This window comes from Choloepus didactylus, chromosome 24, assembly GCF_015220235.1.
Source record: "Choloepus didactylus isolate mChoDid1 chromosome 24, mChoDid1.pri, whole genome shotgun sequence".
In the NCBI taxonomy this organism is placed as follows: Eukaryota; Metazoa; Chordata; class Mammalia; order Pilosa; family Megalonychidae; genus Choloepus; species Choloepus didactylus.
In genome coordinates, this window is record NC_051330.1 from 1902975 (window position 1) to 1975063 (window position 72089).

General features: G+C 39.3%; 5 protein-coding genes across 5 annotated transcripts; all 5 read right to left on the reverse strand.

The window, feature by feature from the left end:
* Positions 1 to 5724: 5724 nt before the first annotated feature.
* On the reverse strand, positions 5725 to 6723 carry LOC119519726 (olfactory receptor 2G3-like). Its single transcript, XM_037817478.1, has one exon. It carries the CDS (start codon positions 6721 to 6723, stop codon positions 5725 to 5727), a length of 999 nt encoding a protein of 332 aa, XP_037673406.1.
* Positions 6724 to 17890: 11167 nt separating this feature from the next.
* Positions 17891 to 23479, reverse strand: LOC119519727 (olfactory receptor 2G3-like). Its single transcript, XM_037817479.1, has 2 exons — positions 23318 to 23479; positions 17891 to 18847 (listed from the first exon to the last, which is right to left on the reverse strand). Exons 1-2 carry the CDS (start codon positions 23477 to 23479, stop codon positions 17891 to 17893), a joined length of 1119 nt encoding a protein of 372 aa, XP_037673407.1.
* An 8714-nt stretch (positions 23480 to 32193) lies between these two features.
* On the reverse strand, positions 32194 to 33012 carry LOC119519729 (olfactory receptor 2C3-like). Its single transcript, XM_037817480.1, has one exon. The coding sequence runs from the start codon at positions 33010 to 33012 to the stop codon at positions 32194 to 32196; it is 819 nt and encodes a 272-aa protein (XP_037673408.1).
* Positions 33013 to 45305: 12293 nt separating this feature from the next.
* On the reverse strand, positions 45306 to 46295 carry LOC119519730 (olfactory receptor 2W3-like). Its single transcript, XM_037817481.1, has one exon. The coding sequence runs from the start codon at positions 46293 to 46295 to the stop codon at positions 45306 to 45308; it is 990 nt and encodes a 329-aa protein (XP_037673409.1).
* A 21666-nt stretch (positions 46296 to 67961) lies between these two features.
* Positions 67962 to 68795, reverse strand: LOC119519731 (olfactory receptor 2G3-like). The gene has a single exon (XM_037817482.1). The coding sequence runs from the start codon at positions 68793 to 68795 to the stop codon at positions 67962 to 67964; it is 834 nt and encodes a 277-aa protein (XP_037673410.1).
* Between the last annotated feature and the right edge of the window lie 3294 nt (positions 68796 to 72089).

The following is a 72089-nucleotide window of genomic DNA, read 5'->3' on the forward strand; positions in this document are numbered from 1 at the left end:
AAATGGATCAAGCTTTTAAATACAAAAAAGAAACGACAATAGAAGAAGAAACCATGATAGATTTCTTTGCTGACATTGCAAGGAAGAAGGCCTTTCAGAAAAGAAAGAAAAATGGGAAACTGGAACAAATACTTTTTGTTATTCAGTTTCAGTTATATTGAGATATATTCACATACCATCCAATCATCCACAGTGAACAATCAACTGTTCACAGCATCTTCATATAGTTGTGCATTCATCACCAAATCTATTTTTGAATATTTTCCTTATAACAGAAGGAATAAAAATAAAAAATTAAAGTAAAAAAGAACATCCATAGCATTCCCCCTCATCCCACCCTATTTTTCATTTAGTTTTTGTCCACATTTTTCTACTTATGCACGCATACACTGGATAAAGGGAGTGCGATCCACAAGGTTTTCATAATCACACTGTCACCCGATGTAAGCTACGTAGTTATACAATTGTCTTCAAAAGTCAAGGCTACTGGGTTGGAGTTTGGTAGTTTCAGGTATTTAATTCTAGCTATTCCAATGCATTAAAACCTAAAAAGGGTTATCTATATAGTGTGTAAGAATGCCCACCAGAGGGAACTCTCGACTCCACTTGAAATTTCTCAGCCAGTGCAACTTTATTTCATATGGAACAAATATTTTTAATTCACATCATAAAGAGCTAAATTTCCTAATATATAAAAGAAGCATCTAAAAATGCATAGATTACAAAATAATAGGTAACAACAGGTATGAAGAAATAGCTTTCAAAACAGGAAATGTAAAGAATTCTGAACATAAGAAGAGATCCCAATCTCACTCATGATAAGAGTAATGCAAATTTAATCTACTCTTCAGCGCCACTCTCACTTTCAGTTTGTAGAGAGGAAAAGTGTAAATTAGAACAAATTTAACTGGGAGGAATTTATGATATTTATCAAAATTATGAATGGCAAATCCTGTGAATCAACAATTTTGACTTCCAAAAATTTAGTGTACACATATACTTTCACAGACGTAGAAAATGATGTATATAGAAGGCAGTTCACTGAAGCACTGTTTGTGATTATTTGTCCTTGAAGAGGGGGAGGAACTTTCCTGGGCAAACTGTGGTCAACCTGGAGGCTCGATGCACTTCACCACCAATGGTTGCTCTTTATGATTGTTTCAGGGTCACGTCACCCTGATGGTTAAGAAGTCATTTGCTGTGTCCACTACAAACTACACACACTTTAGCTTAAGGTTATCTTTTCCAGTAGCAAGATGACAAAGAAAACCAGTGATCCCACATGTACTTAATAATATTTGCATGCTGAGTACTATCAAATCACCTCTGATTCTTTTGTATTGTATTTTCTATTGTTTTCATCTTTTTCGGGATATTTCTCTCTTTCCTGATATCCCTGTTAAATAGAGCTGCCCTTCAAATGGACCAAGTCCCTGAGTTAAAGCATAAAAAAGAAAAGCACTAAGTATGAGGGGGGAGTTGTAATAAAGGAAGTGCCATTGCTCAGCTCTCACATCAATCCCAGAAAGAACTAGAAAGACTCACAAAATCCTTCAAAATATCCTGAAGAGTGCTCGACAGCAGTGAGGACCCCATGCACCTAAATCCAACTCCTCTCCCCTTAATAGTTTTCTGTCTCACATAGTATTTAGTGGAGAGGCACATCGGGGCACTGGGATGCACGAACAGTTCTCGGGGAGAGAAGTTCAGTCACCTGCCTGCACATACAAAAGGATGGAGACTGCAGTGAAGACGAGGGGGATTAGTGATGGACATGGGGCCTCTTCCTGTGGCTCAGTCTCCTGGTGTCACACTGGTCTCTGAGAGATCACCCCCTGCATGTGTGTGCACTCACACGATCATCCTTCCCACCCCAAATAAACAAGCACTCACCCACACCACCTCCTCTCTGAGGGTAGGAGTCTTCTGGGTGTATCTGACTCTTCTTTCCTTCAATTAAAAGCACTGCCCCCTCCACATCTGAACTATCTCCTAATAAGCACCCAACCTTTTGGGGAGTTTCCTTTGTATTTTAATTACAGATAATACCAGTAAAACTAATGACATTTTAAAAAATTAAATGCTACAAAGTCAAATAATTTTTAAAGCCTATGGTAACATTTTCCCAGTATTCACTGAAATATTTCTAAGTTCTGTTCTTTCTTCCTTATCAGATCATCCCTCAGTTTTCCTCCTTAGAGCCAATCCTACACAACCTCTTCTCTCTTCTCTCCCATCTCTCCCTCTTTTCAATAGATAAGCCCCAATTTTAAGTGTTATATGTACCATTAGTTTTAGTCAAAACTCCATTAAGGAGGTTTAGTATGGTGAGGACAAGTGGCAATGGATTTCCAATATGGTATCCACCTAGTCTCTAAAAGAAAAAGGGCAAATGGTGCTGTGCTTTAAAAATTGTCCTGCTCCATGCAGGGAAATTACCATCGATTGCTCTCTCAGACAGGCAACTTGGGAAAACTGGGAAACAGCTGTTGGCTTGGCTCTGGCATAACTATAGGGACCCACAATCTCTGTTTATCAGTTAGCCTCCGAGACCGATGAGAAGGCCCAAGGAGACCTGAGGGCGGCAGGTTCCCAGGGAGAAGGCCTGTGCCTCCCACAGGAGCTCATTCCCAAGCAGCAATTCAGGTGATGGTTGGTGATGATGGTAGCACAACATTTTAAATGTAATTGATAACACTAAATTGCACACACATAAACGGTTAAATGGTAGCAAATTTAAAACATTGTAGACATAGAAAGTCTCAAAAAATTTATTTCCCATATATTCTTTCTCAGGAAGCAAGGGGAGATAGTTCCACCAAAACAAGGAAGTGAATTAAGAAAGAAGCAAAGACATTGGAATTACAGTTGTGTGCTCGACACAGACGGAAACCAATAGAGACAGGAAAAGTTCTGAAGCCTCCAGGAGTTTATCTGAAAAGAATAAACTTCTGTATTTAGAGACTAGCAAGATAAAAAATACAAAATAATTTATAACTGCAAGAAAAACAATAATTTCTACAGTAATGGTGGAATAATTATAATTTACCAAGTTCCTAATTTCTAAAGTGCATTTGGAGTCATAATAATGGGAACACGGGACATTGATCAATCCCCGATCAGACTGCAGCTGACGGGATGATGGAGAATGTACACGTAACAGGCGAGATGGGAAAGAAAAGAACTAAATTCACATTTGCCATTTGGAAAGATAATGCGTATAATAGAGAAATCAAGAGTAAAGTACAAGTAAATGTGTACTATTGAGATTCTGAGTTAAATACAAAGATTTGAGAATTAAAATAGTTGAAAGTTATGGCTATTGGAATAAAGGAAAGTGGGGGAGGGGAATGAGTTCATTTTGCTATGCTTTGTAGAACAAGCTGGCTTTTCTTACTCTAAGCATATATACCTTTGATTAAGATAAACATTTTAGTAAATCATTCACATAAAATGTGACAAAATGGCACACAAACAGTATATGGATATGATGGAAATAGGAATAGGAAAGAGATAGTATGGAACAAGAAAAAAAATTGGAAATGTAACTAGAAAATAACGAACATAACCTCAAGAAATTCACATTTTTTTAGGGATTTCTCTTAGGTTTATTTACCACCACAATTTTTAAAATTAAATTTTACTGAGGTAATTCACATACCATACAATCACCCAAAGTGTGCAATCAATTATTTGCAGTAATATCACATAGTCGTTCATTCAGCACAACCATTTTTTGAACATTTTCACTGCTGCAAAAAAATAGAAAGAAGAATAAAAATAAAAGTAAAAAGAACACCTAAAACATCCACTCCCCAGATTCACCCTGACATTCATTTTATTTTTGTCCCCATTTTTTGACTCACCTGTCCATACACTGGATAAAGGGAGTGTGAGCCACAAGGTTTTCACAATCACACGGTCACACCATGTAAGTTACACACTTATACAATCATCTTTAAGAATCAAGGCTACTGGGTTGCAGTTGAACAGTTTCAGGTATTTCCTTCTAGCTATTCTAATACATTAAGAACTAAAAAGCGATATCTATATAACACATAAGAGTAAAATCCAGAATGAAATCTCAACTCCATTTGAAATGTCTCAGCCACTGAAACTTTATTTTGTTTCATTTCTCTTCTCCTTCCGGTCAAGAAGGCTCTCTCAGTCCCATGATTCTGAGTCCAGGCTTATCCCCAGGAGTCATGTCCCATTTTGCCTGGGAGATTTATACCCCTGGGAGACATGAACCATGTACTGGGATGGGAGGGCAATGGGTTTACCTGAAAAGCTGGCTTAGAAAGAAAGGCAACATCTGAGCAACAAAAAAAGGTTTTCCAAGGTTGACTTGGGCACAGTTATAAGTAGGCTTAGACACTCCTTTGCAGTAACAAGCTTCATAAGAGCAAGCCACAAGATCAAGGGCTCAGCCTTCAAAATTGGTAAGACCCAATGCTTATGAGAATATCAGTAATTCCACAGGTGGGGAAGTTTACTATTCCCACATTTTTCCCCAGTCCCTCAGAGGACTGGGCAAATACTTTTTTTTTATTTTCTGCCCAAATTACCCTGGGATATATTGGGGCTTCACACTCACCTGTACAAGCCAACCAGATCTCACTCCATATTCAAAGTTCTATGAAATTATTATATTTGCATAAACTGACTGTACAAGTTAAATTATATAGTGTGCTACAGAAAATATAGATTTGGCACCAAATAAACACCACTTCCTTTGGCCCCACACAGAGGGTGAAGTTTTAAAACACTGTCAATATCATCCTTTACCCTTTAGTCACATTTACTTTAGTCTTAAACAAGTCCATTTTCTTCATATCTCTATGAAGACTGATCACATTTTCAGCTTCTTTAACAGTTGCTATACAAAGTAATGCTGACATTCATAGCTTCCAAAATCTGTCTGAGTCTTAGGTGTCACAGATATATACAAAGTTCCAGGGTCCAACCAGGTTATAAACAAAAAACTCAGCATTTCAGAATTTAGAAGTAACCATTACAATTCAGGAATAGATGTAACTGCTGTGAGAGCTTACAACGTAAGAAACTTTACCATAAGCCATTCCCCAATAACTTATGCTCTCAGATTCAATTCTCAGAGTTTGCACATTATAATTAGTCCATATTTGTGAGAGGTTATAATATTTGTATTTTCATTTCTGGTTCATTTCACTCAACACACTGTCCTCAAGATTCACCTAGTTGCATAACTGACAACTTCATTCCTTCTTGTAGACACTCGATACTCCATTGTATGTATACACCACAGATCGCCATAACATTCATCATTCGATGTACCCTTAGGCCATCTCCATCCATTACGAATCATGAATACTCCCACCATAAACACCAGTGTGCAAATCTCCATGACCTTACTCTCAGTTCTTCCAAGTATATACCCTATAATTGTGCTGTAGGGCCATATGGCAACCCCATACTTTGATTCCTGTATCACCACAATTTATTAACTAGAAATTTATTTGTGTACATTCTACAAATATTCTGGTTCCTCCAATAAACATGAATAGCCATGAAAGTCACAATTTTAAAGCAGACAGGAAATCAGAGAGAAGATGCACTAATTTATAAGGATTGCATAGCAAGTTGTTATCTAAGCAATATTCAACCCCAAATCTATACGTTCACAGGAAGCATTCTTTGGGAAATTTCCTCCAATTCTTTACCAGAGTGGAGTCTAAGAAAAACCTATGTCTTCTCTTTTTGTTTCTGCATCACCAGCTTCCTTATTGCTTCCTTGACATCTCTGTTTTTCAAAGTGTAGATTACAGGATTGATAAAAGGTGGAATGAGATTGTATAAGAGTGCTACAAACTTGGTCACATCCTGAGAGGACTTTGATTTTGGAGTCATGTACACATAGATGAGAGTACCGTAGAAAATAGACACCACCGTAAGATGGGAGCCACAGGTCCCAAGGGCCTTCTGTCTCCCACCAGATGTCTTTATCCTCAAAACATTATGGGCAATTCGCCCATAAGAGACCAAGATCAGTGATAGAGGAAAGACATGGAAGATGCTACTTAGGATCATAATCTCCTTCTTGTAATTTGTGGTGTCCACACAGGCCAGCTCCATCATTGGGGGTGTCTCACAATAGAAATGGTTTATCCGGTGGTGCCCACATCTGGGAAGGGTCATGGTGATAGGGGTGTGGATCAATGAGGTGCTGAAACCAAGAAACCAGGATATGCCGGCCAGTGCCCAGCACAGCTGTGGAGGCATGAGTGTGAAATAATGCAAGGGCTGGCAGATAGCAACATAGCGATCATAGGCCATCATGGCCAGAAGGACACACTCAGTGATCCCCACACCCACCGTGATGAGAAGCTGGACCACACATCCAACAAAACTTATGGATTTGTCTGGTCCCTGAAGGTTGAACAACATCTGGGGGCTGATGCAGGTCACAAGAGTGAGGTCAATAAATGAGAGATGAGTGAGGAAGAAATACATTGGGGTGTGGAGATGGGGGTCCAGGCGTGAGACCAGAATGATGGTCCCATTGCCCATGAGTGTTAGAAGGTAGAATATCAAGATGAGCACAAATAAGATCCTCTCTAGCCCTGGCTGCTCGGAGAAGCCCACCAAGATGAAGCCTCCTCCAGATGTGGAATTATCTTTCCCAATCAACATCTGGGTGACCTGTGGGAAAAAGAAAAAGAAAATCATTTGACCATTGACCATTGTGCTCTGTTTCTGATGTGAGAATGCTGTCTCTGATGACATTTAGTAGAAATGCCTGTTAATTTGTTTTCCCTTCCCTTTGCCCAGGAGGATACAGCTGGAAAATAGGACAAATTTAGACATAGAAAATGACATGGGTAGAAGAGAATGGTAACAAAATCTTGCTTGAATTGTGTCATAGCAGAATTCTGTCACCACTTTTCTCTCAGAGCCCTAATTCCTTAGTTAGACTCATGTCCCTAAGTGCCTAGAGCTCCTCAATGCTTTGTCCTTCATAAGTTCATATTCTATAAATCCTAAATTATGTCTTCTGTGTGCTATACCTAAATGTCAACTAAACGTCAATCACATCATCAACATCCCAGTGAGATGAATATATTTGCTTATACTTAAGGTGGAAATTTCCTAAGATATAGTGAAGAGGGTGACCCTCACCAGGCCCCTGGTTTGGAGAAATCTATGTTTCTGATAGATGGACGTGACTCAAAGAGGGAGCCCCACAGAGAGAGGAAAAGACGGAGTCTGGTGCTGACATATTCATCCTGTTGATCCCAGCTCTCTGCTAGAGTAAGAGTGAACCCGCTCTCCCCTCAGTGTACCTACTTATGACTTCTCCGCTTCCTCAGAGCTGCACTGATACTTGTTTTATGTTATTACATCTGGATAAAAATAAGTCAGTGGAAGACTGAAAGTTGTATTTCCCCTGAACCCACAACCAGAGAGGAAAACCTGCTCCAAACTGAAAATAGTGATTTCCAACACTGGTGACATTTAGGGGACTTTTGTCTTGATTGAAAATTAATTCATGATTCCCTACTCAAATTATATAAAAGATAAGGCTGAAGTCTCAGCAATTCCCATTTCAATTTGCCCCCTTTTATGACAGATACAATGACTAAATATATATATAGCACTTTGCATATTAAAATCTTCACAGAGTGAACTCATTCAATCCCCACAGTGGCCCACTTTTTATACAGAAAACGGGGAAGAAACATGTATGACATCAGTACAACAGTGGCTCTCACACGAGTGTATGAGGATCGCCGTGTTGTCTCATCCAACCTAGACCTTAACCCCAGAGTCTCTAAATCAGTAAGTCTGAGCTGGGAACCAAGAAATTGCATTTCTCACAAATACAAGGACATGCTGGTGCTGCTTTTGGGGAACCACACTCGGAGAACCTCCACTGTCTTACCTTTTTTATTTTTCCAGAGTGATCTTCATAGTATCTTTCATTGACTAGACACTCAAAAGCTGTTTCCATAATGAAATAATTAGTTATAAGATTGATGAAAACTTATAATAATGACCTGAAAAGATTGAGTAGAGGTTCATGAAGAAGTTGGTAGCAGAACTCTAGCTCCCAGGACCTGAGCAGTGTCTGGTTTGCACACTTTGTCATCCTCACACTCTCAAACCACCTTCTCCTTCACCCGTCAGTGTCTGTTTTGAGTTCATATTGCTGTCAGCCTAAATAAACTAAACTATTAATAGATACAAACACATAAATACATTTCTGTACTTATTGTGCACATGTATAATTTGCATAGGATACACACATCACCTGACGGGCATGGGGAGAAGTTACTGCGAACAAGCACAGAAAATCACATTAAATTAAATGTAATTTTACACTTTCCTCTTAAGGTGTAATCCTCACTATGTCTCCCAATAAGACCCATTATATGAATAAGTTTTTCTTATCTGTTGTTTCCTTTTCCAGGTATTTATAGGGAGTTCTAATCAAGGCAAAGTTGAAGATTTGGATGCCCTATTAATCCAGTTTTGTTTGCTCAGGGTAAAGATTACTTCTGACACTTTCTTCCAGGTATTTTAAAAGGGAACTTAAAACTGAATGTGAATGACCACTGTAAATGCAACTGAAACATAAAGAGGAGATTTAGTATCATGGGATAAATCAGAATTTTTCTTTTCTATTAAGAAAAATCAGAAAAGTAGCATGGGATATTAGAAATAGAAATTTAGTGTTCCTTTTGGGAAACCTAGTTGTTACCTAAAACCTCAGAGCAAAAAAATTGGAGAAGAGCAGCTGGAGATGGTGGGATTGAATACTGTATGTAGGAAGGAGTGAAAAAAATGTTGCTTGGAAAAATGTTTCTGCAGCTACAGATCTCAGAAAGCTGCAAAGGAAGACAGTTCTCAAAATTGAGGAGTATACCCTCAGGTGTAAAACCTTAATTCCTTATTGGCAGTGTAGGTAACTGTGAGCAGAGGTGTTGGCAAAGTATGGGTTTAAAAGCTGAGGAGTTTGCCAAATATGAAATCACACTGACAAGCCATATTTGTAAAGAGTGGCTGTCACAGTATCAGAGAGGTACAGAATTTTAATATTTGATGAGCCCCACAACTTCTGTCCCCTCAGTTGGGGAGAAGTAAAGGGTAAACAAATACACAAATAACTTGAAACATAAGAAAAAATCCAATGATCTGCAATGAGGTCCTGGCTGTCGCTCACAGAAACTTCATGCAAATAGTTGATGAAAAATACTCATCTTTCAATATGAGCAACAAAAAAGGACTAGCAGGGAGCTTGTAAAAATTAATGTAAGAAAATCACGATGAACGCTAGATGAAATGCATGTAACAGTAAAGGACACAAACAAGAAAAAGAAATATTTCCAAGGAGCAAGGGACAACTGGAACCAGTATTAGACCATGAATAACAATCTTTAAAAACATAACAAAATGCAATTATCTCTAAGAACTATGAACATAGTGCGAGAGTAAAAACTTCAAGAACTTATGGTAAGAAAACAGAATAGAAACAGTGGCCTAGCAAAAGATCAGGAAACTCAAGGAAAGGGAAAATTTTAAACTAACAGAGAAACGAAGACAAAATAGAATGGGTGCACAAAGTAAGAAAATTAGAAGAAATAAATAAGAGAAGTGAGTGAATGGAAACAGAAATAAATGAAGAGTTTAAGGAAATTTGAAAGAAAATATTAGCTATGAACAGGACGCAATGTAAGATTGGAGTACTCAATGAAGAAAAAAACCAGAGGAACATTTAAACACATTAATTGAAAGTGTTCGGAAATTAAAGAATATTTAACTCTATAGATTTGAAGAACATACCTAAACCTCAGGAAAACTGATTAGAGTGGTAAACACCAAGATGCTCCCTGGTAAAGTTAGTGAACACCCTAGATACAGGATCCCTAATCTCAGGATTAAGTCTCCTGTAATAGAGGACATATCAGTCTGGTGTCAGACATCGAGGAAGTATTCAACATTGGAGGATCCTAAAGCAGAGCCCATAAAAGCCTCAACAGGTGTGCATGGGGGGCATACCGGGCCTGGGCAAATATTTTTGTGGGGACTCCCCTACTAATAAAAAAAATAATTTCCATGAAAAGACTACCACATTGACCAGTGGGAACCTGGAGCCCCAGAACTTGTCAAATCATCTGGTGGCCCCACAACGGGGCAAAGGCCCTTCTCTCTGCCTATTTCTCCCAAATGGAGACAGGATGGGGATCCACGAGGGTCCTGGACCAGGCTGGTGCCCACCTGACTGCACTGGGATGTAAAGTGTGAGGAGGGCACTCCAAAGAATGGGGCACCCTGAGGTTAAGGCCCGGGTGGAGGTCCAGCTTTTGTCGGGGTCCAAGAACAGCAATGACTCTTATGATTAAAGTATGGCCCAAGGATTTATACCCACAAAGTTTTAACCCTGCAAGAATTATGGCAATGTTGTTTCCATGAGCTGAAATGACATGAAAATCTATATCCGAAGATGAGCAGCGTGTACTGAAATTATTACAATAACAAACTAAAACCAGGGTGGAGAGTAGGGTGACAGAAGAGAATGTAAAATTTCTATGCCTTGCAAGTGTTGAAATAAGATATACAACACATTTAGGGAGGGGAACATGGGAGAAAAACCTGCAAGAGACAGGATCAGTACAATGATTTTGCAATTATTAATAGCTAGGGGTCAAAAAGCATCATTAAAACTGACAAGAAAACAGAGTCATAAGCATATTTGAGAATACAAAGAATAGCCAATAAAATTGACATCATCAAATGAAAATAAAAATAAATGGTGAACCAAACTGGACAGGAAAGAAAAATATATTTAATCATTGATCATAATAAGAAATGTATAGACATTTTCTAAAGAAATAGAATATTATAAAGTATTAGTTCTTAATATCAATATCATTAATTTCAATGCAGAATATTATTGAATAAATGTATTGTTATACAGCTAAGCACTGGAAAGTTGTATCTTCTGTCAAGAGATATATGTATATACACCAAAGAGAGAAAAGACCATAGTTAACAAGTGAAAGTTTTTCTAAAATCTACAGAAACAAAGCATATCCTAAAATAATATATTAGGATCAAAGATATTTGTCATTACAATAAATGTAAATGAATTAAACTTCCCTATTAAAATAAAAATGCTTTCTGATGGGATAACAAAGTAAATCATACCCTGAACCATATCATTCAAAAAAGGATGAAAAAGAGAAGATGGTCAATAATATCCACGCAAATACAATGAAAATGGAAATAATGTACACTTTAATATAATACAATGTTGAATTCAAACCAAAAAGCATTAAACAAGACAAAGAAAACTCGTAATTCCAGAAGATGACATGATCCTAATAAAATCCCCACAGGATTTTATTTTGGAGTGGAACAAGCTCATTTGAAATTTTATGTGGAATCTAAGCAAGCATGAAATGTCAAAAAATCATTTTTCTAAATAGAAGAGTAATGAGAGGGTATTACTTCTTCCAGATATTAGAACATATTCTAAAAACTCAATAATTTAAACAGTGTTTTATGGATACTTGAATAGATAGTGTTATGGATTAAAAGAAATTTCATAATTAGATAAGAATACATGGGTAAATTTAGTAGTTGATAATAATACAACACAAATCAGTGGAAGAATGATGGATTATACAATAGATGTTGCTGAATCACCTAGTTAGCCATGTTGAAAAAGTTGGACTTATACCTCAAATCTTACATGAGTATAAATTCAAAATGGTTTCCTAATATATGAAAAGTATCTACAAATGTTATAGGATAACAGCATAAGAGACACAAGGGCTGTGAATAGAGAGCTCCCCGAGAAGGAAATATATATAATTCTGAAATGAAGAGAAGATCCCAATCTTACTCATTTTAAGAGAAATGCAAATTTAATCTACTCATTCAGCACCATTGTCTCTTTCAGTTTGTAGACATGAAAAGTGTAAGTTAGAACAAAATTCATAGAGAGCAATTTAATATCTATCAAAATTATGAATGGAAAACCCTGTGGATCAACTAATCTACAGATACTTATAAAACTTTAGCCTACATATACTCTCATAAACGTAGAAAATGATGTCTATAAAAGGCTCTTCACTGAAGCATTGTTAGTGACCATGTGTCCTTGAAGGGGTGTGGGAACCTTCCTGGGCAGAGCGACCCGCAGTCAGTGGGGAGGCACTGTGCCGAGCGCCACCAACCGCTGCCCCTTAGGGCTTGTTTCACCCTGGTGGTTGGAGTCATTTCCTAAGTCCCTACAAACTACCTGCTTTAGCTTAAGTTTATCTCTTCCAGTAGACAGATGGCAAGGGAAACCACTTATCCCATCCCTCTTAACAATAGTATTTGTAAACTGAGTACAATCAAATCATCTCTGCACCAGTCTGTTAATGTGTTTTCCATTGTGTTCATCCTGTCCTGAATATTTGTCTCTTTCCTCATATCCTTGTTAAAAAAAATTGCCCTTCAAACAGACCATGTCCTTGAAATAAAGTATGAAAAGCAGAAGCACTAAATATGGGTAGGTTGCAATAAAGGACATGCTATGACCCAGCGCTCATATCAGTCCCAGAAAGAATTAGAAAGAAACATAAAATACTTCAAAATATCCTGAAAAGTTTCTGACATGGGTGAGGACCCCATGCACACATATCCGACTCCTCTCTCCTTAGTCGTTCTCTGTCTCACACTGTGGTGAATGGAGAGGCACATCTGGACACTGGGACGCATGGATAGTGTCTGGGGAGCGTTCAGTCACCTTCCCGCGTGTACAGAAGCATGGAGAGTGCAGTGAGGATGAGTGGGGTTAGTGCTGGACACAGGGCCTCTTCCTGCTGCTCAGTCACTGGTGTCACCCGGGGCCTCTGAGCGCTCGCCCCTGACTACATGTGTGTGCACTCGCACTGTCATCCCCCCCTCCCCAAGTACACACGCACTCACCCACACCACCACCACCTCCGTGAGGGCAGGATCTTCTCTTCAGCTGCTAGTTCTCAGATGGGTGACTCTGACTCTTCCTTTCTGCAGTTAAAATACCCCCCCACCCCCACACCCCTGAACTATCTCTTAAGGAAGCATCCAACCTTTGCGGGAGTTTCCAATGGATTTTAATTACAAGTTATATAGTGAAATTAATTACTTTTTAAAAATATGAAATAAGCAATAGAGTCCAGAAATGTTTTAAAGCCTACAGTAACATAGTATTCCCTGAAATCTTTCTAAGTTATTTTTCTTTCTTCCTTGTTAAATCATCCCTTCAGTTTTCTCTTTGGAGCCAATCCTATACAGCCCCTTCTCTCCCATCTCTCTCTCCTTTCAATAGATAAGCCCAATTTTATGTCTTTCATGTACCATTAATTTTAGTCAAAACTCCATTAAGGATATTTAGCAGGTAAGAAGATGAGACAATGGATTTCAAATGGCATCCATCTAGTCTCTGAAAGAAAAACGGAAAACAGTGCTATGCTGTCAGTATTCTACTGCTCCATGCGGGGAAGTCACTTTTGATTCCTGTCTTAGATGGGCAACATTGGGAACCTGGGAACCACTTGCTGGTTCTGGCCCAGCTCAGGGACATACAGTCTCTGGAGATCAATCAGCTCCCCACCCCATGCATGGATGAGAGGTACAAGGAGACCCATGTGGTGCAGGATCCCAATGAGAATGCATTTGTCTCCCATGGGAGCTTACTTCCAAAGAGCAATGGTTGTTTACGTCTAACATAGCAGACACTTTTTAAACATTGAGTATGGGGTATGCTCCATTTAATATAATTGAGTGGTAATTTTCTCTGTGTGCCTAATGAAAGAATAACACATTTGCCACATAATTTTTATTAAATTATGCCCTTCTAGTTCAGATAATCCATTTTTCTCTGTTGGGTTAATCCATGTGCTTGAATTGTTTAGAACTTGATTCTCATACTAGGATACAAGAATTTTTGTATGCCCAACATTCAGAAGGAAAAGCATTTGTTCTATGAAGATTGTGTCTCCTCTGTTGGTTGGTCACTTGAACTGTAAAGTATGGATTCTTTGGAAGAGGCTAGATAGGTAGGCTTTGAAAGAAGGCAACCCAGATTCAAATCCTGACACTCCACTTAGCTCCTGGTGACTTGTACAGGTCCAAGGATTGTTGACAGAAGTACACGGGTGTGTGCAATCAAAGGTCCAGGTGAAGGGCAATGATAATGGTTGTGTTGCCAAAGAGAGTTAGGAAGTAGAGAATCAAAGTAAAGACAAAAGTGGTGCGACTCAGTTGAGGCCAATCTGGAAAGCCTTTTTCAAAACAGGTGTTGGAACTCCCCATAGACTTTGACCTGTGCAATTAACAAAAGACAATTTAATGCCTCTTATGAAGAACATGAATTAATGTGTTATTTCACTGGAGCCCCTAACTACACCTAAGTAGTGTATTTTATTGTCGATTTCACTATTCAGTTCCATTCTTTCCAGTCTTTTCCTTTTCTTACTCTCCTCTTCTTTAGAGAGGACATCACTTGATTAGCAATGATTTGACCTTCATTCAGCCACAAGTCTTTCTGTGCACTTTGGTGACTTAAGTCAAAACACTCAATGCTTTAGATCTGATGTTCCTTATCTGAAAGTACAGATGATATATCACACCCCTCAGAGCATCTGGAAAGGACTAAATGCAATAATGTGGAAACTGCCCCTAGAAATCCAGGGGGTAAAAATGTACCATTAGTATCCTATGTTCTACTTTTTTCCTTCTTTTCTTGTGCTTCTAGGTAGAAGTTTCGATAGATAAGGATCCAGTTCTAACCAAGGCTGAGATTACAAGGGTGTATCTTGGTGCTCATTTGCTTCCTTCTACCCAGTGTGTATGATCAGTACAGCAATCCTAGTAATTCTGCTCATAATCAGCTGCCATTGGTTTCAAAGGGATGAGAATAGTGTACATCCATTACTTTGGTAAGAAAACAATTAGCAAAAAATACCCCCTGTTTGAGGAGTCATCATGCCTCAATACTCTCCCACTTTTCTCATTTTTTACTAATAAGTCCTTCCTCATCTACCTAGGAAGAGTTCATTTCTCCATAGTTCAATTCTCCCTGTACAGTGTCTCTATATTTTTGAAACACTGAACTGAAACTAATTTTATATATCTTTTCTCCTCTCTTAAACAATCAAAAAGACTATGAAAAATATCACCAGAGAAATCAGGAAATAGCTTGAGATGAATGACAATGAGAACACAATAGATAAAAATTTATGGAATGCAGTGAAGGCAGAGCCCAGAGGGAAATTTATAGTCCCAAATGCTTGCATTAAAAAGAAGAAAGGTGGAGGTATTTATGATATGCAATGGATGGAGGAGGGCAAACGTTACATCAATAGGTAAACACAGGGTGAACTGTGGTGTATACACACAAAGGAACATTGAGTGGCTGCGGGAAGGAATGAACTCATGAGGTATGCAACGATGTGAATGAAACTTGAGGACATTTTGTTGAGTGAAATAAGCCAGAAATAAAATGACAAATATTGTAAACTAACTATAACGAGCAAAGGCTGAGAATTGAATTTGAGAGCATAGGTTATCAGGGGATGGAATGTGGCAGAGATAGGGCAACTGATGATGCAGGAGAGCAGAATGTTCAATAAGACTTACTGTAAAGTTTCCTAGATTGTAAGCTCTTCCAGCAGTCACATCTATACCTGAGTTTAACTGTCATTTAGGAGATGTTTATTTGGTACAAAATTTAGATTCTCTTTTGCACACCATGTAATTTTACATGTGTAGTCAGCCTATCCAAACACCGTAAGGACATGGAAGCTTGAATAGGGAATGACATCTTGTTATTCTGTATAGGTTAATGTGAACTTTGGACTATAGTTAGCAGTACACATTTAGTATTCTGTCATCAATTGTTAACACACTACTGCAAAGTGTAAACAATATGGGGTACATGGGAATGTAGTATTTATTTCATAAACCTAAAACTCCTGTAATGTAAAATTATTTAATGAACATATTAATGCTAGTTCAGTGTACGACAATTATGAATTTTTGCATGATTTTTCTGTAAACCAATTTCTCTAAGTAAAAAGTAGTTATATTTTTAGCAAATAACAATCTCCACAGATTTATATCAAATAAAGTGATTCAATCAGCAGTCACAAATTTTCCAACAAAGAAAATCCTGAACCAGTTGGCTTGACTGGCAGCTAATCCACTCAAACCCAAAAGCATGGAAGGAGGGACTCAGATTCTTTATGCCAATATTCATGGCATGTCTTTTCACAATGCTCAAAAGGTGGAACAACCCAAGTATGTACCAACAGATGAATGGATAAACAAAAAAGCTGTGTGCATGTGAATAAATATTATTGAGCCACAGAAAGGAATGAAGATCTGATACTTGTTACAACACAGATGAGACTTGAAAATATTAGGATAGGAACAAAGATCAAATAATGTATGATTCCACTTATATGAAACATTTAAATAAGCAAATTCATACAGACAGAAAATAGAAATTATAAGGGGTGGAAGGGAAAGAAGACTAGAGAATTACAGCTTATTGAGTATAGAATTTTTTTGGCCGATATGAAAAATTTTGCTAATGGATGATGGTGAGGGGAGCACAACATTGCAAATGTAATTAATGATACTGAATTGGACACACATACATCGGTTAATGGCGAAATTTTGTTTTAAAAAAAGAATGAGGGTAGATATTCTAGACATAGGGGTCCCCAAAAATTTGCATCCCATATATTCTTTCCAGGAAAACTATGGGAGATAGCCCCACCAAAACCAGGAAGTGAAATAAGAAAGAAGCAGAGCTCTTGGGATTACAGCTGCACACTTGACTCAGAGGGCAACCAACAGAGACTAGGGCAAGTCAGAAGCCACTAGAAGAGTTTCTCCAAAGAGAAGAATTTGCAGAACAGTTAAAAAGAATGACCATATTTTTAAAGTATTCAGACATTTGACAGAAACTTGGAGGTTGATATCTTGGCAAATCCTGTATTGAGAAAGTAGCAAGTTAGAAAATGCGAAATAATTATAACTACTGGAAAAAATCAATTTTGCAGGATTGGTGGAATAATTATAATTCACCAACTAGCTGATCTCTAAAGTTCATTTGGAGTCATAATAATATAAACATGAGCACTGATCACACCCAGTTCAGACTGTAGCTCTGCTGGATGGTGGAGAGTGTGCATAACTGTGGATAGAGTGGGAAAGGGAATAACTAAATTCACATCTGTTGTTTCAAAAGATTATGCCTAAAACTGAAAATATCAAGAGTATTAGTATATGTTTTTATGGGGATGCTGAGGTAAATACAAAAAGATTTGGAAATACAGAGTTGAAATAAAGAAAACAGGTTGGAAGGAGAGTCTCCTGTTCATTTTAGTGTGTTTTAGAGAATTAGTTAGCTCTTCAAGCTCTGTATTTGTGTATCTCTGATAAAACTATGACTTTTTCATAAAAAGCCCATTCATAAAAGCTTTCAAAAGGCACTCAAATAGTTTATGAAGAGAAACAACATACGATATAGGAAAGAGGTGATGCTGAACAATAAAACAATTGCAATTGTAACCAGCAAATAATGAACAGAACCTAAAGAAATTCACAACTTTGGGGGGTTTGTCTTGGCTGAATTTATTTATTACCACAGAGAAATATATTTCTTCCCCCAAGTACAATGAATATCCATCAAAGATAGTATTATAAGGAAGACAGGAAATCAGAGAGAGGATGGGTGAATTTACAAAGGTTATATAGGAAGTCATTACCTACCCCATTGCTGAACCTGAACCCCAAATCAACAGCTTCTCAGCAAGGTTCTGTGGATAGTTCCTTCAATTTTTAAAAGAGTGAATTGAGGATAAACCTACTTCTCCGTTTTTGCTTTCTGCATCACCAGATTCCTTATTGCATCTTTTACACTTCTGTTTCTCAAAGTATAGATTATAGGGTTTATCAAAGCTGGAATCAGACTATATAGCAGTGCCACAAACTTGGTCACATCATTAGAGAGCTTTGCCTTTGGAATCACATACACATAGATGAGAGTACTGTAGTAAATGGACACCACCATAAGATGGGAGCCACAGGTCCCAAGGGCCTTCTGTCTCCCCCCAGATGTCTTTATCCTCAACACACTGTGGGCAATATGTCCATAAGAGACCAAAATCAGTGAGAGAGGAAAGACAAGGAAGAGGCTACTTAGGATCATAATCTCCTTCTTGTAATTTGTGGTGTCCACACAGGCCAACTGTATCATTGGTGGTATCTCACAATAGAAATGGTTTATCCGATGGTGGCCACATCGGGGAAGGGTCATTGTGATAGGAGTGTGGATCAATGAGTTGCTGAAACCAAGAAACCAGGATACGCCGGCCAGTGTCCAGCACAGCTGTGGAGGCATGAGGGTGAAATAATGCAAGGGCTGGCAGACAGCAACATAGCGATCATAGGCCATCATGGCCAGAAGGACACATTCAGTGCTCCCCAGACCCAGGGTGATGAGAATTTGGACCACACATCCAACAAAACTTATGGATTTGTCTGGTCCCTGAAGGTTGAACAACATCTGAGGGCTGATGCAGGTCACAAAAGTGAGGTCAATAAAAGAGAGATGAGTGAGGAAGAAATACATGGGGGTGTGGAGATGGGGGTCCAGGTGTGAGACGAGAATGATGGTCCCATTGCCCGTGAGGGTTAGAAGGTAGAATATCAAGATGAACACAAATAAGATCCTCTCTAGCCCTGGATGCTCGGAGAAGCCCACCAAGATGAAGTCTCCTCCAGACGTGGAATTCTCTCTCCCCATCACCTTCTGGGTGACCTGTAAGAAAAAGAAAAAGAAATCATTTGATCATTGTGCTCTGTGCTGTGTGAGAATGTTGCCTCTGACTGAAGTTAGTAGAAAATCCCTGTTCGTTCATTCTACCTTCCCTTTGCCCAACAAGAGACAGCTGGGCATTTAGGACAATTAGACATCGAAAATGACTTGAGCAGAAGAAAATGCTAACAGGTTCCTTCAAGAATTGCCACACAGCACAATTTTCTCTCCTCACTTCTCTCAGAACCCTCATTCCTTATTCAGGCTTCTGCTCCTAAGTGCCTAGAGCTCCTCATTGGTTTGTCCTTCAGAAGATCTTCTATACATCCTTAATGACCTGTTCTGTGTTTCATGCACTCTTATCTAATTGTCAATTACACATCAATGAAAGTATCAAATACCCCTATGAGACAAAAATCAATATAATTGCTGACAATAAAGGCAGAAATTTCCTAAGACACAGTGAATGGGGTGACCTTCTCCAAGCCCCAATCCTGGAGGAATCTATGACACGGATAGACGGACATGACCTAGATAAGGAGAAGGTGATAGCTCAGTCTGGTGCCAACATCTTCATCCTGTTGATACCAATCGTCTGGTGCAAAAGAGTGGACCAGACCTTCCTTCTCCTTCCCCACCACACCCTCTTCTTGATTTCTCCTCTTCCTCACAGCTGCATTGATATTTGTTTTACTCTTATGACACACGGATAAATATAAGTCAGTGGAAGACTGAGAGTTGTAGTTCCCCTGAACTCACACTCAGGGAAAACCCTTCTCCAAACTAGTCATACCAATTTCCATGACTGTTTACCTCTAGGAAGAATGTTGGTTTAGACATTAAAAGGTTAATTCATGACTCTATATGCAAAGTACATAAAAGATCAGGCTGAATGCTCAAAGATTCCCATTTCAATTTCCCCCTTAATATGATGGAAAAAATGACTAAATATATATTACGCTTTGTATATTAAAATCTTCCCTTAGGGAATATTTCAACCCCCACAGTGGTGCACTTTTATACCAAAAAAAGCACCTTGGAAAACATATAATTCATCAGTACAACAGTGTTTCTCACACTTGTGCATGAGAATCATGAAGTGGATTTGTTAAAATACAAATTGCTGGGTATCACCCCTACATTCCCTAATTCAGTAAGTCTGAGCTGGCATCCAAGAAATTGCATTTCTAAGTCCCCAGGGGATGTTGAGGAGGATGCTTGGGAACACACTCAGAGAACCACTGTCTTACCTTTTTATTTTTCCAGAATAATCTTCATAGTATCTTACACTGAGTAGACACTCAACAGATGTTGCCTTAATGAAATAGCAGATTGATGATGAAATTATAATAATGACTATAATACTGATAGATTCATGAAGAAGTTGGTGGAAGACCCTAGCTCCCAGTACCTGAAAAATGCCCTGTTAGCACACTTTACCATCCTCACACTCTCTAACATCCTCCTCTTTCACCTGTCAGGGTCCTGAGTGCAAACTGACATCTGCTGAAATAAACTAAACCACTAATAGATACATACAAGCAGGTGTATGCATTTCTGCACTTATTGCATACATACGCATATTTGCATAGGATACATACATCATTGAGGGATTTGGGGGAAATGATTATCGCTAATCACCGCAGAAAAACGGATTAACTAAAACGTAATTTAACAGAGGACATGTGGAAATATTATTCTGCAGGAAAGACAATAAAAGATAGTTCCCAAAGGTGAGGAACCTAAACACATTATTTGCAGTGTAGATGACTTCATGCACAGGTTGATGGCAAAGTTTAGGTTTGGAAAGTTTGAGAGATGGCTCAGTAAGAAATTACACAGACAAGCCATATTAAAAAAAAAAAAAAAATGCCTGCCACTGTATCAGAGGAGGAGAAGAAAAGGTTTACATTTGATGAGCTCCATAATTTCAGTCCCTTTTGGTTGTGGAGAAGTAAAAGCTAAACAAGCATACAAAAAAACCCTGATCTCAAGAAAAACCCAGTGATCCTGCAAAGAGGCCCTGTCTGTCCCTCATGCATATTTCATGCAAATAGTTAGCTTTGAAAGACACTCATCCTTCATTGATGAGCAATGAAAAAGAGCTAGCATCTCTCTCTAGCTAAGCCAACTCGAAAGGTGAATTCACTGCCCTCCCCGCTACGTGGGATCAGACACCCAGGGGAGTGAATCTCCCTGGCAACGTGGAATATGACTCCCGGGGAGGAATGTAGACCTGGCATCGTGGGACGGAGAACATCTTCTTGACCAAAAAGGGGACGTGAAAGGAAATGAAATAAGCTTGAGTGGCAGAGAGATTCCAAAAGGAGCCGAGAGGTCACTCTGGTGGGCACTCTTATGCACAATTTAGACAACCCTTTTTAGGTTCTAAAGAATTGGGGTAGCTGGTGGTGGATACCTGAAACTATCAAACTACAACCCAGAACCCATGAATCTCGAAGACAATTGTATAAAAATGTAGCTTATGAGGGGTGACAATGGGATTGGGAAAGCCACAAGGACCACACTCCACTTTGTCTAGTTTATGGATGGATGAGTAGAAAAATAGGGGAAGGAAACAAACAGACAAAGGTACCCAGTGTTCTTTTTTACTTTAATTGTTTTCATTTTAATTATTATTCTTGTTATTTTTGTGTGTGTGCTAATGAAGGTGTCAGGGATTGATTTAGGTGATGAATGTACAACTATGTAATGGTACTGTGAACAATCGAATGTACGATTTGTTTTGTATGACTGCGTGGTATGTGAATATATCTCAGTAAAATGAAGATTAAAAAAAAAAAGAAAAGAAAAAGAGCTAGCAGACAGCTTGCACAAAAATAACATTCAAGAAAACATGATCAAAGGAAGAGGAAATGTAAGCAGTAGATGGAGGACACAAATCAGAAAAAAAAGTTGCCAAGGAGCAGAGAAAAATTGGGGCAATCATTTCCTCATGAATAATAATGTTAAAAAATATAACAAAATGTGACTCCCGTGGATGGGCCTGGCCCTGGAATCACGGGATTGAGAATGCCTTCTTGACCACAAGGGTGAAAAGAAATGTAACAAAATAAAGATTCCTTGGCTGAGAGACTTCCAATAGAGTTGAGATGTCATTCTGGAGGTTATTCTTACGCATTACATAGATATTCCTTTCTACTTTCCAGTGTATTAGAATAGCTAGAACACCTGACACCTGGTTGAATTGTAATGCAGTAACACTGATTCTCAATGATGACTGTATAACTATACATCTCTTACTGTGTGACCATGTGATTGTGAAAACCTTGTGACTGACACTCTGGATCTAGTGTATGGGCAGATGATAATAAAATAAAGACAAAAAATTCATATGGTCTGTAGGTATGGCAATTCAATTCAGGATTAAATTTGTGAGTTCTTAGAAAAACATGTTTTTTCTTTGTGAATACTTATGAGATAAAAATTGATAGCTATGGACACATCTTGCTTGATTGTGAAAAATTGATGTGACATATTTCGGCAGGCAAGAGGGAGTTAAGATGATAGGTGATACCTGTTTCTGGAAAACAAATGCAATTTAAAAATACATCTTCTGTTCTCTTGAAAAGATTAAAAAACGTTAGCAAGATAATGAAAAGTATTTGTGAACCACCCCCCAAAATATAATGAAGCAATCACCTCTAAGCATGAATACTGTGAAGACATTCAAAACTTCAAGAAACACAAGGCAAGAACACAGGATGTGAACTGTGACCGAGCAATGATCAGGAAACTCAGGGAAAGAGAAAATATTAATATTTAGATCATAGAAATGAAGACAAAATTTAATGGGGTGCACAAAGTAAGGTACATGGAAGAGAGATTAAGAGAAGTGAATATATTGAAACAGAAATAATGAAGAGTTTAAAAGGAATAGAGAGAAAATTAGCTGTGAAAGAAGGCAATGAAAGTACTCAAGGAAGAAAATAAAAATAGTGTATATTTAAATACACTTTTAGAAAGCAATACTGAAATTAAAGAAGATTTGCCTCTATGGATTTGAAGAACATACCATTTACTCAGGAAAACTGATTCAGAGCCATCAACACTGAGATACTCCGTGGTACAATCAGTGAATGTCAAAGACACAGAAGGCTTTGGACAGCTAGACAAAAGGATTAGTTCTCTTGTGAAAGCGAACAAATCAACTTGACTCCAGACATCAAGACGATATTCAACTTTGGAACACCCTAAAGCAGATCCCATAAAATCCTCAACATGTCTGCACATGGGGAGCACTGAGTCTGGGCAAATATATTTTGTGGGGATCCCTGTCTCAATAAAAATATTTCCATGAATAAAGTACCACACTGGGCAGAGCATGTCAAGGCAACTGGTAGACCCCACAAGCAAGGCAAAGGGTCAAAGAGCCTTTCTCTCTCCCCATTTCTGCCAGATGGTGAGATGAGACAGGGATCCACGCTTGTCCCGGACGAGGCTGGTGCCCACCTCGACGGCGATGGGCGTGAGACGTGAGGAGGCTCTCCCAGCAGTCAGGGCACTCAGGGTGCCGGGAGGCTTAGGGCCGGGGCAGAGGGCCTGCTTTGCCTGGGTCCAAGGGCAGTAGTGACGCTCAAGACAAAAAGTATGGCCCAAGGATTTTGTACCCATGAAGCTTTAAACATGCAAAATCTACGGATATGTTGTTCCCATGAGCCCCAGAGATGATATGAAAATCTACATCCAAATGACAAACAAGGTATTTGACATTTACTATGATACCAAAGAGAAAGAGTGTGGGTACTAGAGTGACAGAAGAGAATGTAAAAGTTTTTTTGCCTTGAAAATATTGAAATAACATTTAAACTACACTTTGGGAGGGGGAAAATTGGAAAAAGCTTGCAAAATAGAGTAAGTACAATGAGTCCCACAACGTTTTAACCCTGCAAGAATTATGACTATGTTGTTTCCATGAGCTGAAATGACATGAAAATCTATATCCAAAGATGAGCAGGGTGCACTGAAATTATTACCACAACAAACTAAAACCAGGGTGGAGAGTAGGGTGACAGAAGAGAATGTAAAAGTTCTATGCCTCGCAAGTGTTAAAATACCATATACAACACATTTTGGGAGGGGAACATGGGGAAAAACCCTGCAAAAGAGAGTATAAGTACAATGATTTTCCAATTATTAGTAGCTAGGGGTCAAAAAGCATCATTACAACTGACAAGAAAACAAACAGAGTCATAAGCATATTTGAGAATACAAAGAATAACCAATAAAATTGACATCATCAAATAAAAGTAAAAATAAATGATGAACTAAACTGGAGAGGGAAGAAAAATATAGAAAAATATATTTAATCATTGCTCATAATAGGAAACGTATAGACACTTTCTAAAGAAATAAAATATTACAAAGTATTATTTCTTAATATTAGTGTTGTTTTTAATACATAATATTATTGAATAAATGTATTGTTATTCAGCTAAGCACTGGAAAGTTATATCTTCTGTCAGGAAATATATATATATACACACACCCTAAAGAGAGAAAAGACCATAGTTAACAAGTGAAAGTTTTTCTAAAATCTACAGAAACAAACATAGCATACGACAATATATTAGGACCAAAGATATCTGTCATTACAATGAATGTAAATGAATTAAACTTCCCCATTAAAATAAAAATGCTCTCTGATGGGATCACAAAGTAAAGCACACCCTGAACCATATCATTCAAAAAAGGTTGAAAAAGAGAAGATGGTCAATAATGAGCAAGGCAAATAGAATCAAAAAGGAATTAATGTACACTTTAATATAATACAATGTTGAATTCAAACCAAAAAGCCCTAAACAAGACAAAGAAAATTCATAATTCCAGAATATGACACGATCCTAATAAAATCCCCAAAGGATTTTATTTTGGAGTGGAACAAGCTCATTTGAAATTTTATGTGGAAACCAAGCATGCACAAAATGTCAAAAAATATTTTATCTAAATAGAAGAGAAATGAGAGGGTATTACTTCTTCTGGATATTATAACATATTCTAAAAACTCAATAATTTAAACAGTGTTTTATGGATAGTTGAATAGAAGATTTATGGATTAAAAGAAATTTCATAATTAGATAAGAATACATGGGGAAATTTAGTATTTGATAATAATACAACAGAAATCAGTGGGAGGACGGCAGATTATACAACAGATGTTGCTGAATCACCTAGTTAGCCATGTTGAAAAAAGTTGGACTCATACCTCAAATCTTACATCAATATAAATTCAAAATGGTTTCCTAATATGCAAAAAGTATCTACAAATGTTAGGGTAACCGCATAATAGACACAGGGATGTGAACAGAGAGCTCCCAGACAAAGAAAATAAATAATTCTGAAATGAAGAAAAGATCCCAATCTTACTCGTTTTAAGAAAAACGCAAATTTAATCTTGTCATTCAACACCGTTCTCTCTAGACGTAAAAAGTGTAAGTTAGAACAAGATTCATTGAGAGCAATTTTGTATCTATCAAAATTATGAATGGAAAACCCTGTGGATCAACTAATCTACAGATACTTATAAAACTTTAGCCTACATATACTCTCATAAACGTACAAAATGATGTCTATAACAGGCTCCTCACTGCAGCATTGTTAGTGACCGCGTGTCCTTGAAGGGTTGTGGGAACCTTCCTGGGCAGAGCGACCCGCAGTCAGTGGGGAGGCACTGTGCCGAGCGCCACCAATGGTTTCCCTTTAGGGCTTGTTTCACCCTGGTGGTTAGGAGTCATTTCCTAAGTCCCTACAAACTGCCTGCTTTAGCTTAAGTTTGTCTCTTATCTTGCCAACAGAAAGATGGCAAAGAAAACCACTTATCCCATCCCTCTTAACAGTAGTATTTGTATACTGAGTACAATCAAATCATCCCTGCACCATTCTGTTAATGTGTTTTCCATTGTTTCCATCCTGTCCTGAATATTTGTCTCTTTCCTCAAATCCTTGTTAAATAAAATTGCCCTTCAAACAGACCATGTCCTTGAAATAAAGTATAAAAAGCAGAAGCACTAAAAATGGGTAGGTTGCAATAAAGGAAATGCTATGACCCAGGGCTCATATCAGTTCCAGAAAGAATTAGAAAGAAACATAAAATACTTCAAAATATCCTGAAAAGTTTCTGACATGGGTGAGGACCCCATGCACACATACCCGACTCCTCTCTCCTTAGTCGTTCTCTGTCTCACACTGTGGTGAATGGAGAGGCACATCTGGACACTGGGACGCATGGAGAGTGTCTGGGGAGCGTTCAGTCACCTTCCCGCGTGTACAGAAGCATGGAGAGTGCAGTGAGGATGAGTGGGGTTAGTGCTGGACACAGGGCCTCTTCCTGCTGCTCAGTCGCTGGTGTCACCCGGGGCCTCTGAGCAGTCACCCCTGACTACATGTGTGTGCACTCGCACTGTCATCCCCCCCTCCCCAAATACACACGCACTCACCCACACCACCACCACCTCCGTGAGGGTAGGATCTTCTCTTCAGCTGCTAGTTCTCAGATGGGTGTACCTGACTCTTCCTTTCTGCAGTTAAAATACCGCTCCCCCAAAACACAGCCCTGAAGTATCTCTTAAGGAAGCATCCAACCTTTGGGGGAGTTTCCAATGGATTTTAATTACAAGTTATATAGTGAAATTAATGACTTTAAAAATATGAAATAAATAATAAAGTCCAGAAATGTTTCAAAGCCTACAGTGACATACTTTTCTAGTATTCCCTGAAATATTTCTGAGTTATTTTTTTTTTCTTCCTTGTTAAATCATCCCTTAAATTTTCTCTTTGGAGCCAATCCTATACAGCCCCTGCTCTCCCATCTCTCTCTCCTTTCAATAGGTGAGCCCAATTTTATGTCTTTCATGTACCATTAATTTTAGTCAAAACTCCATTAAGGATATTTAGCAGGTAAGAAGATGAGACAATGGATTTCAAATGGCATCCATTGAATGGCTAGTCTCTGAAAGAAAAAGGGAAAATGGTGCTATGCTGTCAGGATTCTACTGCTCCATGCAGGGAAGTCACTTTTGATTCCTCTCTTAGATGGGCAACATTGAGAACCAGGTATCACTTGCTGGTTCTGGCCTAGCTGCAGGGACATACAGTCTCTGGAGATCAATCAGCTCCCCACCCCATGCATGGATGAGAGGTGCAAGGAGACCGATGGGGTGCAGTATCCCAACGAGAATGCATTTGTCTCCCATGGGAGCTTACTTCCAAAGAGCAATGGTTGTTTATGTCTAACATATCAGACACTTTTTAAAAATTGGGTATGGGGTATGCTCCATTTAATATAACTGAGTGGTAATTTTCTCTGTGTGCCTAATGAAAGAATAACACATTTGTCACATAATTTTTATTAAATTATGCCCTTCTAGTTCAGATAATCCCTTTTTCTCCATTAGGTTAATCCATGTGCTTGAATTGTTTAGAACTTGATTTTCATACTAGGATACAAGAATTTTTGTATGCCCAACATTCAGAAGGAAAATCTTGTCCCATGAAGATTGTGTCTCCTCTGTTGGTTGGTCACTTGAACTGTAAAGTATGGATTCTTTGGAAGAGGCTAGATAGGAAGGCTTTGGAAGAAGGCAACCCAGATTCAAATCCTGACACTCCACTTAGCTCCTGGTGACTTGTACAGGTCCAAGGATTGTTGAGAGAATTACATGGGTGTGTGCAATCAAAGGTCCAGGTGAAGGGCAATGAAAATGGTTGTGTTGCCAAAGACAGTTAGGGAGTAGAAAATCAAACTAAAGACAAAAATGGTGCGACTCAGTTGAGGCCAATCTGGAAAACCTTTTTCAAAACAGGTGTTGGAACTCCGCATAGACTTTGACCTGTCCAATGAACAAAAGACAATTTAATGCCTCTTATGAAGAACATGAATTAATGTGTTATTTCACTGGAGCCCCTAACTACACCTAAGTAGTGTATTTTACTGTCGATTTCACTATTCAGTTCCATTCTTTCCAATCTTTTCCTTTTCTTACTCTCCTCTCCTTTAGAGAGGACATCACTTGATTAGGGATGATTTGACCTTCATTCAAACCCAAGTCTCTCTGTGCACTTGTTTGGTGACTTAAGTCAAAACACTCAATGCCTTAGATCTGATGCTCCCTTATCTGAAAGTACAGATGATATATCACACCCCTCAGAGCATCTGGAAAGGACTAAATGCAATAATGTGGAAACTGCCCCTAGAAATCTAGGGGGTAAAAATGTACCATTAGTATCCTATGTTCTTCTTTTTCCCTTCTTTTCTTATGCTTCTAGGTAGAAGTTTCCATAGATAAGGATCCAGTTCTAACCAAGGCTGAGATTACAAGGGTGTATCTTGGTGCTCATTTGCTTCCTTCTGCCCAGTGTGTGTGATCAGTACAGCAATCCTAGTAATTCTGCTCATAAGCAGCTGCCATTGGTTTCAAAGCGATGAGAATAGTGTACATCCATTACTTTGGTAAGAAAACAATTAGCAACAAATGCCCCCTGTTTGAGGAGTCATCATGCCTCATTACTGTCTCAATTTTCTCATTTTTTACTAAGTCCTTCCTCATCTACCTAGGAAGAGTTCATTTCTGCATAGTTCAATTCTCTCTGTACAGTTTCTCTACATTTTTGAAACACTGAACTGAAACTAATTTTATATATCTTTTCTCCTCTCTTAAACAATGAAAAAGACTATGAAAAATATCACCAGAGAAATCAGGAAATATCTTGAGATGAATGACAATGAGAACACAATAGATAAAAATTTATGGAATACAGTGAAGGCAGAGCCCAGAGGGGAATTTATAGTATCAAATGCTTGCATTAAAAAGAAGAAAGGTGGAGGTATTTATGATATGCAATGGATGGAGGAGGGCAAACGTTACATCAATAGATAAACAGAGGGTGAACTGTGGTATATACACACAAAGGAACATTGAGTGGCTGCAGGAAGGAATGAATTCATTTCATGAGGCATGCAACGATGTGAATGTAACTTGAGGACATTTTGTTGAGTGAAATAAGCCAGAAATAAAATGACAAATATTGTAAACTAACTATAACGAGCAAATGCTGAGAATTGAATTTGAGAGCCGGGGTTACCAGGGGATGGAACGTGGCAGAGAAAGGGCAATTGATGATGCAGGAGAGCAGAATGTTCAATAAGATTTCTTGTAAAGTTTCCTAGATTGTAAGCTCTTCCAGCAGTCACATCTATACCTGAGTTTAACTGTCATTTAGGAGATGTTTATTTGGTACAAAATTTATATTCTCTGTTCCACACCATGTAATTTTACATGTGTGGTCAGACTATCCAAACACTGTAAGGACATGGAAACTTTAATAGGAATGAAATCTTGTTATTCTGTATAGGTTAATGTAGCACCATGATACATCCCAGAGAATATTGGGGAGAAATATAGAAAAGTATCTGCAAATTCCTCTTGAGTGACTGGGGGAAAAGGCAGATATATTGAACTTCTCAACTGGGGAATTCTTGATATTCTGACAAGAATTATGGACTCCTGATTTAATAAGTGAAGTCCTCAATCTTGGAGCTTGCCCTTATGAAATTTAATCCGGCAAAGAAAAGCTAAGCCTACTTACAACTACTCCTATGTGTCACCCCCAGAAATCTCTTTTGTTGCTCAGATGTAGTCTTTCTCTCTCTCAGCCAACTCTGCAAATAAACTCACTACTCTCCCCCCTACATGGGACATGACTCCCAAGGGTGTAATCTCCCTGGAAATGTGGGACATGACGCCCAGGGATGAGCCTCAATTCTGTCATCATGGGATTGAGAATGCCTTCTTGACCAAAAGGGGGGAAAGAAATGAAACAAAATAAAGTGTCAGTGGCTAAGAGATTTCAAATAGAGTTGAGAGGTTAGAGTGGAGGTTAATCTTATGCATTCTATAAATATTCCTTTGATTTCTAGTGTATTGGATTTTGTATAGAGAATGGGGAGTTAATGCATAATTTGGACAGAATTTCTACGCACATTAACTGTAAAGTTTTGGAAATGGATGGTTGTGATGATAGAACATTATTATGAATGTAACTGACAGCACTGAATTATATATACATGAATGTGGTTAAAAGGGGAAATTTTGCGTCACATGTACGTTATTAGAATAAAAATTAAAAGGTAAAGCATAAGGCTGTATAACACCTTAAACCTTATTTTAAATTATGGACTATAGTTAATAGTACATGTATAAAAATATTCTTTCATGAATTATAACCAAAGTAAGACACTAATACAAGTTGTTAATAATAGGGTCATATTTGGAGAGAAAATCTACTGAATATGAACTTTGGACTATAGTTAGCAGTACACATTTAGTATTCTATCATCAATTGTAACCAAGTTAACACATTGCTGCAAAGTGTAAACAATATGGGGTACATGGGAATAATGTGTTTGTTTGATAAATCTAAAACTCTTATAATGTAAAAAATTTAATGAACATGTTAATGCTAGTTCAGTGATGACAATTATGAATTTTTTGCATGATTTTTCTGTAAACCAACAATTTCTCTAATAAAAAAGTTCTTTTTTTAGAAAATAATAGACAATCTCCACAGTTTTATATCAAATAAAGAGATTCAATCAGCAATCACAAATTTTCCAACAAAGAAAATCCTAACCAGTTGGCTTGACTGGCAACTAAACCACTCAAACCCAAAAGCATGGAAGGAGGGACTCATATCCTTTATACCAACGTTCATGGCATCTCTTTTCACAATCGTCAAAAGGTGGAACAACACAAGTATGCACCAACAGATGAATGGATAATCAAAAAAGCTGTGTGCATGTGAATAAATATTATTGAACCACAGAAAGGAATGAAGATCTGATACTTGCTACAACAGGGATGAATCTTGAAAACATTAGGCTAGAAACAAAGATCAAATAAGGTATGATTCCAATTATATGAAACATTTTGAATAAACAAATTCATAGAGACAGAAAATAGATTAGAAATTATAAGGGATGGAAGGGAAAGAGGACTAGAGAGTTATAGCTTATTGAGTACAGAATTTCTGTTGGCCGATATGAAAAATTTTGCTAATGGATGATGGTGATGGGAGCGCAACATTGCAAATGTAATTAATGACATTGAATTGGACACATATATATCGGTTAACGGTGAAATTTCTTCTTTAAAAAAGAATGAGGGTAGATATTCTAGACATAGAAGGTCTCAAAAAATTTGCTTCCCATATATTCTTTCCAGGAAAACTATGGGAGACAGCTCCACCAAAACCAGGAAGTGAAATGAGAAAGAAGCAGAGCTCTTGGGATTACAGCTGCACAGTTGACTCAGAGGGCAACCAACAGAGACTAGGGCAAGTGAGAAGCCACTAGAAGAGTTTCTCCAAAAAGAAGATTTGCATAGAATCATTTGCAAAGAATGACCATATTCTGAAAGTATTTGGATATTTGACAGAAACTTGGAGGTTGATTTCTTGGCAAATCCTGTATTGAGAAACTAGCAAGTTAGAAAATGCAAATAATTATAACTACTGGAAAAAATCAATTTTGCAGGATTGGTGGAATAATTATAATTCACCAACTAGCTGATCTCTAAAGTTCATTTGGAGTCATAATAATATAAACATGAACACTGATCACACCCAGTTCACACTGTAACTCTGCTGGATGGTGGAGAGTGTGTACAAATGTGGATAGAGTGGGAAAGGGAATAACTAAATTCACATCTGTTGTCTCAAAAGATTATGCCTAAAACTGAAAAAATCAAGAGTATTAGTATATGTTTTTATGGGGATGCTGAGGTAAATACAAAAAGATTTGGAAATATAGAGTTGAAATAAAGAAAATCGGTTGGAAGGTGTCTCCTGTTCATTTTAGTGTGTTTTAGAGAATTAGCTCTTCAAGCTCTGTATTTGTGTATCTCTGATAAAACTATGACTTTTTCATAATAAGCCCATTCATAAAAGCTTTCAAAAGACACTCAAATAGTTTATGAAGAGAAACAACATATGACATAGGAAAGAGGTGATGCTGAACAATAAAACAATTGGAATTGCAACCATCAAATAACGAACAGAAACTAAAGAAATTCACAACTTTGGGGGGTTTGTCATGGCTGTATTTATTTATCAACAGAGAGAAATATATTTCTTCCCCCAAGTACAATTAATATCCATCAAAGAGAGTATTATAAGGAAGAGAGGAAATCAGAGAGAGGATGGGTGAATTTACAAAGGTTATATAGGAAGTCATTACCTACCCCATTACTGAACCTGAACCGCAAATCAACGGCTTCTCAGCAAGGTTCTTTGGATAGTTCCTCCAATTTTTAAAGAGTGAATCCAGGATAAACCTATTTCTCCGTTTTTGCTTTCTGCATCAGCAGATTCCTTATTGCATCTTTTACACTTCTGTTTCTCAGAGTGTAGATTATTGGGTTCATCAAAGGTGGAATCAGATTATATAGCAGTGCCAGAAACTTGGTCACGTCATGAGAGAGCTTTGCCTTTGGAATCACATACACATAGATGAGAGTACTGTAGTAAATGGACACCACCGTGAGATGGGAGCCACAGGTCCCAAGGGCCTTCTGTCTCCCCCCAGATGTCTTTATCCTCAACACACTGCAGGCAATATGCCCATAAGAGACCAAGATCAGTGAGAGAGGAAAGACAAGGAAGATGCTACTTAGGATCATAAACTCCTTCTTGTAATTTGTGGTATCCACACAGGCCAGCTCCATCACTGGGGGTGTCTCACAATAGAAATGGTGTATCCGGCGGTGCCCACATCGGGGAAGGGTCATGGTGATAGGGGTGTGGATCAATGAGGTGCTGAAACCAAGAAACCAGGATATGCCGGCCATTGCCCAGCACAGCTGTGGAGGCATGAGGGTGAAATAATGCAAGGGCTGGCAGATAGCAACATAGCGATCGTAGGCCATCATGGCCAAAAGGACACACTCAGTCGCCCCCAGACCCAGTGTTATGAGAAGCTGGATCACACATCCTACAAAACTTATGGATTTGTCTGGTCCCTGAAGGTTGAACAACATCTGGGGGCTGATGCAGGTCACAAGAGTGAGGTCAATAAATGAGAGATGAGTGAGGAAGAAATACATTGGGGTGTGGAGATGGGGGGTCCAGGCGTGAGACCAGAATGATGGTCCCATTGCCCATGAGTGTTAGAAGGTAGAATATCAAGATGAGCACAAATAAGATCCTCTCTAGCCCTGGCTGCTCGGAGAAGCCCACCAAGATGAAGCCTCCTCCAGATGTGGAATTATCTTTCCAATCAACATCTGGGTGACCTGTGGGAAAAAGAAAAAGAAAATCATTTGACCATTGACCATTGTGCTCTGTTTCTGATGTGAGAATGCTGTCTCTGATGACATTTAGTAGAAATGCCTGTTAATTTGTTTTCCCTTCCCTTTGCCCAGGAGGATACAGCTGGAAAATAGGACAAATTTAGACATAGAAAATGACATGGGTAGAAGAGAATGGTAACAAAATCTTGCTTGAATTGTGTCATAGCAGAATTCTGTCACCACTTTTCTCTCAGAGCCCTAATTCCTTAGTTAGACTCATGTCCCTAAGTGCCTAGAGCTCCTCAATGCTTTGTCCTTCATAAGTTCATATTCTATAAATCCTAAATTATGTCTTCTGTGTGCTATACCTAAATGTCAACTAAACGTCAATCACGTCATCAACATCCCAGTGAGATGAATATATTTGCTTATACTTAAGGTGGAAATTTCCTAAGATATAGTGAAGAGGGTGACCCTCACCAGGCCCCTGGTTTGGAGAAATCTATGTTTCTGATAGATGGACGTGACTCAAAGAGGGAGCCCCACAGAGAGAGGAAAAGACGGAGTCTGGTGCTGACATATTCATCCTGTTGATCCCAGCTCTCTGCTAGAGTAAGAGTGAACCCGCTCTCCCCTCAGTGTCCCTACTTATGACTTCTCTGCTTTCTCAGAGCTGCACTGATACTTGTTTTATGTTATTACATCTGGATAAAAATAAGTCAGTGGAAGACTGAAAGTTGTATTTCCCCTGAACCCACAACCAGAGAGGAAAACCTGCTCCAAACTGAAAATAGTGATTTCCAACACTGGTGACATTTAGGGGACTTTTGTCTTGATTGAAAATTAATTCATGATTCCCTACTCAAATTATATAAAAGATAAGGCTGAAGTCTCAGCAATTCCCATTTCAATTTGCCCCCTTTTATGACAGATAAAATGACTAAATATATATATAGCACTTTGCATATTAAAATCTTCACAGAGTGAACTTATTCAATCCCCACAGTGGCCCACTTTTTATACAGAAAATGGGGAAGAAACATGTATGACATCAGTACAGCAGTGGCTCTCACACGTGTGTATGAGAATCGCCGTGTTGTCTCATCTAACCTAGACCTTAACCCCAGAGTCTCTAAATCAGGAAGTCTGAGCTGGGAACCAAGAAATTGCATTTCTCACAAATACAAGGACATGCTGGTGCTGCTTTTGGGGGACCACACTCGGAGAACCCCCACTGTCTTACCTTTTTTATTTTTCCAGAGTGATCTTCATAGTATCTTTCATTGACTAGACACTCAAAAGCTGTTTCCATAATGAAATAATTAGTTATAAGATTGATGAAAACTTATAATAATGACCTGAAAAGATTGAGTAGAGGTTCATGAAGAAGTTGGTAGCAGAACTCTAGCTCCCAGGACCTGAGCAGTGTCTGGTTTGCACACTTTGTCATCCTCACACTGTCAAACCACCTTCTCCTTCACCCGTCAGTGTCTGTTTTGAGTTCATATTGCTGTCAGCCTAAATAAACTAAACTATTAATAGATACAAACACATAAATACATTTCTGTACTTATTGTGTACATGTATAATTTGCATAGGATACACACATCACCTGAGGGCATGGGGAGAAGTTTACTGCGAACAAGCACAGAAAATCACATTAAATTAAATGTAATTTTACACTTTCCTCTTAAGGTGTAATCCTCACTATGTCTCCCAATAAGACCCATTATATGAATAAGTTTTTCTTATCTATTGTTTCCTTTTCCAGGTATTTATAGGGAGTTCTAATCAAGGCAAAGTTGAAGATTTGGATGCCCTATTAATCCAGTTTTGTTTGCTCAGGGTAAAGATTACTTCTGACACTTTCTTCCAGGTATTTTAAAAGGGAACTTAAAACTGAATGTGAATGACCACTGTAAATGCAACTGAAACATAAGGAGGAGATTTAGTATCATGGGATAAATCAGAATTTTTCTTTCTATTAAGAAAAATCAGAAAAGTAGCATGGGATATTAGAATAGAAATTTAGTGTTCCTTTTGGGAAACCCTAGTTGTTACCTAAAACCTCAGAGCAAAAAAATTGGAGAAGAGCAGCTGGAGATGGTGGGATTGAATACTGTATGTAGGAAGGAGTGAAAAAAATGTTGCTTGGAAAAATGTTTCTGCAGCTACAGATCTCAGAAAGCTGCAAAGGAAGACAGTTCTCAAAATTGAGGAGTATACCCTCAGGTGTAAAACCTTAATTCCTTATTGGCAGTGTAGGTAACTGTGAGCAGAGGTGTTGGCCAAGTATGGGTTTAAAAGCTGAGGAGTTTGCCAAATATGAAATCACACTGACAAGCCATATTTGTAAAGAGTGGCTGTCACAGTATCAGAGAGGTACAAAATGTTAATATTTGATGAGCCCCACAACTTCTGTCCCCTCAGTTGGGGAGAAGTAAAGGGTAAACAAATACACAAATAACTTGAAACATAAGAAAAAATCCAATGATCTGCAATGAGGTCCTGGCTGTCGCTCACAGAAACTTCATGCAAATAGTTGATGAAAAATACTCATCTTTCAATATGAGCAACAAAAAAGGACTAGCAGGGAGCTTGTAAAAATTAATGTAAGAAAATCATGATCAAAGCTAGATGAAATGCATGTAACAGAAAAGGACACAAACAAGAAAAAGAAATATTTCCAAGGAGCAAGGGAAAACTGGAACCAGTATTAGACCATGAATAACAATCTTTAAAAACATAACAAAATGCAATTATCTCTAAGAACTATGAACATAGTGCGAGAGTAAAAACTTCAAGAACTTATGGTAAGAAAACAGAATAGAAACAGTGGCCTAGCAAAAGATCAGGAAACTCAAGGAAAGGGAAAATTTTAAACTAACAGAGAAACGAAGACAAAATAGAATGGGTGCACAAAGTAAGAAAATTAGAAGAAATAAATAAGAGAAGTGAGTGAATGGAAACAGAAATAAATGAAGAGTTTAAGGAAATTTGAAAGAAAATATAAGCTATGAACAGGATGCAATGTATGATTGGAGTACTCAATGAAGAAAAAAACCAGAGGAACATTTAAACACATTAATTGAAAGTGTTCGGAAATTAAAGAATATTTAACTCTATAGATTTGAAGAACATACCTAAACCTCAGGAAAACTGATTAGAGTGGTAAACACCAAGATGCTCCCTGGTAAGGTTAGTGAACACCCTAGATACAGGATCCCTCATCTCAGGATTAAGTCTCCTGTAATAGAGAACGTATCAGTCTGGTGTCAGACATTGAGGAAGTATTCAACATTGGAGGATCCTAAAGCAGATCCCATAAAGGCCTCAACAGGTGTACATGGGGGACATACCGGGCCTGGGCAAATATTTTTGTGGGGACTCCCCTACTAATAAAAAAAATAATTTCCATGAAAAGAGTACCACATTGACCAGTGGGAACCTGGAGCCCCAGAACTTGTCAAATCATCTGGTGGCCCCACAACGGGGCAAAGGCCCTTTTCTCTGCCTATTTCTCCCAAATGGAGACAGGACGGGGATCCACGAGGGTCCTGGATCAGGCTGGTGCCCACCTGACTGCACTGGGATGTAAAGTGTGAGGAGGGCACTCCAAAGAATGGTGCACACTGAGGCTTAAGGCCCGGGCGGAGGTCCAGCTTTTGTCGGGGTCCAAGGACAGCAATGACTCTTATGATTAAAGTATGGCCCAAGGATTTATACCCACAAAGTTTTAACCCTGCAAGAATTATGGCAATGTTGTTTCCATGAGCTGAAATGACATGAAAATCTATATCCGAAGACGAGCAGCGTGTACTGAAATTATTACGATAACAAACTAAAACCAGGGTGGAGAGTAGGGTGACAGAAGAGCATGTAAAAGTTCTATGCCTTGCAAGTGTTGAAATAAGATATACAACACATTTAGGGAGGGGAACATGGGAGAAAAACCTGCAAGAGAGAGGATCAGTACAATGATTTTCCAATTATTAATAGCTAGGGGTCAAAAAGCATCATTAAAACTGGCAAGAAAACAGAGTCATAAGCATATTTGAGAATAGAAAGAATAACCAATAAAATTGACATCATCAAATGAAAATAAAAATAAATGGTGAACCAAACTGGAGAGGGAAGAAAAATATATTTAATCATTGCTCATAATGAGAAATGTATAGACATTTTCTAAAGAAATAGAATATTATAAAGTATTATTTCTTAATATCAGTATTATTAATTTCAATGCACAATATTATTGAATAAATGTATTGTTATACAGCTAAGCACTGGAAAGTTGTATCTTCTGTCAAGAGATATATGTATATACACCAAAGAGAGAAAAGACCATAGTTAACAAGTGAAAGTTTTTCTAAAATCTACAGAAACAAAGCATATCCTAAAATAATATATTAGGATGAAAGATATTTGTCATTACAATAAATGTAAATGAATTAAACTTCCCTATTAAAATAAAAATTCTTTCTGATGGGATAACAAATCATACCCTGAATCATATCATTCAAAAAAGGATGAAAAAGAGAAGATGGTCAATAATATCCAGGCAAATACAATCAAAATGGAAATAATGTACACTTTAATATAATAAAATGTTGAATTTAAAACAAAAAGCATTAAACAAGACAAAGAAAACTCATAATTCCAGAAGATGACATGATCCTAATAAAATCCCCACAGGATTTTATTTTGGAGTGGAACAAGCTCATTTGAAATTTTATGTGGAAACTAAGCAAGCATGAAATGTCAAAAAATCTTTTTTCTAAAGAGAAGAGTAATGAGAGGGTATTACTTCTTCCAGATATTAGAACATAATCTAAAAACTCAATAATTTAAACAGTGTTTTATGAATACTTGAATAGATAGAGTTATGGATTAAAAGAAATTTCATAATTAGGTAAGAATACATGGGTAAATTTAGTATTTGATAATCATACAACACAAATCAGCGGAAGAATGATGGCTTATACAATAGATGTTGCTAAATCACCTAGTTAGCCATGTTGAAAAAGTTGGACTCATACCTCAAATCTTACATCAGTATAAACTTAAAATGGTTTCCTAATATATGAAAAGTATCTATAAATGTTAGGATAACAGCTTAAGAGACACAAAGGATGTGAATAGAGAGCTCCCAGAGAAGGAAATATATATAATTCTGAAATGAAGACAAGATCCCAATCTTACTCATTTTAAGAGAAATGCAAATTTAGTCTACTCATTCAGCAGCATTGTCTCTTTCAGTTTGTAGACATGAAAAGTGTAAGTTAGAACAAAATTCATAGAGAGCAATTTAATATCTATCAAAATTATGAATGGAAAACCCTGTGGATCAACTAATCTACAGATACTTATAAAACTTTAGCCTACATATACTCCCATAAACGTACAAAATGATGTGTATAAAAGGCTCTTCACTGCAGCATTGTTAGTGACCGTGTGTCCTTGAAGGGGTGTGGGAACCTTCCTGGGCAGAGCGACCCGCAGTCAGTGGGGAGGCACTGTGCCGAGCGCCACCAATGGTTTCCCTTTAGGGCTTGTTTCACCCTGGTGGTTAGGAGTCATTTCCTAAGTCCCTACAAACTGCCTGCTTTAGCTTAAGTTTATCTCTTCCAGTAGACAGATGGCAGGGAAAACCACTGATCCCATCCCTCTTAACAGTAGTATTTGTATGCTGAGTACAATCAAATCATCCCTGCACCATTCTGTTAATGTGTTTTCCATTGTTTTCTTCCTTTTCTGGATATTTCTCTCTTTCCTCACATCCTTGTTAAATAAAATCACCCTTCAAACAGACCATGTCCTTGAAATAAAGTATAAAAAGCAGAAACACTAAACATGGGCAGGTTGCAATAAAGGAAATGCTATGACCCAGGGCTCACATCAGTCCCAGAAAGAATTAGAAAGAAACATAAAATACTTCAAAATATCCTGAAAAGTTTCTGACATGGGTGAGGACCCCATGCACACATATCCGACTCCTCTCTCCTTAGTCGTTTTCTGTCTCACACTGTGGTGAATGGAGAGGCACATGTGGACACTGGGACGCATGGAGAGTGTCTGGGGAGCGTTCAGTCACCTTCCCGCGTGTACAGAAGCATGGAGAGTGCAGTGAGGATGAGTGGGGTTAGTGCTGGACACAGGGCCTCTTCCTGCTGCTCAGTCGCTGGTGTCACCCGGGGCCTCTGAGCAGTCACCCCTGACTACATGTGTGTGCACTCGCACTGTCATCCCTCCCTCCCCAAGTACACACGCACTCACCCACACCACCACCACCTCCGTGAGGGTAGGATCTTCTCTTCAGCTGCTAGTTCTCAGATAGGTGTACCTGACTCTTCCTTTCTGCAGTTAAAAGAAACCCCCCCCCCACACACCCCTGAACTATCTCTTAAGGAAGCATCCAACCTTTGGGTGAGTTTCCTATGGATTTTAATTACAAGTTATATAGTGAAATTAATGACTTTAAAAATATGAAATAAATAATAGAGTCCAGAAATGTTTCAAAGCCTACAGTGACATAGTTTTCTAGTATTCCCTGAAATATCTCTGAGTTATTTTTCTTTCTTCCTTGTTAAATCATCCCTTAAGTTTTCCCCTTGGAGCCAATCCTACACAGCCTCTTCTCTCCCATCTCTCTCTCCTTTCAATAGATAAGCCCAATTTTATGTCTTACATGTACCATTAGTTTTAGTCAAAATTCCATTAAGGAGATGTAGCAGGTAAGGAGAGGAGACAGTGGATTTCAAATGGCACCCAGCTAGTCTCTGAAAGAAAAAGGGAAAACGGTGCTATGCTGTCAGTATTCTACTGCTCCATGCGGGGAAGTCACTTTTGATTCCTCTCTTAGATGGGCAACATTGGGAACCAGGTATCACTTGCTGGTTCTGGCCTAGCTGCAGGGACGTACAGTCTCTGGAGATCAATCAGCTCCCCAACCCATGCATGGATGAGAAGGTGCAAGGAGACCCATGGGGTGCAGGATCCCAACGAGAATGCATTTGTCTCCCACGGGAGCTTACTTCCAAAGAGCAATGGTTGTTTATGTCTAACATACCAGACACTTTTTAAAAATTGTTTGAGTAAGGGGTATTCTCCATTTAATATAATGGAGTGGTAATTTTCTCTGTGTGCCTAATGAAAGAATAACACATTTGCCACATAATGATTTTTATTAAATTATGTCCTTCTAGTTCAGATAATCCTTTTCCTCCTTTAGGTTAATCCATGTGCTTCAATTGTTTAGAACTTGATTCTCATACTAGGATACAAGAATTTTTGTATGCCCAACATTCAGAAGGAAAAGCATTTGTTCCATGAAGATTGTGTCCCCTCTGTTGGTTGGTCACTTGAACTGTAAAGTATGGATTCTTTGGAAGAGGCTAGATAGGAAGGCTTTGGAAGAAGGCAACCCAGATTCAAATCCTGACACTCCACTTAGCTCCTGGTGACTTGTACAGGTCCAAGGATTGTTGACAGAAGTACATGGGTGTGTGCAGTCAAAGGTCCAGGTGAAGGGCAATGAAAATGGTTGTGTTGCCAAAGAGAGTTAGGGAGTAGAAAATCAAAGTAAAGACAAAAATGGTGCGACTCAGTTGAGGCCAATCTGGAAAGCCTTTTTCAAAACAGGTATTGGAGCTTCCCATAGACTTTGATCTGTCCAGTTAACAAAAGACAATTTAATGCCTCTTATGAAGAACATGAATTAACTTGTTATTTCACTGGAGCCCCTAACTACACCTAAGTAGTGTATTTTATTGTCAATTTCACTATTCAGTTCCATTCTGTCCAGTCTTTTCCTTTTCTTACTCTCCTCTCCTTTAGAGAGGACATCACTTGATTAGGGATGATTTGACCTTCATTCCAACCCAAGTCTCTCTGTGCACTTGTTTGGTGACTTAAGTCAAAACACTCAATGCCTTAGATCTGATGCTCCTTATCTGAAAGTACAGATGATATATCACACCCCTCAGAGCATCTGGAAAGGACTAAATGCAATAATGTGGAAACTGCCCCTAGAAATCTAGGGGGTAAAAATGTACCATTAGTATCCTATGTTCTACTTTTTTCCTTCTTTTGTTGTGCTTCTAGGTAGAATGTTTCAATAGATAAGGATCCAGTTCTAACCTAGGGTGAGATTACAAGGGTGCATCTTGGTGCTCATTTGCTCCCTTCTACCCAGTGTGTATGATCAGTACAGCAATCCTAGTAATTCTGCTCATAACCAGCTGCCATTGGTTTCAAAGGACTGGGAATAGTGTACATCCATTACTTTGGTAAGAAAACAATTAGCAATGAATACCCCCTGCTTGAGGAGTCATCAGGCCTACAACACTCTCCCTCTCTTCTTTTACTAATAAGTCCTTCCTCATCTACCTAAGAAGAGTTCATTTCTCCATAGTTCAATTCTCCCTGTACAGTGTCTCTATATTTTTGAAACACTGAACTGAAACTAATTTTATATATGTTTTCTCCTCTCTTAAACTATCAAAAAGACAATGAAAAATACACCAGAGAAATCAGGAAATATCTTGAGATGAATGACAATGAGAACACAATATATCAAAATTTACTGAATGCAGTGAAGGCAGAGCCAAGGGAAATTTATAGTCCCAAGTGCTTACATCAAAAACAAGAAAGGGGGAGGTATTTATGATATGCAATGGATGGAGGAGGGCAAACGTTACATAAACTGTTGAACAGTGGTGTATACACAGAAAGGAATATCGAGTGGCTGAAGGAAGGAATGAACTTGTGAGACATGCAACTATGTGAATGAAACTTGAGGACATTTTGTTGAGTGAAATAAGCCAGGAATAAAATGACAAATATTGTAAGTCTTCACTAATATAAACTAACTATAATGAGCCAATGCTGAGAATTGAATTTGAGAGCCTAGGTTACCAGGGGATGGAACGTGGCAGAGATAGGGCAAGTGATGATGCAGGAGAGCAGAATGTTCAATAAGACTTATTGTAAAGTTTCCTAGATTGCAAGCTCTTTCAACAGTCACATCTATACCTGAGTTTAACTGTCATTTAAGAGATGTTTATTTGGTACAAAATTTAGATTCTCTGTTGCACACCATGTAATGTTACATGAGAGGTCAGACTATCCAAACACCATAAGGACATGGAAGCTTGAATAGGGAATGAAATCTTGTTATTCTGTATACGTTAATGTAGCACCATGACACATCCCAGAGAATATTGGGGAGAAATATAAAAAAGTATCTGCAAAGTCCTCTTGAGTGACTGGGGGAAAAGGCAGATATATTGAACTTCTCAAACTGGGGAATTCTGGATATTCTCGCAAGAATTATGGACTCCTGATCTAATAAGTGAAGTCCTCAATCTTGGGGCTTGCCCTTATGATATTTAATCCTGCAAAGAGAAGCTAAGCCTACTTGCAACTACTCCTATGTGTCACCCACAAAAATCTTTTGTTGCTCAGATGTAGTCTTTCTCTCTCTCAGCCAACTCTGCAAATAAACTCACTACCCTCCCTCCTACATGGGACATGACTCCCAAGGGTGTAATCTCCCTGGAAATGTGGGACATGACTCCCAGGGATGAGCCTCAATTCTGTTATCATGGGATTGAGAAAGCCTCCTTGACCAAAAGGGGGAAAAGAAATGAAACAGAATAAAGTATCAGTGGCTAAGAGATTTCCAATGGAGTTGAGAGGTCATTCTGGAGGTTAATCTTTTGCATTCTATAAATATTCCTTTAGTTTCTAGTGTATTGGATTTTGTATAGAGAATGGGGAGTTAATGCATAATTTGGACAGAATTTCTATGCACATTAACTGTAAAGTTTTGGAAATGGATGGTTGTGATGATAGAACATTATTGTGATTGTAACTGACAGCACTGAATTATATATGTATAGATGTGGTTAAAAGGGGAAATTTTATGTCATGTGTATGTTAATAGAATAAAAATTAAAAGGTAAAGCATAGGGTTCTATAACACCATAAACCTTATTTTAAATGATGGTCTATAGTTAATAGTACATGGATAAAAATGTTCTTTCATGAATTATAACTAAAGTAAGACACTAATGCAAGTTGTTAATAATAGGGTCATATTTGGAGAGAAAATCTATGGAATATGAACTTTGGACTATAGTTAGCAGTACACATTTAGTATTCTATCATCAATTGTTAACACACTCCTGCAAAGTGTAAACGAAATGGGGTACATGGGAATGCTGTATTTATTTCATAAACCTAAAACTCCTGTAATGTAAAATATTTAATGAACATATTAATGCTAGTTCAGTGTATGACAATTACGAATTTGGTGCATGATTTTTCTGTAAACCAACAATTTCTCTAATAAATAAGTTATATTTTTAGAAAATAATAGACAATCTCCACAGATTTTTATCAAATAAAGAGATTCAATCAACAATCACAAATTTTCCAACATAGAAAATCCTGAACCAGTTGGCTTGACTGACAACTAATCCACTCAAACCTAAAAGCATGGAAGGAGGGACTCAGATCCTTTATGCCAATATTCATGGCATCTCTTTTCACAATGGTCAAAAGGTGGAACAACCCAAGTATGTACCAACAGATGAATGGATAAACAAAAAAGATGTGTGCATGTGAATAAATATTATTGAGCCACAGAAAGGAATGAAGATCTGATACTTGCTACAACTCGATGAGACTTGAAAACATTAGGCTAGAAACAAAGATCAAATAAAGTATGATTCCACTTATATGAAACATTTTGAAAAAGCAAATTCATAGCGACAGAAAATAGATTAGAAATTATAAGAGATGGAAGGGAAAGAAGACTAGAGAGTTACAGCTTATTGAGCACAGAATTTCTGTTGGCCAATATGAAAAATTTTGGTAATGGATGATGGTGATGGGAGCACAACATTGCAAATGTAATTAATGACATTGAATTGGACACATATACATTGGTTAATGGTGAAATTTCTTTTCTAAAAAGGAATGAGGGTAGATATTCTAGACATAGGTGGTCTCAAAAAATTTGCTTCCCATATATTCTTTCCAGGAAAACTATGGGAGATAGCTCCACCAAAACCAGGAAGTGAAATGAGAAAGAAGCAGAGCTCTTGGGATTACAGCTGCACACTTGACTCAGAGGGCAACCAACAGAGACTAGGGCAAGTCAGAAGCCACTAGAAGAGTTTCTCCAAAAAGAAGAATTTGCAGAACAATTAAAAAGAATGACCATATTCTGAAAGTATTTGGATATTTGACAGAAACTTGGAGGTTGATATCTTGGCAAATCCTGTATTGAGAAGCTAGCAAGTAAGAAAATGCAAAATAATTATAACTACTGGAAAAAATCAATTTTACAGGATTGGTGGAGTAATTATAATTCACCAACTAGCTGATCTCTAAAGTTCATTTGGAGTCATAATAATATAAACATGAACACTGATCACACCCAGTTCAGACTGTAACTCTGCTGGATGGAGGAGAGCATGCACAAATGTGGATAGAGTGGGAAAGTGAATAACTAAATTCACATCTGTCATTTCAAAAGATTATGCCTAAAACTGAAAAAATCAAGAGTATTAGTATATGTTTTATGGGGATGCTGAGGTAAATACAAAAAGATGTGGAAATACAGAGTTGAAATAAAAAAAATAGGTTGGAAGGTGAGTCTCCTGTTCATTTTAGTGTGTTTTAGAGAATTAGCTCTTCAAGCTCTGTATTTGTGTATCTCTGATAAAACTATGACTTTTTCATAATAAGTCCATTCATAAAAGCTTTCAAAAGGCACTCAAGTAGTTTATGAAGAGAAACAACATACGATATAGGAAAGAGGTGATGCTGAACAATAAAACAATTGGAATGGTAACCAGCAAGTAACGAACAGAACCTAAAGAAATTCACAACCTTTGGGGGTTTGTCTTGGTTGTATTTATTTATCACCAGAGAGAAATATATTTCTTCCCCCAAGTACAATGACTATCCATCAAAGACAGTATTATAAGGAAGACAGGAAATCAGAGAGAGGATGGGTGAATTTACAAAGGTTATATAGGAAGTCATTACCTACCCCATTACTGAACCTGAGCCCCAAATCAACAGCTTCTCAGCAAGGTTCTTTGGATAGTTCCTCCAATTTTTAAAAGAGTGAATCTAGGATAAACCTATTTCTCCGTTTTTGCTTTCTGCATCAGCAGATTCCTTATTGCATCTTTCACACTTCTGTTTCTCAAAGTGTAGATTATAGGGTTCATCAAAGCTGGAATCAGACTATATAGCAGTGCCACAAACTTCATCCCATCATGAGAGAGCTTTGCCTTTGGAATCACATACACATAGATGAGAGTACTGTAGTAAATGGACACCACCGTGAGATGGGAGCCACAGGTCCCTAGGGCCTTCTGTCTCCCCCCAGATGTCTTTATCCTCAACACACTACGGGCAATTCGCCCATAAGAGACCAAGATCAGTGAGAGAGGAAAGACAAGGAAGAGGCTACTTAGGATCATAATCTCCTTCTTGTAATTTGTGGTGTCCACACAGGCCAGCTCCATCACTGGGGGTGTCTCACAGTAGAAATGGTTTATCCGGTGGTGCTCACATCTGGGAAGGGTCATGGTGATAGGGGTGTGCACCAATGAGTTGCTGAAACCAAGAAACCAGAATATGCCAGCCAGTGCCCAGGACAGCTGTGGAGGCATGAGGGTGAAGTAATGCAAGGGCTGGCAGACAGCAACATAGCGATCATAGGCCATCATGGCCAGAAGGACACACTCAGTGCCCCCCAGACCCAGAGTGATGAGAAGCTGGACCACACATCCTACAAAACTTATGGATTTGTCTGGTCCCCGAAGGTTGAACAACATCTGAGGGCTGATGCAGGTCACAAAAGTGAGGTCAATAAAGGAGAGATGAGTGAGGAAGAAATACATGGGGGTGTGGAGATGGGGGTCCAGGCGTGAGACAAGAATGATGGTCACATTGCCCATGAGGGTTAGAAGGTAGAATATCAAGATGAACACAAATAAGATCCTCTCTAGCCCTGGCTGCTCGGAGAAGCCCACCAAGATGAAGCCTCCTCCAGATGTGGAATTATCTCTTCCCATCACTTTCTTGGTGACCTGTGAGAAAAGGAAATAAAATCCTTTGAGCATTGTGCTCTATCTGTGCTGTGTGAGAATGCTGCCTCTGATCTACTAAATTTAGTAGAATTTAGTAGAAATCCCTGTTCAATCATTTCCAATCCCCTTGCCCTTTGTAAATGCAACTAAAGCATAAAGAGGAGATTTAATATCATGGCAAAAATCAGCATTTCCCCCTCCAATTAATGTAAAATGTAAAATGTAGCAAGGGGGATTAAAAAGAGAAATTAATGTTAATTTTAAGCATAACCAGGAATTAGCCAGGACACTAGGCAAAAAATTTGAGAAGGCCTGCCAAACATGGTAGGATTGAACACTGTATGTAGGAGAAAATGGTGGGAGGAGGGAGGATGCTTGGAAAGATTATTCTGAAGCTACGATCACAGAAAGAGGCAACAATAGACATTTTTTAAAGTGAGAAATATACCCTCAGGTCTAAAATCTAAAACCCTCCTTTGCAGTGTATGTGACCATGTGCACAGGTTGGTGGCAATGTTTGTATTTGGAAAGCTGGAGAATGGTACAAAAAGGAAATCACATAGACATGCTGTATTTATAAAGAGTAGCTGTCACGTTATCAGAGTAGGAGAAGAGAAGGTTTAGAAGGTTTAAATTTGATAAGCCCTCAATTTCTGTTCCCTGTGGTTTGGGAGAAGTAAAATCTAAACATACAAAAACCCAGGTTCATAAGAAACAAATCCAGGGATCCTAAAATGAGTCCCTTGCTGTCCATAATGCACATTTCATACAAATAGTTTGTGAGAAACACTCATCCTTCAATGAAGAGTAGAGAAAAAGGACTAGCGCAGACAGCCTGTACAAAAAACATAAGACAAATATGATACAAGGAAGAGGAAATATAAGTAACTGTAAAGGACACAAACCAGAGAAATAAAAATATTTCCAAGGAACAGAGGAAAACTTGGTCAAGCGTTTCATAATGTAGAATAATTTAAACATTTAACCAATCAATCACCTCTAAGAAGCTTAAACTTCAGGAAGAGAATCAAAATTTCAAGAAATATAAGGTAAGAAAGTAGAATATAAACTGTGACTAAGGAATGATTAAGAAATTCAGGGAAAGGGAAAATATTAAACTATCACAGATATGAATACATAATTGAATGGAGTGCACACAGTTACATAAATAGAAGAAAGAAGTAAGAGAAGTGAGCAAATTGAAACAGAAATAAATGAGGAGTTTAAAGGATATAAAAGGAAAATATTGGCTTTGAATGGAAGGCAGTGTAAGATTGGAGTCCAAAGGAAGAAAATAAAGATAGCGGAAAATTTAAACACAGTATTAAGAAAGCATTCCTGAAATTAAAGAAGATTTGGATCTACAGATTTGAAGAACATACCATACCCTTTGGAATCCTGATTCAAAGCAGTCAACACTGAGATACACGCTCCTAAAGTGAGCAAATGTCAATGATACAGAAACTTTTGGCAGCTAGACAAATGGATTTAACCTCTTATGAGAGTAAGCAAATCAGTCTGGCTTCCAACAAGGAGACAATATTCAATATTGGAAGACCCTAAAGCAGATCCCTTAAATGCCTAAACACCTGGGGTGTGATGGTCCCGGGAAAATATATTTTCTGGCATTTCTGCCTTAATAAAAAATTATTTCTATAAGCAAAGCACCCCTTTGGTCAGAGAGAGCAAGGGGGCCCATAGATTCTCAAGGCATCTGGTAGACCCCAAAGCAGGGCAAAGGGGAAGAGAGCCTTCTTCTCTGCATTTCTGCCAAATGGAAAGACAGGACGGGGATCCACCCTTGTCCTGGACCAGGCTGGGTGCCTACTTTGACTGCACTGGGACATAAATTTTGAGGAAGACTCTCCAAAGCATAAGGTACAATGAGTCATAAGGCCAGGGCAGAGGTCCAACTTATGACTGGGTCCAAGGGTAGTACTGAGTTTAAGATAAAATGTATCATCCAAGGATTTTACACCCTTGGAGTTTTGACCACGTAGGAACTATGTAAATGGTGTTCCCATGAGCCCAGAGATGATATGAAAATCTACATCCAGAAGATGAGCAGGGTGCAGTGAAATTTAAAAGCATACCAAACTAAAACCACTGTGGGTGGTAGGGTGACATAGAGATTACAAGTTTGTGTCTTCAAACTGTTGAAATAACTTAGGCAACACATTTTGGGAAGGAAAAATGTAAAGAATACTTGGAAGATAGAGTAAGTGCAATTATTTTCCAATTATTAATAGCTAGGGGTCAAAATGTATCAATAAAACTGACAAAAGAACAGTCATACCATATTTGAATACAAAGTGTGACAATGATAAAATTGACCTCATCAACTAAAAAGAAGCGTAAAATATGTTATGTATAACAATAAGGAAACAACTGAAATTGTGGAATTGTAAATCATAACATTCTCTGAAATTTGCTCTCCATCTTACCTGTTAAATCGTACTTTGAAAGTTATTACTGTTCTGCATATATTTTAAGATTCACAATAAAAATTATTTAAAATAATAAACAGTACAATTAACACTGCACATTTAAAAATTTCCTCCAGAAACTAGAACAAATGTATGAAACTATTACAAGGAGTTAATAACAGACTGGTATTTGGAAAAAAATGTACCTACTGCAAATTATGGACTATAGCTGACAGAATTATCATAACATCTTTCATCAACAGTAAGAAATGTACCACAGCTAGGCTAGAAATCAATGATGGCGGGGGAGAAGGGGTACAGGATGTTTTGGGAATTTGCTTTTTTTTTCTTTTCTTTCTTTCTTTTTTTTTTTTTTTTTGGCTTCCTGGAATAATGAAAATGTTGGAGAATTGATTCTGGTGATGAAGGTACAACTATGTGATGATACTGGGAGCCACGGATTGCATGATTTGAATAGATTGTATGGTGTGTGAATGTATCTCAATTTAATTGCATTAAATATTTGATTCAAAAAATAACAATGGTGAATGAATGTTAAGGGATAAGAAAATTATATTAATCATTGCTTGTAATTGGAAATGCATAGAAATGTTTTAAAGAACTAAAATATTATGAAGTATTATTTCTTAATATCAATATAATTAATTATATTAATATTTAATATTGTTAAAATATTCTCATGCAGCTAAGCACAGGAACACTTATTTGTTCTATCAGGAGATACACACACACTAAAGAGATTACAGACAATAGTCAACAAAGTGAAAAGTTTTCTAAAATCTAGAAATACAAATCACAGCATATATAATTAGTACTAAACACATCTGTGATAACAATAAATGTAAGTGAATTAAACATCCCCATTAAAATAAAAATGATTTCAGATGGGAGAACAAAGTAAAGCATACTGAGCAGTACGATTCAAAAAAATGTGGGAAATGGCAGAGTGTAAATAATATGCCAGGCAAACGCAATCAAAAAGTGAAGTAATGTTCATTATATTAATATAGTAGAACATTGAATTCGAACCAAAAAAAAGACAAAGACAATTAATAATAGCAGAGTATGATGTGATGGAAAAATATTCCCACAATATTTTATCTGGAGTCGGGTAAGCTCATTATAAAGTTTATGTGAAGATTAAACAAGCAAGAAAAGCCAAGAAATTCTTCAAAAAATAGTGCAATTAGATGGTATTATTCCATCCAGACATTATAACGTATTCTAAAATCTGAATAATTTCAACAGTGTGTTATGGATGCTTGAATAGAGAGCCCTGTGGAAGAGAAAACAGCATTCATAAATAGACCCAAATACATATGGAAATTTAATATTTGGTAATGATGCAACACAAATCAGTGGGGAAAAACAGATTATTCAATAGATGTTGAATCACCTGGTTAGCCATCTGGAAAAAAGGATAAAGATGGACACATACTTCAACCTTATACCAGCATAAATTTTTTTAAATGGATAAATCAAATAAATAGAAAAATAAACTGCAATAGAACAAGAAGAAACCATGATAGAATTGTTAATGGATGTTGCAAGGAAGAAGAACTTTCTAACATTACCACAAACCAAAAATCATAAAAATATTCATAAATGAATTTCTATAATTCATAAAACTTCAAAACAAAGTGAAAAGAAAAACTGAAAATGGAAACTATTATTTGTAATTCACCTCATAAAAAGCTAAATTTCCTAAAATATAAAAAGCACCTTCAAATAATAACCAAACTAATAGCTTAAAAAGGGTGTGAAGAGAGAGTTCCCCAAAAAGGAAATTTAAATAATTCTGAAAATAAGAAAAGATTATAATCTCACTCATGATGAGAAAAATGCAAACTTAACTACTCTGCAGCTCCATTCTCACTGTGGTTTTTTAGAGAAAAAAATGATTAAATTAGAAAAACTTCTATTGAGAGCAATTTACAGTATCTATCAAAATTTTGAATGGTAAACACTGTGAATCAGCTATCTCACTTCTAAATATTTAGCCCACATATATGCTCACAAAACATATAAAACGCTCTTTGTTGAAGCCTTGTTTGTGATTATTTGTCCTACAGGAGTGGGAGGAACATTCTTGGGCAATTTGCAGTCAACCTAGAGGCTCTGTGCACTTCCCCACCAATGGCTGCCCTTTAGGGCTTGTTTCAGGCTCACTTCTCCCTGATGGTTAGGAAGTCACTTCCTGTGTCCACTGCAATCTACCTGCTTTAGCCTAAGGTTGTCTCTTTTAGTAGCCAGTTGTCAAGGAAAACCAGTGATCCCAAACCCACTTAACAATAATATTTATATGCTGAGTACAATCAAATCATCCCTGACCCTTTCCTTATAATGTGTTTTCCATTGTTTTCATCCTTTTCTGGATATTTCTCTCTTTCCTCAGATCTTTGTTAATTAGAATTGCTCTTCAAGTGGACCCACTCCTGCAGTTAAAGTTCAAAAAAAAGCAAAGGCACTTGGTATGGGCAGGTTGTAACAGAGGAGGTGCCATGGCCCATCACTCACATCAGTCCAGAAAGAGCTAGAAATAAACAAAGAATCCTTCAAAATTTCCTGAAGAGTGTTGGACATAGGTATGGACTGTGTGCACACAAATCCACCTCCTCTCTTCTTAATCGTTTTCTGTCTCTCACTCTGGTTAAAGGTGAGGCACACTGGGCAGTGGGATGCAGGAACAGTGCCCGGGTAGAGAAGGTTAACCGCCTTCCTGCACGTACAAAGGATGGAGAGTGCAGTGAGGATGAGTGGGGTCAGCGCCTGACACAGGGCCTCTTCCTGCTGCTCAGTCCCTGGTGTCACACTGGTCTCTGAGAGGTCACTAAAGGTGCATGTGTGTGCACTCGCATGATCATCCTACTCCCATCCCAGACACACACACACAATCACCACCACCACCTCCGTGAGGGTAGGATCTTCTCTTCAGCTGCTGGTTCTCAGATGGGTGCATCTGACTCTTCCTTTCTGCAGTTAAAAGAAATCCCTCCCCTCCCCCCCCCACACCCACACCTGAACTATCTCTTAAGGAAGCATCCAACCTTTGGGGGAGGTTCCTATGGATTTTAATTACAGGTGATACCAGTGAAACTAATGGCATTTTAACAAATAAAATAAATTATAAAGCCCTGGAATGTTGTAAAGCCTACAGTAACAGATTTTTCTAGTATTCAGTAAAATATTTCTAAATTCTTGTTCTGTCTTCCTTTTTAAATCGCCCTTCTGTTTTCCCTTAGAGCCAATCCTACATAGTCTCTTCTCTCTTCTCTTCCATCACTCTCTCTTTTCAGTAGAGAAACCCCAATTTCAAGTCCTACATGCACCAGTAGTTTTAGTCAAAACTCCATCGAGGAGGTTGAGCAGGGTGATACATGTGCCAATGGATCCCAAACAGCATCCAACCAGTGTCTAAAAGACAAACAGCAAACACTGCTGTGCTGTCAATTTCTCCTGCTCCGTGCAGGAAAGTCCCTTTTTATTCCTCTCTCAGAAGGACAATTTCAGGAAACCGGGAATTAGTTGTGGGCTCTGGTACACGTGCAGGGACCCACCATCTCTGGTGTTCAATTACCCACTGCTGTGGATGAGAAGTCACAGGTAGACCCAAGGGTACAAGTTTGCTTTAGAAAGCGTTTACCTCCCTGGGGACGTGAATTCAAAACACAGTGTTTGTGTCTGCCCAACGGTGCCAGAGGACGCTTAGAACTGTCAGAGTGTGGGATCTGCTCCCACTGATACAACTGGATTGCCATTTCCTCTGTGTGTCAAATGAAAGAATAACACATTATCCACATAATAATTTCATTAAATGTTTTCCTTCTAGTTCAGATATTCCCTTTTCCCCTTTAGATGAATCCATATGCTTTCATTGTTTAGACCTTGATTCTCATACTAGAATATGAGGATCTTCATATGCACAATATTCTGAAGAAAAACCACTTGTTCCATAAAATTGTAACAACTCTGTCGGTTACTCCCTTCGGCTGCAAGTATAAAGGTGTGGATTCTTACGTAGTGGCCAGGTGAGTGGGCTTTGGAAGAAGGCATCCCATATTCAAATCCTGGCCCTCCACTTAGTGCCTGGGTAACTCGAGTCAATAACTCAAAATATCTAATATTCGGTCTTCTGATCGGTAAAATAACTTGGGGCTGAAGCATAATACCTAACTTCCAGGTTGTATGAATTTTGTGACAATGTGGAATAATGTATATCATGGTGCTTGAACTATACTGGAGTTCAATAAATGGAAACAATTATTACAGAAATGATTATCTTTGAATAGTGAAAAAATAATCCTTCTGATCAGAAATATATGAAACTCCCAACTGTCTAGAATCCTGGCCAAGAGTCAAGAAAGTGAAGCTGTGAAGTCCATTAAGCTTACATTTGATTCCTAATCCAACTATCGTTCTTTCCATGCTCAATCTTTCCCAATTAAAGATTCACTCTCAGAAAAAGTTCCTTGGCAGCATGTGTAGTAAAAGGTCGATTTAGGGTGGCAGAAATGGGATTCTGAGCATCATCATATATTTCTTTATGAACTTACATCAATTACCTAAAGTCTTTCAACCTCTGTTTCATCCTGAATAAATAGGAAATATAACAGTAGTAAATATCTCACAACGATGCTATAAAGGTAATGAAAACTTATAAAAAGTTTTTAAATATTAAGCAAATATCAGCTGTTCTTATTGGAACAAAAGATGATTAACTCAGACTGAAAATTACTGAATCTGTAAAAGGTTTTAACAAGAGAACCTGAACTTCAACATGAAACCAACATTCAGGTGCATGGATTGAAATGGCAGGGGTGGGATTTGAAGAAACCGTTGTCTATACGCTTAGCCTAGAGCCTCTTGGACTTCCCACCACTCTCTACACCAGAGAACTCTTTTTAAAATCATCTTTGACACTCAATGCATCTTAACGACATTTACCCTTCCTATCCATGAACACGGAATATTTTTCCATCTTCTTAGATCCCCTTCTATTTCTTTTAGTAAAGTGTTGTATTTTTCTATGTAGAGGTCTTTTACGTCTTTGGTTAAGTTCATTCCTAGGTACTTGATTTTTTTACTTGCTATTGACAATGGTATATTTTTCTTGAGTGTGTCTTCAGTTAGGTCATTTCTAATTTGTATGAACATTACTGACATATGTGCCTCAATCTTGTATCCTGCTACTTTGCAAAATTTGTTTATTAGCTCCAGTAGCTGTATCATCGATTTCTCAGGGTTTTCCAGATATAAGATCATATCATCTGCAAACAATGACTGTTTTCCTTCTTCATTTCCAATTTCGATGCCTTTTATTTCTTTGTCTTGCCGGATTGCCCTGGCTAGCACTTCCAGCACAATGTTGAATAACAGTGGTGACAGCGGGCATCCTTGTCTTGTTCCTGATCTTAGAGGGAAGGCTTTCAGTCTCTCACCATTGAGTACTATGCTGGCTGTGGGTTTTTCATATATGCCCTTTATCAAATCCTTCCTCATTTTCTTTCAACTCATCGAATTGAATTAAAAGTTTATTTGGGCATTTTTAATTAGTTGTTTCCACTCCTGTATCTCATTTCAGGTGTTAGTTTTTTCCTTTGACTGGTCCATATCTTCCTGTTTCCTGGTATACTAATGTGTTTTTGCTCTCTATGCCTCTGATTTTCTTTATTAGTGTATTGTACAGATAATTTTGTCTCTTTTATCTAGGGTTTTCTTTTTGGTAGTGTTAGATCCCTCCATTGTCTCTCTAACTGGCTTGTTGTGAGATTGGCTCTGCTCCACCATCTCCCCCTCAGACTCAGGTGTACATTTCAGCCTGCGTCAGGGATGGGGTTAGGCACTGGGCACCCCAGGAAGGTCATTTTGCATGGTGAAACAAGTCTGCTGGTTCCCAGGGATGTTCTGCTTTACCTTGGGCATCAAGAGCTGAGTTTGTTTTAGAGCCCTGCTTTAACAGATGTGTCATCCATATTTTTTAGCCCAACAGGGCTAAGTTTCCATGCAAGTGATGTAGAACAGCTCCAGATTGGGTCTGAAGGGTATTTTAATAGCCCTTCAAGTCCTTGCACTTTCTGTGTGTCCAGCAGATCATGCTGTTTGGTAACTTAATCATCCTCATCTGAGCACTGGCTGCATCTGCACTGATGGAGCTGAAGCTGAGGGATTCATGTGCTCTCACTTTGGTGGGTCTCTGTGCCCCACTTTGCTGGTGGATACTATGAGCCACTGTATGCTAACAAACTAGAAAACAGGTAACATGAAAAACTTCCCAGAAAAGCATGTGCAAGCATCATTGACACAAGAAGAAATAGAAGACACAGATAAGCCAATCACAAGTAAAGAGATTAAGTCAGTTATCAAAAACCTCTGAGGAAAGCAAAAATCCAGGACAAGATGACTTCACAGGTAGGTGAATTCTGCCAATCTTTCCAAGAATAGTTAATACCAATCCTGTTCAAATTCTTCCAATAATTTGAAGAAGATGGAACACTACATAACTCAGTCAATGAGGCCACCATTAGCCCAATACCAAAGCCTGATAACGATACTAAAAGAAAAGAAAACAACAGATCAATCTCTCTAATGAACATAGATGCAAAAATCCTCCACAAAATGTTTTCATATTCAATGCAACTTTAAAGAATTAAACTCCATGATATCATGGGCTTTATCCCAAGTATGGAAGGGTGTTTCAACACAAGAAAATCATTAATGTAATGCATCACATTAACAAATCAAAGGGGAAAAAACAAATGATTATCTTGAGTGATACAGAAAAGGCATTTGAAAAAATCCAGCAATGTTTCTTGGTAAAACACTTCAAAACATAAGAATAGAAGGAAACTTCCTCAACATTATAAACGAAGTGTACTAAAAGCCCACAGGTATCATATTCAATGGTGAGACATGGAAAGCTTTCCATCTAAGATCTGGAAAATGACAAGAATGCCCACTGTCAGTATTGTTATTCAACCATGTGCTGGAAGTTCTAAGTAGAGCAATTAGGCAGGAAAAAAAATAAAAGTCATCCAAATTGGAAAAGAAAGAGTAAAGTTTCACTATGTGCAGACAACATGGTCCTATATTTAGACAATCCTGAATAGTCAATAACAATCCTGCTAGAGCTAATAAATGAATTCAGCAATATTGTGAAATACAAGATCAACATGGAAAAACCAGTAGTGTTTCTATAAACTAGAGATGAGCAATATTACAAAGAAATCAAGAAAAAATTCCGTTAACCATAAGAACTAAAAGAATCAAATAACTAGGAGTAAATTTAACCAAGGATGTAAAAGACTTTTACAGAGAAAAGTACAAAACATTGCTAAAAGAAATCAAAGATGACCTAAATAAAAGAAAGGACATTCCGTGTCCATAGATTGGAAGATTAAATGTAAATAAAATATTATTTCTACCCATATTGTTTTACATATTCAATACAATCCCAATCTAAATTCCAGCAGCTACTTTGCAGAAATTGAAAAACTAATCATCAAATTTATTTGGAAGGGCAAATGTCTCTGAATAGCCAAAATGTTTTGAAAAAGAACAGTTAGAGGACACCCACGTCCTAAATTTAAAGCATATTACATGGCTACAGTGTTCAAAATAGCATGATACTAGCATAAGGATAGATATTTGCCCCTGGAATCATTTTTGAGCTCAGAAATAGACACTCACATCTATGGTCAATTGATTCTTGACAAGGCTGCCAATCCATTAAACTGGGACAGAATATTCTCTTTTAAAAATGGTGCAGGGAGGACTGGATATCCATATTCAAAAGAATGAAAGAGAACCCCTATCTCGCACCTTACATAAAAATTAACTCAAAATGAAACAAAGACCTAAATAGAAGAGCCAGGAACATAAAACTTCTTGGAGCAAATGTATGCAAGCACCTTCAAAGTCTTGTGGTAGGAAATTGTTTGTTAGAACATACACCCAAAGCAAAAGCAATGAACAAAGTAGATATATTGCATATCCTAAATTTGAATGCCGTGCTTCAAAAGTCTTTTTCAAAAAGGTGAAAAGGCAGCCTATCCACAGGTTGAAAATTCTTGGAGACCACATATCCAATAAGGATTTAATATCCAGAATATATAAAGAAATCCTTCAATTCAAAAGTAAAAAAATAAAGAACCCAATTTAAAAATGGGCAAAAGATTTGAATTGACACTTTTTCCAAAGATGAAATAAAATGCCTAGAAAAACAAGAAAACATGCTCAACATCATTAGCAATTACGGAGATGCAAATCAAAACCATAATGAAATATCATTTCACTCTTATTAGAATGTCCAGTATCAAGAAAGCAGAATTCTACAAGTGTTGGAGAAAATGTGGAGAATTAGGAACACTTTTTCACTGTGGTAGGAATGTCTAACAGGGTAGCCAGTTTGGAAGGCAGTTATTTTGGTTCCTCAAGAAGCTAAAAATAGAAATGCACTATGATCTGGCAATACCATTACTAGGTATATATTCAGAAGTACTGAAAGCAGGAACTGTAACAGACATATACACACTGATGCCCATAGTGGCATTATCGTCAATTGTCAAAAGACAGAAACAACCCAGGTGTCAATCAACTGATGAATGGAAAAACAAATGTGGTATATATATATAGGGTGGAATATTATGCAGCTGTAAGAAGGAAGGAAATCCTGATGCATGCAACAATGTAGATGACCTTTGAGGACATAAGGTTGAGTGAAAAAAGTCAGACACAAAAGGATTTATATTGTGTGGTCTCACTAATATCAGCTAGTTACATTGAGCACACTCTGGTGTTAAAATCTAGAGTAAGGAACTGGGAAACAGTGTCGGGAATGGGGAGATGAGGCTTAAGGCATACAGAATTTTTAATAAGGTTGATTGTAAATGTTTGGGAATGATATAGGTGGTGGTAGTACAGTACTGTAAGTGTAGCTAACAGTTCTCAATTATGGGTGTGCCTATGGTTGAAAGGGGAAGCCTGGGTCATGTATGTCACTAGAAGGAAAGTTTGAGGATAAACAATGGTGTGGTATAACATAGTGAAACCCATTGTGAATGATGAATGTGGTTAATTGTACAAATATAAGAAAGTTCTTACATGAACTAGAGCAAATGTAGGTCACTATTACAAGGTGTTAATGGTAGGGTAGTATAGAGGAAAATACATTTAATGCAAACGATAGACTATAGCCAATGGTAACATTGTAACTCTCTTTCATCAATCATAACAAGAGTACTAAATAAATGCTTTGTGTCTATAATAGGGAGTATAAAGAGCATGGGATTTTTTTTGTTGCATTGATTTTTCTTTAGGAGCAATGTAAATGTTCCCAAATTCATTGTGGCTGTGAATGCCCAACTCTGTGACTATACTGACAGCAACGCATTCAACACTTTACACAGATTGCATGGTGTGTGGATATAACTTTTTAAAAAATGGCCACTCTGGAGGGCAGTGTGGTGGCTCCATAGGAGGCTACGTATAGAGTTGCCATATGATCCTGCAATACAGTTACTAGGTTTACTCAGAAGAACCGAGAGCAGGGACACTAACGGACATCTGCACACTGGTGTATATGGTAGCATTATTCACAACTGGCAATGGATGGCAGTGCCCTAACGGTACATCAACTGATGAGCAGAGGGTGACCTGTGGTGTATACAGAGATGGAATATTGTGTCCTGCAGAAATGAAGAAATGAAGTCATGAGGCATGCAATGAGGTGAACGAATCATGAGGACAATATGGTGAGCAACATAAGCCAGAAATGAAGGGACAAATATTGTATGGTCCCAGTAATATAAACTAACTACAATGAGCAAACACTGAGAATTAAATTTGAGAGTGTAAGTTATAAGGAGATAGAAAGTGGGCAGAGATTGAGCAATCAATGATTAAGGAATACAGAATGTTCAATCAGGCTCATTGTGGAGGTTCCTAGTTTGTAAGCTCTTATAGCAGTCAATTTTACTCCTGAGATTTAACTGTTATCTCTAAATTCTAAGACGCTGTACTCCTTAAGTGTAACCTTTATGTAGTTCCCTGAAACACTGAGTATCTGTGTGACATCTGAGACTCAGAGTTAGGGTTCTGCAGCCCTGAAAGTCAGCATTACTCCATACAGCAAATATTACAGAAGCTGAAAAAAAATCAGACTTCGTTTAGAGATATGAGTCAAGCTGATCTGGTTAGGACTAAGGTAAATCATAACACATGGTAAAGGATGCTATTGCATTTTAAAACTTCAACTTCTGTGAGTCCAAAGGAAGAGATATTTAGCTTGTTCAAAATTTAATTTCTCTGTCCAATGCTGTCTGATTTAACCAGTCTGATCATTTTATTTAAACAACCTAATTACATGGAATCTAGAAAAGGGAATGAGATCTTGTCATTCTCTACAGGTTAATGTAATACCCCTGACACTGTCCAGAGTATTAGGGTCAGAAAATTGAATAGTATTTGCAAAGTCCCTTGTGGGATGGTATTCCAGTTTGCTAATGCTGCCCCATTATGCAAAATACCAGCAACGGTGTCTTTCTTAAATAGAAGTTATTTGGTTACAAAGTCACAGTCTTAAGGCCATAAAAGGGTCCAAGCTATGGCATCAACATGTATCCCTCCACTGAAGGAATGCCAGTGGCGTCTGGAAAACATCTGTCAGCTAGGAAGGCATGTGGCTGGCATCTGCTGATCCCAGCTTATGTTTGAGCTCCTCTCTCAGCACCTGTGCATGCTTCAAAATTTTGCTTTTGGGGCTTTTTGTTCTCTCTTAGCTGCAGCTTCTCCAAATGTCACTCTTAGTTGCTCTAAGGTCCCTCTGTCTGTGACCTCCTTTATATGACTCCAGTGATCCAATTAACACCCACCCTGGATGAGTGGGGTAACACCTGCCTAGAAATTATCCAATCAAACATTTCTCTCACAATTGATTGAGTCACATCTACATGGAAACATTCCGATGAAGGATAACAATCTAATCAACACCAGTATATCTGCCCCAACAAGATTGCATCAGAGAACATGGTGTTTTGGGGGACATAATGCATCCAGACTGGCACAGATGGATAAAAATGAGGTACTATTAAACTACCCCAGTTGGAATTAGGGACTCCCAAATCAAAAGAAAAGCCCTTGGTCTTGAGTCTTTCCATTATGAATTTTAGTTATGTAATGGTGAAGCAAAGCCTCAGGGTCACTCCCAGAGAACCGTTTTTGTCACTCATATGTAGACTCAGTATCTAAGCCAAACTATGCAAATAAAATACTACCCTCCCCCCCATATGTTGTACATGGCTCCCAGGGGTGGAGTCTCCCTGGCAAAGTGAGATATAACTCCCAGTGACGAGCCTGGACTGGCATCACGGTATTGACCAAAAGGGGAAGATAAATGAAATGAAATCAGGTTTCAGTGCCTAAGAGATTTCAACAAAAGTCAAGATGTCATTCTGAAGGCTACCCTTCTGCAAGCTACAGTCAGAGATTGCAAGTTGCCACAGTATGCCAAGCCTCAATCAATAGTTGGTACATGGGAAACCTGTAGTTTATGCATGATCATTTTGTAAATTCACAAATTATCTAATAGAAAAGTCCCAATAGGATTCCACTACACACACTGTATGATTGCTATTACTTTTATTTAATAATTAGAGTGAAAATAAGCATTGGTGAGAAGTTGGAGAAATTTGAAGCCTTGTGCATTGCTGAAGAGAATGTAAAATGGTGACCCCACTGTGCAAAACAGTATTCATGGGTCCAAAAATAGTTAAGTATTGAATTTCCATACAAACTTGCAACATTCCCACTCTAGCCCAAAATCACTGAAAGCAGGAACTCAAGCAGATACTTTTATTCCAAGATTCATAGAATCATTACTCACGTTTCCAAATTGTGGAAACAGCCCAAATATACATCATCAGATAAATGGATAAACAAAATGTGGTATATGCATACAGAGGAATATTACTGAGCCATAAAAGGAATGAGGGTCTGATACATGCCACAACATGGATAGAACCTTGAAAGCATTATGCTGGACACAAAAGTACAAATATAGTTCCACTTACAGGAAATATTCAGAATAAGCAAATTCATCTTACAGAAAATATATTGGGGCACATAAGGGGCTGAGGGGAGAAGAGACTATGGAGTTATTGCTTATTGGGTACACACTTTCTATTTGGAGTGATGAAAATGTTTTTGTCATGGATGGTGATGATGTCAGTACAACATTGTAAATGTAATTCATGACATTGAATTGTACACATATAAATGGTTAAATGGTAGCAAACTGTTTAAAAAGATTGAGGATAGACATTCTAGACATACAAGGTGTATTAGTCAGACATGTACTAGAAGTGTATTTCTCTAGAGAAACAGAACTGACACTAGATATCCGTAATGGTTATGAGACCTTTATAAGAATTGTCTCATGCAATTGTAGGGATGCTCAAGTACAATTTTCATAAGGCAGCCTGCAAACTAGGAACTCTGATGAAGGTCCTCATTGAATTCTCCATGAAATTATGGCTGGCTAAAGTAGAGATGGAAAATTCTCTGATTGCTGAAATCATCACTTCTTTTAGAGCCTTCAACTGATTGGATGAGAAATCTCTTACTGTTGAAGGCAATGTCCTCATTTGTGGAAGTAATCAGTCATAGACGCAGTGAACTGACTGATGATTTTGGTCCATGGAACACACTCACTGTAACAATAAGGTCAGTGATTGCTTGAATAAACAACTGGACAACAACAGGCCAAGTTGACATATGAACACCACAATCACACAGGGCCTCAAAAACTGTATTTTCCAAGAATTATTTTGCAGGAAACTACTGCATACTCCTCCACCAAACCAAGGAAGGGAATTGAGAAAGAAGCAAATATTTTGGGAATACAGCTGTATACTAGACACAGAAGACAATCAATAGAGACTAGAGCAAGTCAGAGGCATTCAAAAGAGTTTCTTCATAAAGAAGAATTTTCAGAGTATCTACTATGAATGACCATATTCTGAGGAGATTCAGATATTTGACAGAGAGATTGAGGTTGATTTATTAGTTATTACTGTATTTACTGCGGGGACTGAGCTTGTACCTCGGCTTGCCAGGCCTGGGCCAGGGGACCTGATATCACCCCCTGGGGAGGGTAGTAGGTACGGGCGTGAGTGCCCTCTGCAGCCCCCCCGAGCCTGAGGAGCGAGGTCAGGGCAGCTCCCTTTTCCTCACCCAAAATGCCACTGGCAGGGGAGGCTTGCCGGAGGAAACCGCCTTTCTCCCAACTGCCCTTTCCCCACTACCTTATCTTACCCACTCACTCCCTGGTGCCAAGGCCACTCCTGCCACCGCCAGCGCGCATGCACCGTGGCCAGAACAACCCCCGCCCGTTGCAACGGCTCCTGCGTCCTCTCAGAACCAATCCTAGCCCCTCTCCCTTCAGTATTGCCATTTTAGGCTACTTCACCTCCTTTCCAGCCCTGCCCTTCTTACCAGCCTATATAACCTGTGATCACCCCTGAATAAATCTCTTTGGCGCATACTCCTACTGGATGAAGAGTGTTTTTGTCCTTATCGCCGCCCTCCACACCTTGCACGCCTCTCGCCGAGGACCCTGGCCACGTCCTCCGCCTCGCCCTCGCCTCCGGGAAAGAGCCCCCGCCGCCGGTACCCTTTAAGCAGCCCCGAGAGCTGAGGGCTCGGCTACCGGCCGCCACTCCCCCTAGAAGCAGTAACCCCGACCGCAACTGGTGCCCCGTGTGAGGAACGTCTCCACACGACAGTTTGGCAGGTCGCCCGCTCGCCCGGACGCCTCTCCAGCTTCCCATTTCCTCGCCTGCAAGGTAAGGGCCGCCTCTCCCTCGCCGCTTCCGGAGCCGTGGGAGGTTCCTTGCTCCGAAGCCGCTCCTCCCTTCCCCCACGCTCTCTTCATCCAGTAGGAACTCTTCCCTTCCCCCACGCTCTCTTCGTCCTCTTGTATGCGCACTTCTATGACCCCCGTTCTTCCTAACACTCCCCCTCTTCCCCTCCATTACTTTGCTGTAGTTCTTTGTATCTTTATTTCCTCATTTGGTGCCGTGTGCCTCTTTGCAACTGCCCCCCCTCACTGCTCCCGTTGCCAAAGGGCACTGCTTTCTGCTCTCGCCGTCTCCTTCGGCCTTGCAGCCACAGTTTATCTCATTCTCTCTGCTCAGTAAACTACTCCTCCTTCTCCTCCCCGCCAGCCGGCCGGCCCGGCTCGGGAGCAACTCCCCCTCCTCTCCCCTCAGCTATGGGTAATCGTATATCTACATGTCAGGCACCTCAAGTTCGTGCTCTAGCGGGTCTCCTAGACACGCATCGCTGTAAAGTGTCTGTCCGGCAGCTGCAGATATACTGGGATCTCCTGCTGCCCTTTAACCCATGGCTCACCACTTGCCATCTTTGAGACCCTGTTACTTATGATCGCCTTATTGATCGAGTCACCAACGCCATGGAACATGAGAGCAAGCGCTTCCCTCCCGGCTTGCTCCCCACCTTGATAACCATCCGCTCCTGCCTTCAAGGCTCCCTCCCCCCTGATAGAGGCCCCGTTAAATCCAAGGAGACCCTATCAACCCAGCCAACAGACTCAGATAGCGATACTAATTCAAATCATGACTCGGACACGGAGTCCTTAGTCGAGCAGATTAACAACGCGCTCGAGGTGACTCCCAAAAAGCAAAATAACACTGCGCCACGCCAAGATGGCGAACTTCCTCCTTCTTCCATCGAGGGGAGGAAATGCTCTGGCGATGACATCAGCCCTAAGCTGGGCCGGAAACCGCATACGCTTTACCCCGCCCTTCCACAGGGCGGAGCTAGTCCACCATCTTGTGCCTTGACCCCCACCCTTTCACAGGGCGGGGCTGATCCACCATCTTGTGTCTTAGCCACGCCTACCGCGCCGCCATCTTGCGACGCTTGGGGCCTCCCACTCCCGCCTCTCCCTCCGGCGAGCTCCCCCTCGGAGCCGCTACCGGCAGCTGCCGCCGCTCCTTCCACCCTGCCGACTAACAACCCCTGGCTGCCTTCTACACCTCAAGACAACCCTTGGGGCAACGCTCCCCCTACCCCCACTCTCGCGCCAAGTCCTCTGCAAGCGTGTCCTCCTTTCTCTCGTGCTTTTCGCTGTTTTCCTCTTAACCTTGCCCCCACCCCACAGAGGCCGCATGACTGGTATCCCATTGACTTAGATGCTATCAAGCAGCTTCGCAGGGCCGTCAAGGAGGACGGGTTAGGTAGCCCATATGCTTCCCAAATACTGCAGGATCTCGCCATGAACTATTGCCTTCCCCAAGACTGGGCCTCGCTTGCCCGTTCAATTTTTAACCCCGGTCAGTTTGTTGACTGGCGTGCTCACTTCCAGGCAGAAGCAGCTAAGCAAAGTGAGCAAGATGCAGCCCTTGGAGTCTATCATCCCCCCGAAGCCTATTTGGGCACTGGAGCGTTTCTAAATGCGTCTGCTTATATTAATGCACCTGCCACCTTTTGGCCTATCCTTTGGGGAATTGCCTTGCGAGCTTTTGCCAGCTGTTCTGCCTGTCGGCCTAATAAATTCACCAAGCTCTTCCAGGAGCCGAGTAAGCCTTTCGCCACCTTTGTCTCCAGAGTCGAAAAAACCTGCGCTCAAAAGGTAAGTGATCCCCAGGCCCAATATTACATGTGCCCATCCTCAAATCCTGGAAAATCGTACTGCAATTCCCCCAACGAGTACTACTGTGCATACTGGGGGTATGAAACATTAGCCACTAATTGGAAGCCTCCTGTTCCTAATCATTACCTTACCCTAAAGTGGGCCCCTACAGGGTGCAAACTCCCTACTGTTAACTGGCTCGGCCAAGAAAGTAAGGAATCCTGCACACATCTTAATCTTACAGTGCAGCTCCCCACTGATCCCTCCTGGTTACTCGGTCAAACTTGGGGCTTCAGAATCTATGAAAAAGGAACCAACCGAGAATCACTTATTCTTATAAAAAAGGAGGCTGTAAACCAACCAGACCAAAATACTGCATTAAGAACACCCTCTGGCATAGGTCCCAACCAAGTCCTTAACCCCCTTTTTCCACAGCCCTCCAGCCGCACTTCAAGTACAAGCAGCGCATCCGGAGGCCGCACCTCAGCTGCAAACAACGCATCGCCAACCCCACCACCCCAGCTTCCTCTGCCCCCTTCTCGTTATTCCTCTCCCCTCCTCAGCCTCATCCAAGCCGCCTTTGCCTCAGTGAACTCCTCCAACCCCAATTTTACCTCCTCCTGCTGGCTCTGCCTCTCCACCTCTTCCTCACTGTACGAGCCCGTTGCCTCCAACCTCTCCTTTTCAGAAAGCACAGAAAACAGCCCCTTGGAATGCAATTGGAATACCTCTGCCGTCCCCCTGACCTTTCATTCAGTCTCCTATACGGGAAAGTGCGTCCGCCCTCGCTCCAGTAACTCTCCCGACCTCACTGCCTGTGCCAGCTACTCATTTCCCAGCAGCTCGGCAAAATTTCTCATTCCTCATAACTCCTCCCAATGGCTCTGCTCCTCTACAGGACTTACCCCCTGTCTCAGCACGAATATCATCAGTGAATATAAAGAAACTTGCCTCCTAATTGTCCTTATCCCTAGGGTCTTATACCACAGCGAAGAAGACTTCTTCCTCCGTCTGGAAAGAACTGCAGCTCCTGTCCTTCTGCAAAAGCGAGAGCCCATCACCGTCCTTACAATTGCCTCCCTCCTAGGTCTTGCCGGCACTGGCACCGGAATCGCTGCACTAGCCAGTCAAGGCTCCGCCCTAACTCACCTCAGGGCGGCTGTTGACGAGGACATTCGTCACTTACAAAACGCTATTTACCATCTAAAAAATTCTGTCAATTCCCTCTCTGAGGTCGTGCTCCAAAACCGCCGAGGTCTTGACCTTCTCCTCCTCAAAGAAGGAGGCCTCTGCGCCGCCCTAGGAGAAGAGTGCTGTGTATATGCCAATTCCACAGGTCTCGTCGAGGACAGCCTAAAAAGGGTCCGAGAAGAACTGGAAAAACGTAAAAGAGATCGTGAAGCCACCAGTTATTGGTCCAGTTTTTTCACTCCCATCCTCCCATACATCCTTCCTTTTCTTGGCCCCCTATTAATAATTATTCTAGCTCTCATCTTAGGACCCTGCATCATCCGCAAAATTGTCCAGCTTGTAAGAAAACAAACAGATGCCATTTTTTCCTCGTTCGTGCAAATCCAGTATCAGCGACTCGCCACCTCTGACGCCCCCCCACTCCAAGATGACAGCCAACCCTCCGCGACCTCAACGCCACCGGTCAACCCGCCGACCGCGAGGCCCTTCTCAATCACCTGAACACCGCTCTCACCTCGAGTTCCAGCTTCTCTGAACCCCTGAACTTTAAACCCCTGAACTTTAAACCCCTCACCTTCGCCCAGCCCGCTGCAGCGAAGCCCTTGTCGAGCGCCCGGGCACCACACCAACACTGAGCTCCAGCCTCACCGAGCCACCGTCAACCCCTTTTTCCCTTCCCTGACCTCCCCCTTCCCTCACCCTTAGCGGACCTCTCCGGTAAAGCCTCTTCCTCTAATTAGAAAAGAAAGGGGAATTGCGGGGACTGAGCTTGTACCTCGGCTTGCCAGGCCTGGGCCAGGGGACCTGATATCACCCCCTGGGGAGGGTAGTAGGTACGGGCGTGAGTGCCCTCTGCAGCCCCCCCGAGCCTGAGGAGCGAGGTCAGGGCAGCTCCCTTTTCCTCACCCAAAATGCCACTGGCAGGGGAGGCTTGCCGGAGGAAACCGCCTTTCTCCCAACTGCCCTTTCCCCACTACCTTATCTTACCCACTCACTCCCTGGTGCCAAGGCCACTCCTGCCACCGCCAGCGCGCATGCACCGTGGCCAGAACAACCCCCGCCCGTTGCAACGGCTCCTGCGTCCTCTCAGAACCAATCCTAGCCCCTCTCCCTTCAGTATTGCCATTTTAGGCTACTTCACCTCCTTTCCAGCCCTGCCCTTCTTACCAGCCTATATAACCTGTAATCACCCCTGAATAAATCTCTTTGGCGCATACTCCTACTGGATGAAGAGTGTTTTTGTCCTTATCGCCGCCCTCCACACCTTGCACGCCTCTCGCCGAGGACCCTGGCCACGTCCTCCGCCTCGCCCTCGCCTCCGGGAAAGAGCCCCCGCCGCCGGTACCCTTTAAGCAGCCCCGAGAGCTGAGGGCTCGGCTACCGGCCGCCACTCCCCCTAGAAGCAGTAACCCCGACCGCAATTTACAAACTAATGATAAAGTGCAGAATAATTTATAGTGCCAGAAAGCCAATCATTTTTACAATAATGGTGGAATAATTATAATATACCAACTAGTGAAAATCTAAAGTGCATTCAGAGTTATAATGATTCAACACTGAACATTAATCAAACCAAGTTCAGACAGTAAATCTGTTGGCATGATGGAGAGTGTGCACAAATGTGGGTGGGGCAGGAGGGTATAACTAAATTTACATTTGTGGTTTGGAAAGATAATGCCTAAAACTGAAAAATCAAGAGTACAAGTCCATGTTTATTATTGACATTCTGAAGTAAATACACAGAGTTGAAAATTAAGCATTGAATTTTATTGCTTTTGAAATAAAGGAAAACAAGTGGAGAGGAGAGTTGTTGTTCATTTTAGTATGCTTTGTAGAATGAGTTGGCTCTTCAAAATCTAAGCACGTATAACTTTGATAAAAATAAAACTTTATAATAAGTCATCAACTAAAATGTGACAAAATGGCTTACAAAAGTACATGGAAGAATGGAAATTATATATAGGAAAGAGATGATATTGAACAAGAAAAAGTTGGAAAAGTAGCCAGAATAATGGGCACAACCTCAAGAAATTCACAATTTTTTGGTGACTTGTCTTGTTTACATATATTTACCATGAGGCAGAAATTCTTTGCAAATATATTATTCCCCTAAATAATAGTGATTATCCATGAAAGACACGCTTATAAGACAGAGAGGAAATCAGAGAGGATGGGCTAATTTACAAAGATTACATAGCAAATCATTACCTAACTCAATAATCAACCCCAAATCTACAGATTCTGAGGAAATGACTTTTTTGGAAAATTCCTCCAATTCGTTAACAGTGAAATGCAGAAGAAGCCTAAATCTTTTCTTTTAGTATTCTGCATCACCAGCTTCCTTATTGCTTCCTTGAAATCTCTATTTCTCAAAGTGTAGATTATGGGGTTTATAAAAGAAGGCATCAGATGTTATAGCAGTGCCACAAACTTTGTCACAGCATGAGAGAGCTTTGACTTGGGAGTCATATACACATAGATGATAGTGCTGTATGAAATGCACACCACTGTGAGATGGGAGCCACAGGTGCCAAGAGCGTTCTGTCTCCCCCCAGATGTCTTTATCCTCAACTCACTATGGGCAATATGTGCATAAGAGACCAAGATCAGTGAGAGAGGAAAGACAAGGAAGATGCTACTTAGTATCATAATTTCCTTCTTGTAATTTGTGGTATCCACACAAGCCAGCTCCATCACTGGGGGTGTCTCACAATAGAAATGGTTTATCTGGGGGTTCCCACATCGAGGAAGGGTCATTGTGATAGGGGTGTGAATTAATGAGGTGCTGAAACCAAGAAACCAGGATATGCAGGCCAGTGCCCAGCACAGCTGTGGAGGCATGAGGGTGAAATAATGCAAGGGCTGGCAGATAGCAACATAGCGATCATAGGCCGTCATGGCCAGAAGGACACACTCAGTGACCCCCAGACCCAGGGTGAGGAGAAGCTGGACCACACATCCAACAAAACTTATGGATTTGTCTGGCCCTGAGAGATTGACCAACATCTGAGGACTGATACAGGTCACATGAGTGAAGTCAATACAAGAGAGATGAGTGAGGAAGAAATACATGGGGGTGTGGAGATGGGGGTCCAGGCGTGAGACCAGAATGATGGTCCCATTGCCCATGAGGGTTAGAAGGTAGATTATCAAGATGAACACAAACAAGATCCTCTCTAGCCCTGGCTGCTCTGAGAAGCCTACCAAGATGAAGCAACTTCCAGATGTGGAATTGTTGCTCCCCATCACCATCTGGGTGACCTGTGGGAAAAAGAAAAATATCTTTTGACCATTGTGCTCTAGTCTGTGTTGTGTGAAAATGCTCCTTCTGTCTGATGTTACTAGGAAATCCCTGTTCATTCATCTTCCCTACCCTTTGCCGATTTAGGAGGCCCTCATTTACACATAGAAAATGATATGGATAGGAGAAAATGCTAACACACTCCTGCAAGAATTGCCACATAGCACAATTCTATCTCCCAGCTCCAAAGATATTGGTTTTATTCTGATTACATTTGGATAAAAATAAGTCAGTGGAACACTGAAATTTGTATTTCTCTGAACCCACACCCAGAAAGGAAAACACTGTTCCAAATTAATAACAGCAATCTCCATGACTGGTGAACTTTGGGAGCAATTTTGGTTTTGAATCTGAAAGAAAATTTGCAGCTCCCTACTCTTAACTATGTAAAAACTAAGGCTGAAAACTCGGCCATTCCCCTTTCAATTTGCTCCCTTTTTTATGCTGGACAAAATGACTAAATATTTATAGCACTTAGTATATTAAAATCTTCACTTAGTGTGTTTATTCAGAACACAGAATGGCCCAACTTTTATTAAAAATTAGACCTGGGGAAGAAAAATGAATTATGTCAGTAGAACAGGGGTTCTCACATATAGGTTTGTTAACATATAAAATTGCTGGGCCTCAGCCCCAAGAGACTCTGATTCAGTAAGTCGGAGCTGGCATCCAAGAAATTGCATTTCTAACAAGTCCACAGGGGATGTTGAAGCTGCTGTTTGGGAAACACTCGGAGAACCACTGTCTTACCTTCTTTATTTTCCCAGAGTGATCTTCATAGTGTCTTTCATTGATAGACACTCAACAGCAGTGTCCTGAGTGGAGTAACTTGGTGGCAGGACCCTCGCTCCCAGGACCTGAACAATGCCTGGATTGCACATTTTATCATCCTCACACTCTCGAACTGCCCCTCCTTCACCTCTCAGTGTCTGTTCTGAGTGCACATTGTCATCTGTCCAAACAAACTAAACCATTAATAGGTATATAGAAGTATGTATATTACTGAAAATATTGTATATATGTGCTTATTTGCATAGGATAGATACATCATCTGAGGGATTTGGGGAAATGGCGATGGCTGATGACCATAGACAATCAGATGAAATTAATTGTAATTTAACAGCTTCCTCTTAAGGCAAAAGGATCAAGAAATCTTACATAAAGACACACACATATGAATAAGATTTTTGTGTCTACAGTTTCCTTTACCAGATAGTTAGAGATGGTACAAGTGAAGACAAAGTTGAAGATTTTAATGCCACATTAAACCAGTCATGTTCAAGCTGGGCAAAGAATTCTTCTGACACTTTATTCCTGGCCACAGTATATACCCACAACTCTGAGCTACCATCTCACAAGAGTAGGAGGTATACAGAAAAGGACCTTGAAACTAAATGTGAATGACCAAAGGAAATGCAACACAAGCATAAAGAGGAATTTTAATATCAAGGCAAAATCAACATTTCCCTCTCAAATTAACATCAATCATAAAATGTAGCAAGGAGGATTAGAAGGAGAAATTTAATGTTTATTTTCAGCAAAACCAGGAGATAGTCAAGACACCAGATCCACAATCTTGAGCAGGGCTCCCAGACATGCAGTGATTGAGCACTGTGTGCAGAAGGGAGTGGAGAAAGGATGCTTGGAAAGATTATTCTGCATATACAGATCCCAGAAAGTGGTAACAACAGATATTTTTCAGAGATGAGAAGTACACCCTCAGGTCTAAAACCTAAATCCCTTATTTGCAGTATATGTGACAATGTACACAGGTTGATGGCTATGTTTGGATTTGGGAAGTTGGTACAAATAAGAAATCACATGGCCAAGCTGACTTCATAAAGAGTAGCTGTCACAGTATCAGAGTAGATAAACAAAGATATAAAAAAACCCAGGATCATAAGACAAATCCAGGGAACCTACAATGAGGCTATGCTGTCCATCATGCACAGTTCATATAAATTACTTTTGTAAAACACTCATCCTTCAATGATGAGTAATGGAAAAGGATTGGCAGAGAGCCAGCACAAAAAACAAGACAAATGTAATAAAAGGAAGAGGAAATATAAGAAACAGCTAAAGGACACAAACCAGCAAAAAGAAAATATTTCTATGAATCAGAGGAAAATTGGGAGAAACATTTCATTATGAGTAAGAATTTTAAACATGTAATAAATCAATTACCTCTAAGAAGCATGAATATGGGGATGAGATTCAAAAATTCAAGAAACATGAAAAAATAAAGTGGGTATGAATTTTGATGCAGCAATGATTAAGAAACTCAGGGAAAGGGAAACTATTAAACTACCACAGAAATTAAGACAAAATCGAATGGAGTGCACACAGTAATGTACATAGAAGAAAGAAGTAAGAGACGTGAGCAAATTGAAGTGGAAATAAATGAAGAGATTAAAGGAAATGTAAAGAAAAATTAGCTATGAAAAGAAAGCACTGTAAGATTGGAGTATTCAAGGAAGAAAATAAACAGAGTGGGACATTTAAACAAACTATTAGAAAGCAATTTCTGAAAGTAAAAAAGATTTGGGTCTGTAGATTTGAAGAACATACCATACCCTTGGGAGAACTTATTCAGAGTAGTCAAAACTTGAGATGCCTGCTGGTAAAGTTATGAACATCAACAATACAGAAGCCTCTGGGCAGCTTGAAAAATGGATTAAGTCTCTTGTGAGAGCAAGCCTATCAGTGTGGCTTCCAACAATGAGACTATATTCCATGTTGGAAGACCAAAAAGCAGATTCCATAAAACCCTAAACAGGGCTGCACCTGGGGCATAATGGCCCTGGGAAAACATATTTTGTGGGAATCCCTGCCTTAATAAAAAATTTACTTCCATGAGGAAATACCACATTAGTCAATGGGAGCAAGTAGTCCCAGAGCTTGTCAAGGCATCTGGTAGACCCCACAAGCAGGGCAAAGGGTCAAAGAGCCTTCCTCTCTGCATTTCTGCCAAATGGAAAGACAGGACAGGAATCTACCCATGTCCTGGACCAGGCTTAGTGCCTACCTTGACTGCACTGGGATGTAAATTTTGAGGAAGGCTCTCCAAAGCATAAGGTACATTGAGTCATAAGGCCAGGGCTGAGGTCCAACTTATGACTGGGTCCAAGGACAGTACTGACTCGAGATAAAAATTATGGCCCAGAATTATGTATCCACAAAGATTTAAACATGCAAAAACTATGGGAATGTTGTTCCCATGAGCCTAGGGATTATATGAA

Coding starts and splice junctions, on each gene's coding strand:
- LOC119519726 (XM_037817478.1), bottom strand. CDS start 6,723: ATGGTCAATGGTCAAATGATTTTCTTTTTCTTTTTCCCACAGGTCACC.
- LOC119519727 (XM_037817479.1), bottom strand. CDS start 23,479: ATGGGTACAAAATCCTTGGGCCATACTTTTTGTCTTGAGCGTCACTAC. Junction 18,848..23,317: donor TCACGCCCATCGCCGTCGAG/GTGGGCACCAGC, acceptor TTTTTCTTACAG/GTCACCCAGAAGGTGATGGG.
- LOC119519729 (XM_037817480.1), bottom strand. CDS start 33,012: ATGGGACCATCATTCTGGTCTCACGCCTGGACCCCCCATCTCCACACC.
- LOC119519730 (XM_037817481.1), bottom strand. CDS start 46,295: ATGCTCAAAGGATTTTATTTCCTTTTCTCACAGGTCACCAAGAAAGTG.
- LOC119519731 (XM_037817482.1), bottom strand. CDS start 68,795: ATGGGGAGCAACAATTCCACATCTGGAAGTTGCTTCATCTTGGTAGGC.